This window comes from Rana temporaria, chromosome 4 (assembly GCF_905171775.1).
Source record: "Rana temporaria chromosome 4, aRanTem1.1, whole genome shotgun sequence".
Classification (NCBI taxonomy): Eukaryota; Metazoa; Chordata; class Amphibia; order Anura; family Ranidae; genus Rana; species Rana temporaria.
The window spans coordinates 160,159,561-160,231,649 of NC_053492.1; the positions used below are offsets into that span (position 1 = coordinate 160,159,561).

The window sequence follows — 72,089 nt, forward strand, 5'->3', positions numbered from 1 at the left end:
TATGCAAATGCCACAAAGTATCCCACTTAGGCCGCGTACACACGGTCGGTCCAAACCCGATGAAAACGGCCTGAAGTCCAGTTTCATCGATCCAAACCGACCGTGTGTACGGCCCATCGGTCCGTTGTCCTTCGGTCAAAAATTTTAGAACTTGCTTTAAAATTGAACCAATGGACCGCTGCCCGATAGGTCCAAACCGATGGTTAGTACACAAAAGCATTGGTTTAAAACCCGCGCATGCTCAGAATCAAGTCAACGCATGCTTGGAAGCATTGAACTTTGTTTTATTCAGCACGTTGTGTGTTTTACATCACTGCGTTCTGACCCGGTCGGTTTTTGAACTGATGGTGTGTACGCACATCAGACAATCAGGCCACTTCAGCGTGAACCGATGAAAACGGTCCGTCGGATCATTCTCACCGGTTTGGATCGACCGCGTGTACGCGGCCTTACAATACGCCAAACAGCACAGAGACAAGCCTCCATCTTTCTGGCACAAAGTCATTTGGGGTGATGAGACCAAAATTTGGCTTTTTGGCCAGAACCATAAATGCTTCATTTGGAGCGGTGTCCACAAGGCCTATGATGAAAGCTACACCATTCCTACTGTGAAACACGGAGGTGGATTGCTGATGTTTTGGGAATGTCTGAGCTACAAAGGCACAGGAAATTTGGTCAAAATCGATGGCAAGATGAATGCAGTAGGTTATCTAAAAATACTAAAGGAACATTTACATTCATCAGCCAGGAATCTGCGCATGGGACGTACTTGGACATTCCAACATGACAATGATCCAAAACACGAGGCCAAGTCAACCTGTCATTGGCTACAGTAAAATAAAGTGAAGGTTCTGGAGTGGCCATCTCAGTCTCCTGACCTCAATATTATTGAGCCACTCTGGGGAGATCTCAAATGTGCAGGTCATGCAAGACAGCCCAAGAATTTACAGGAATTGGATGCTTTTTGCCAAGAGGAATGGGCAGCTTTACCATCTGAGAAGATAAAGAGCCTCATCCACAAATACCACAAAATACTTCAAGTTGTCATTGATGTTAAAGGGGGCAATACATGGGTATTAAGAACAGGGGTATGTAAGCATCAGGTTCATTTGGGTAGTTTCCGTTGTCGTTATGATTTAAAAAGAGTAAACACAGTTGATTGATAATAAATGGCTTCAGCCAAACACTAACCATGTGTGAAAGAAAAGTTTTTCTGTTATTCATATTCTCTGAAAAATGGTCAAGAAATCATAAATTCTGCCAGGGTATGTAAACTTATGAGCAGTTCTGTGGGGCCTACAGGGACCACTCTGATATTCAGATTAGATCTTATTTTCTGTAACAGGGGCTCCAGGACCAGCGCAAATAATAGGGGTGATAGTGGACTCCCCTGTCTTGTTCCATTCCGAATAGGGAACACTGAGGATAAACCCCCATTCACCCTAACCTGGGCCGTGTGACATGTGTAAAGTGCTGAAATCAATCGCAACATATGCAAACCTAAGCCCACCCTCTCCAGCACCGCCCTAAAGAAACACCAATCCATGCGATCAAATGCCTTCTCAGCATCAGTTGAAAGAATTAAGTAGGGAGGCAGATGATCTCGTGTATGGGCTCAATGAATGAGCTGTAAGGCTCTGATGGAGTTGTCTCTGTTTTTGTCTGAAATGAAGTGATACGCTATGAAAGCGAAAACCTTTCTTAGAATTAGCCAAGTGTTCAGCAATACACACTCTTAATAATCTTTTTGTTCTTCCCACTTATAATAACCCGCAAGAACACCACATGAGATAAACAACATGGGAGGAGTTACAGGTGATAAACTCCTTGATGTCAAATGATTCACCATCCCTGTTGCAGTTTGGACATTCATCAGTTTTGACATTTATATTATGGACTTTATATCACTTATCACGTGGTGTTATTGAGTTTAAATGTCACTGTATTATTAGTTTAGTATTAAATTAATTAGCGCTGCAATTTTCTTATCTCATTTAGGTCATTTTGGGTTAACTTTGTTTCTGTTTACATATTCATTCACTAAGCAGCAGCTGTAGTTTATTTAACTTTTTGATTATTGGCGCAGTGGTGATAGAGGTTACCCAGGACGTTTGTATCATACATCAATCATATATTATACATAATATATTTGTTTGCGATTGTGGATATTGTTGAATGAATGCATTTTTTTCCACCAATTTGTTCACCAGGATATATTTATTTAGACATTTTATACTGAGTTGTGGTATTTTTGGGTTGTTAATTGCACTTTTGTTGGTTGATATATATTTAAAGTGTTACTAAACCCAGGACCCTGCATTCACTATATATGGTCTCACACAGTACACCGAACATGGAAATGCAATCATTTTAATAAATATAAACTGCTAAATATATATATTTTTTCTATAAGGAAACTGTGGACTGTGGCCCAGACTCTCAAAAGAGATACGACGGCGCATCTCCAGATACGCCGTCGTATCTCTGCCTAGCGCCGTCGTATCTATGCGACTGATTCTTAGAATCAGTTACGCATAGATATCCTTTCGATCCGACAGGTGTAAGTCTCTAACTGCAATTTTTTCCCCCCGCTAGGTGGCGCTTCCGTCGATTTCCACGTCGAGTATGCAAATTAGCTAGATACCCGAATTCCCGAACGTACGCGCAGCCAACGCAGTAAATTAACAACGTTTATGTTAGGATTTTCCCGGCGTAAAGTTTCCACTGGGTCTATGAGGCGCAGTCAATGTTAAGTATGGCCATCGTTCCCGCGTCGAAAATTTTAAAAGTTACGTCGTTTGCGTAAGTCGTCCGTGAATGGTGCTGGTAATGATTTACGTCCACGTCAAAACCAATGATGTCCTTGCGACGTCATTTAGAGCAATGCACGCCGGGAAATTTTAGGGACGGCGCATGCGCAGTTCGTTCGGCGCGGGGACGCGCTTCATTTAAATGAAACACGCCCCCTACCCGCCGAATTTGAATTCCGCCGGGTGATTTACGCTACGCCAAAGCAACTTTACAGGCAAGTGCTTTGTGAATAAAGCACTTGCCTGAAAAACTTGCGGCGGCGTAACGTAAATCAGATATGTTACGCCCGCCCATTTTTACGCCGATCTACGAGAATCTGGCCCTGTGTGTCACACTTGCAAGGCTAGTAGACACATTTAACTTGACATAGCAGATGTAATGAGCTTGTCCAGCATTCATCCTTTCTGCAGCATGCTTCTAGTCTGAATAAAATGCCTTTCTTAGTTCTATCTGGTTTGCCCAATAATACATCAATGTGGTTAAAGAAGATAAGTTGACCATAACACATATAATTCCCAGACTGCCATCTAAACTTCCTTAAGTGCATATTGTAAAAGGGACCGCTGTGCGCCAAACTAGGATACCCAGGAACAGTTCAAGCTGGATTATTCAGTATGTCATTAAATAAACACAATTTTGTGCAGGAGGGCTTTGTATACAGTAGCAACTCCATAGTAAAACCCAAAACATTTGCTTGTCCAGGCCTCTTACTAAATTGATGTCAGCCCCTGATTAAAGTGGATGAAAACCCAGTCTGTTTATTTTCACCTACAGGTAAGCCCATAATAAGGCTTACCTGTAGGTACTATGAATATCTCTTAAACTTTCATGGTTTAGGAGATATTTACACTTTATGCAACCCAGTGATGTCACTGGTGCATGCGCTCTGAAGAGACGGTATACCCATGCCGTCCCTTTCAGAGCTCCGTGCCGTGGTCCGTGACTCCCATGCGCATGCGAGGGAGTGACGTCATCACGATGTGGCCAATCAGACGGCTGGATGACGCAAACCCGGAAGGAAGACCAGGTAAAGATGGAAGTGTCTGTCAGCCTTTAGCATCAGTCGCTCACCTATAGAAAGGCCTTTGGATTGCTGAGAGTAATAATAAGGTCTGCCTACCAGAAAGTATGGGCCTAGGAATGGAGGCTTATCCCAATCCAACGATCTACAAAGCCTCCAGTCCCCAGTGCAGAATGCATTAAAGGGGTTGTAAAGGTTTTGTTTTATTTTCGAAATATTTTTTTTTAAGCTAGTGCATTGTTGGTTCATTAACCTTTTCCCTCGATTTCCCTTCTAAATGTTTTTTTCTTTGTCTGAATTTCTCACTTCCTGTTTCTCTACTGAGGAGGAACAGGAAATGAGAAATTCAGACGAAGAAAACAAAGAAATTTAGAAGGGAAATTGAAGAAAAAGGTTAGTGAACCAACATTGCACTAACTTAAAGGAACCTAATTAGAAAAGAAAAAACAAACCTTTACAACCCCTTTAACCACTTCAATACCGGCCCATTGTCATATGACGTCCACAAAGGACCATTCCGGGTGGACGTCATATGACGTCCTGGGCTTTGTGGGGGGATATCTGAATGATGCCTGCAGCTAGAGGCATCATTCAGATATCCTTCTCTTCTGCCGGCGATTCTGTGCAACATAAGAATGATCATAGCAGCGGTTCCGCCGCTTGATCGTTCTTATAGGTGGCGGGAGTGGGACATCCCCCCTCCCGCCGCCATCCGGTGCTTCTCCGGGCTCTCCCGTGCCATCGGGGGCCCGGAGAACGAATCGTCCGGCGCTGGCAGGAAGCATAGAGATGACTGGTAACCATATGGTCACCAGTCATCTCTATGACCGTCGGAAGACTCGGGTGCGATGTGATGACGTCACGCCCGGGTCCCCGTAAGTAAAGAAAGCCGCGATTGCGGCTGCTAAGCAACAGTAATCATGAGATCGGTGATTTTTTTTTCACCGATTTCATGCTTTCATGCCTGGAGGAGAGATGCGGGGTCTTATTGACCCCGCATCTCTCCATAAAGAAGACCTGTCACACACATTCCTATTACAATGGATGTTTACATTCCTTGTAATTGGAATAAAAGTGATAATAAAAAAAAAGTGTAAAAAAATGAATAAATATGTAAAAAAAATAAAAAAAATTTTAACGCCCCTGTCCCCGTAGCTCGCGCGCAGAAGCGAACGCACACGCAAGTCCCGCCGTAAATGCAGTTTAAACCACATATGTGAGGTATCGCCGCGTGCGTTAGAGTGCCAGCAACAATTATTGCACTAGATCTCCTCTGTAAATCTAAACTGGTAACCTGTAAAAAATTTCAAAGCGTTGCCTATGGAGATTTTTAAGTACCGAAGTTTGGCGCCATTCCATGAGTGTGCGCAATTTTAAAGCATGACATGTTAGGTATCTATTTACTCGGTGTAACATAGTCTTTCATATTTTACAAAAAATTGGGCTAACTTTACTGTTTTGTTATTTTTTGAATTCATGAAACAATTTTTTTCCAAAAAAAAAGGCGTTTGAAAAATTATTGCGCAAATACCTTGCAAGATAAAATGTTTCAATGACCGTTGTTTTATTCCCTACGGTGTCTGCTAAAAAAAACATATATAATGTTTGGGGGTTCTGTGTAATTTTCTAGCAAAAAAATTATGATTTGTACATGTAGGAGAGAAGTGCCAGAATAGGCCTGGTATGAATGTGTGTATAAAAGCCCTGTATGGAAGTGGTTAAGGTCTGAGAAAACAAAAAGTGAATGCAAATCCTGGAGCCTTTCACCACGTGTAAGTGAGAAACCTAGATGACATCTATACACTATCCTCAATCCTGCCAGCCAATGCCACTACACTACTTTTGTTTAAAGACTAATAGGCTTAAAGAGTCCAATAAATGTACTCAATACAATATTGGAGGACAGGCCAGAAGTGAGAGCAGAGTTAAATGAAATAGGCACACTTCTGGCCTGTCCTCCAAGCGTATAAACATATACTGTATGTATAAATAAACGTTTAAATGTCTTGAGTACATTTATTGGACTCTTTAACCACTTAAGGACCGCCGCCTGTACATATACGTCGGCAGAATGGCACGGTTGGGCAGGTGCGCGCCCACGACCCGGTCCGAAGCTCCGGGACCACGGGACCTGCAGACCCGATCGCCGCTGGGGTCCCGCGATTGGTCCCCGGGAACTGAAGAACGGGGAGAGCCACATGTAAACACGACTTCCCCGTGCTTCACTGTGGCGGCTGCATCGATCGTGTCATCCCCTTTATAGGAAGACACAATCGATGACGTCACTCCTACAGCCACACCCCCCTACAGTTGTAAACACACACTAGGTGAAACATAACCCCTTCAGCGCCCCCTGTGGTTAATTCCCAAACTGCAACTGTCATTTCCACAATAAGCAATGCATTTTAAATGCATTTTTTGCTGTAAAAAATGTCAATGGTCCCAAAAATGTGTCAAAATTGTCCGAAGTGTCTGCCAAAATGTCGCAGTCATGAAAAAAATTGCTGATCGCCGCCATTAGTAGTAAAAAATAAATAATTAATAAAAATGCAATAAAACTATCCCCTATTTTGTAAACGCTATAAATTTTGCGCAATTGTCAGTTAAAGCGTTGCAGTGCCGAAACGCAAAAAGGGGCCTGGTCCTTTACCTGCATTTTGGTCCGGGGCTTAAGTGGTTAAACCTATTAGTCTTTAAAAAAAAAGTAGTGTAGTGGCACTTGCTGGCAGGATTGAGGATAGTGTATAGATGTCACTTTATACATACAGTATATTTGTAACAGTTGAAAAGAAATCTTTCAAAATGCTTTTTATTGCTAAATAGATATTTGATATAAATGATATACGTACAATTCCATTTTCCACTGGTGAATACTCAATGCTGGCAGTATAAATATAACAAGTAAAAGTGACTTGTTTTGTGTTTCAGTCATCTTTGCAGCACTGTGATCTTGCCTTACATATGACAAATTTGCATTACAATAGTGTAATGAACAGTTATGATGTTGGCAATGATAGTATGCATATCAACTTGTACCAACTGTTTGTGTAGTAGACTCTGTATAGCAATTTGTTTTGTGCAGCAGATTGTTGCTCGCTCTAAAAGAAGACAGCATAGCGTAGAACAGAACAGGAGTCAATACATAAGAGTTTGCTCAGATTACAACTTCATGAGTATCACATTTAAATGGCTTGCTCAAACACTGCAGCATGACTGCTGCTCCCTCCCTATTCTATTGGCTGAACAAGTATGACGGAAGCAGTTAAATAGATTACTTTGTAGTAAAGTCCATGATGGATGTTCCAATGTGCCTTTCAAGAACTGTATTCATGATAAAAAGAGAAGGCATCAGGTAAGAAATAACAATGATGCTTGTTTTATATATTTGCCCTTCTTACCCAATGTGAGTTGAAAGGACTCCGAGTATATGTGGTGGACTGATTAACATTAGGGAACAGCTAAGAAATCACAATTGCAAAGTATAATTGGCAATGCGGTTCCTGCAACTGAAATATCTTTATTTCACAAAACACAATTCGTGACTGGCAAGTCTATGCACTCTGTTCAATAAGAACATTCAGACCTTGACCGCAGGACTGGGAGGATGTGAATACATCACAAGCCCTGCAAGTGCTTGGGCTGACAGTCACCCCGGTGACTTTCACATTCATTACAAAAAGTAAGACAATGAGCCATAGTGTTTGGAATATTATAGAATGCTGAAGCATATTCTGTTTGCCTTGTACTTTTGTGTTCAGTGTTATACATACTTTGCACTGCAGTTACTGGTCTCTGTTTAAATAATTTATTTTAGTATCAGAATTAATTAATATCTTGCTGTGCCTATCCTTTTATAACCTTATATGTTATCTTCTTCTTTATTTTATCTGTATTATGTCTGCAGTATGTACACAAACCTTTGCTCTTGAATTCACCATTTAAATAAATGTTAGGATTTGGAATTTGATGGCAAGTTAAAAAAAAACAGAAGTTGCATAAATTGCAAATAAATATTGCAAACACGTACTGGTTTTTATAGCGGTCTTTCTTCAAGCTATCAGAACATAGTCACTAAAGACAGATAAAAGTGATTGTATTGGTAGCAAAGATTCACAGGAGGACAACCAAACCATCCAGACAAGTAGCACTTCCCATGGGAGGCCTGAATTTTGGCAATGAAGTTGTAAACAGCTCATGCGTATCTATAAAGTACTTCCTATATTGCAGAAACACCTTAATGGCTGTAGGTGGCCTCCACAAATATTATCAGCTCTAGGTCACATGTACATAAGTCTTTGTTTGCATCAGAGCTGCTTTTTATCCACTTGGAAATCAGTGTGAACAAAAAAAGCAGCTCAATGAAGCTTGATGCAACTCTGAAGCAGCTGGATGCAACTCAATAGCAGCTTGAAGCAACTACTTGAGCAACAGAATGGCAAATCAAAGCAACAAATGCACATCAAAACATTTCAGAAGCACCATATGACTCGCCTAAGAATTTGAAACCCATCTAAACAAGTCTTAAAATAAATAAGGTCACACGTACTGTACGTATGTGATAAAGCTCAAGCTTTTTGCCGATTCTCTCTACAGTCACTAAATCTCAACTTCTATGATTCTTATCTTAATTGCAGTTTTGCTAAAGTGTTCTAACAGAGATTTGTACACATGGTTGATAATCTCTGCAAGCACCGCCAGACCATTTTATCACAAATCAGCATGAGTTATTGTCTGTTAAATATTATCACAGAGTTATTGTGTTGTTAGTAAAAAAAGAAAAAAAAAGAAGAAAAATATGCCAAGCGTACTGGTAGCCAAAATTATCACAACCATAACTGATCAGTCACTAGTTTGGAATCAGATGTTTTAACTAACAGAAATGAGTGCAAGGAGAACCCGTTTAATTACAAATATGACATATTACCAATTCCATTTTTACCTGGGAATGGATAGAATATGATTTAAACTAGTTTAGCTATGTATATAATTTTAAATCTGTGTTACTGCATACTTGAGGTGATTATTAGTACAGGGGATACACCTGGAAAGATTGTCCTGAAAATTTGGATGTTGGTGCACATAAAAAAAGTATCAAGTACTCAATTGTTTGTGTTACTCCAGCACTTGCTTATGAGTCACCAATAAGTCACCAATAAGTCACTCAACATTTATGCTTTGTGCCATATTGTTGAATGGATTATAGCAAAAAACATGCATTAACAATAGTTTATTTCTGTAAGAAACTGCATGCCCATTTCAGTTTCAACTCTGCTAATTTTTTAATACATGGTAAAAGCTATAGTCAGACTCATGGGTCTAGTCATATATATGTATAGTAAAAAGTAAAAGTAAAAAAACCCTAAGGTCAGTAAAGAACTTTACAAACAAAGCACAAAAACCTGAATTCTACCGAATTAAAACATTTTCCAGTTAGGTATAGTTATATTTGATGTCATAAATTATATTTAATACCTCTTGTTAAAACTTAACCTTTGTTCAATATTACAAAAATGTGTAAAAGGCATGTTTAGAATTTAAAATTTACTTATTTACTTTATTATATAGCCTATGGCTGGATCAGAATAGGATGATTTGAACTATGTGGATATGTAAGCATTTTGTACCATATTTTTTTTATTTCTGGTGATCCCATTCTGCCCTATATTACCTCTCTCATCATTGAATAATACTCACCAGACCAAAGTCCAGGATGCCCTATTGCTCTGGTGATGTGTTGCCACACCTCATAAGGGTATGTGAGTGTGTGGGACCAGTTGGTACCTCAAAAATCCAATTCCCTATTTTCTCAAGACTGTTGTATACCCACAGATGTGGAACCTCTAATACCATGTTACTGGCCCTACTTTGCCCATTAGGTATATACTTTGTTTTGAATATTTTATTATTTAACACTTTGTCTGGAGAAATCAAATGACTATGATGCTTTTCTCACAGGCAATTGCATTGCTGGTGGACAAAATCATTAAAGGGTTCTTGCGGGAGAATTGTTAGACCCCCATTTGGGTATAAACCAAGTACAAAGAGTTAACTGTGTATAGGTAGCTAAATCTATACATTTATGATACTTTATGATATCCTGAACTAATTTTTATAATATCCAAATGGGGTCAGACAGCAAATATCCCCGCCATGTCCAATCCAAGTCATGTAACAAGCAAATGAGAGAAACATTCTTCATGTCTCATTGCCGGTCAGACAAAAAGTGAGGGAGGCAGCTATTGCCAGACACCACTTGGATATTACAAATTAGGCACATGCTGAAGGTATAAAGAACTCCCTCTACTTTTCTATTGTCCTAAATAGTCCATGGCAATTTGCTGGAGAGCTGACATCTGGATTTTTTTTTTCCGAATGAATAAAACATTTTCAAACGTATCTGCGTACAGTATATCTAGTACCTTGTATCTAAAGTCCTGAAATGTAGCTTGAAACATCTTTTAAAATGAACAAAAACTGTTCATTTTCCCTGTTCACTCCAAGGTTGGTAGTACCCCAAGGTTGAAAACCTATGGTATTTTGCTGTCATGCTGCCACACCTGTAACACAATCTTTATCTTTATATCCTTTTCTATTTCAGTGCCTGCTTCTCTGTCTGATTCAATTATGTCAATTCTCTAGGGTTGCATGTCCATTATGTTCAATCTCTTTTTTCATTTTTGGCCTCCCTGTCCATTCAAAGTTTTACTTCCTGCTCCAGGCAGTACTTAAATATGTTTATATATATATTTTTTTATTTTTGATAAAGATGACACAAATGGAATATTTTCACCTGGACACCTTTCTAGATATGTGCCTAGATGATGTGTGTAGGAGGTCAATAGAAAGTATTTTTCCCACATTTTTCCATTAAAAAGCCTAACAAAAGGCCATACTGAGAAATCTAAAATTGTGGTAGATGTTTCTGTTCAGTAGATGACAAGGCTGAACTGATAAAATTGGTAAAGGGGCATATTTTAAGAAGTAGTGCCTAAGAAAAATATATACATTTATCTTGCTTGTATATTTTGTTTAATGTTTCCTGACGTTGCTATTTTACTGATTTATGTAATTTAAAGTGTTTTATATATATATATATATATATATATATATATGTATATATATACTTACGTGTATCTAATATACTGTGTGTGACCTAGATACTGTCACGGTACATCTTAGATTCGAATCAAGAGACTGTATTCCATTTTCTATTGGTGTATGTCTATCGTTTTGGTAAGTCTTAAGCCAGCAGTCCTGCTGTGACTAGTTTCTGTCAGCTTTTCAATTGATAGTCAGATCTGTTAAGTTGCAAACTCCATAACTCTGGTAATTGTCTGAATAGCACATCATTTGCAATGACAGGGATTGTTCACAGACATTCAGGGATTTGGAGGAAAATACAAGTCACTTCAGAAAAGAAAAGTCAATGGGACAGATTTTATTTCGTGCTCCATCTGGTTCTCTAACTCCTAGGGAATGAGACTCTCCTGAACTGTTCTCAAATACAGGCTGACTTCTGAGACTTTCTCATCTCTGGAGAAGAATATTGGCACAGGCTTATCACAGCATGTTCACCACAGTAATATTGATCGTGTACACTACCTTCATGTGTTCATGTAAATTGGGGAACATTGTGTATTTGATAGAGAACTCAAGTTCAAGACTAGCCCTACATACACAATGTCAGATAATAATTTTATAAATGTATTATTTACTACCATAGCTTTGATTTATTTCTGTAGAAAATGGGTTTTAGACTAAAACTGCTGCTTGTTGGGGTATATAGCTTTCAATGCATTATTAAGGGATGGTGCTGTAGTAGAGTACTCATTTACTCACAATGCTAAAGGTCTGCAGATGCAGATCCCTTTAACCCCATTTCCCACAACTTCATGGGTTTCTGGACATGCCCAGTGAAAACAAGTTCTTTAGCTTACCTTTTTCAGGGGCTCAGAAAGGCCAAATTGGATGTGGCAGAGGTAGTTTGGCAAATAATCTATAGCTAGGTGAGAGGCATACCACTGCCAGAACCAACTTGTGGGCAGCCAGGCAGGGGTCTTATAGCATGCAACTTCTCCAATTGAATAATTTACTGTTGGGAGCCGCTCTACAATTGCTACCAGAGTACATCAGATCCAATAGGTTGGCCATGTTTTTGGGAGCATTTAGTACCTCCAGCGGTTCACTTGTTTTACCAGAGCTACCCTGGATTTTAATGAAAGAAACACAGTTTATTTAGATTATCCCAGATAATCCCAAAAGTTCTTAACTGTTTTACTGAAGTAGTAATTCAAAGTTGGACTTCCTGTTGTTATAGAGCAGGAGTCTTCAAACTGCAGCCTTTGGCCCAAGGTGGCCCTTTTCGTGCTTTTATCTGGCCCTTGGGGCACTATTCATTCTACTGATACCAAAGACGGGGCACTATTCTTCCCACTGACACTAACAATGGAGTACTATTCCTCCCACTGACAACAGAGATGGGAAACTAATTCTCCCACTGACACCAGTTATGGGGCACTATTCCTCCCACTGACACCAATGATGCAATTAGTTTTACTCCCTCGGACCACCAAGCCTATACTGTAGCATTGTTTACCCCCACCGATGCCAGTGCATTTTGTACTCCCACTAGCCACAGTCCGGACCCACTAAAGTTTTAAGGGCAGTTAACTGGCCCTTTGTTTGAAAAGTCTAGAGACCCCTGTTATAGAGTCTTCTACAGACTATACCATGAGGCCACATGTTACCCTGATTGCCCCACATTAACCTTGCCGTGAAGAGCCCATGCAAGTAGTGCTGATTACTAAGTACTTCATGACTTCTTAGGCCCCGTACACACGGTCGGACCGAACCAATGAGAATGAACCGAAGTACAGTTTCATCGGACCAAACCGACCGTGTGTATAGGCCATCGGTCTGTTTTCCTTCGGTCCAAAATTTTAAAACATGCTTCAAAACCGAAACGATGGACCAATGCCCCATCGGACCAAACGATGGTTAGTACAGAAAAGCATCGGTTCAAAACCCGCGCATGCTCAGAATCAAGTCGAGGCATGCTTGGAAGCATTGAACTTCGTTTTATTCAGCACGTCGTGTGTTTGACGTTACCGCGTTCTGACCCGATCGTATTTTGGACTGACGGTATATACACATATCAGGCCGTACGGCCACTTCAGAGGTGAACCGATGAAAATGGTCCGACGGACCAGTCACATCGGTTTGGTCCGACCGTGTGTACAAGGCCTTAGACATGGTGTCAGTGAGACAAAAACTTTTTTTTTGCCCATACACTAAAGGGTTTTCTCTAATTAAATAAAAAATCCACTTTACAGGACATTTTGCCTTTTAAAATAACTAAAAAATGACATTTAAAATGGTGGTGATTAGGCATTAGTTTATATTTAGGTACCTAACTCAGAATTGAATTTATGAACTTATCTTCTTAGTTTTTATGTACATGTCAAAAGTGATAAGATACCCATACATGAGGCTTTTTATTCTCAATAAGTTATCAAAGTAAAAGCTGTCACTAGGGATGAGCTTCGAGTTCGAGTCGAACTCATGTTCGACTCGAACATTGCCTGTTCGCCGAACAGCGATCTATTTTGGGTGTTCGCGGCAAATTCTAAAAGCCGCAGGACACACTGTTAAAGTCTATGGGAGAAATCTAAAGTGTTAATTTTATTGGCTTTTATGCAAGTTATTCTCATAAAAAGTGTTTGGGGACCTGGGTCCTGCTCCATGGAACATGTATTAATGCAATTTTTTTTTAAACTGCGTTTTTTTTCGGGAGCAGTGATTTTAGTAATGCTTAAAGTGAAACAATAAAAGTGAAATATTCCTTAAAATTTCGAACCTAGGGGGTGTATAGTATGCATTTAAAGCAGTGCTTGTTTCCCATGCTTAGAACTGTCTCTGCACTAAGTGTCATTTCGGTAGGGAAAAAAGTCATTTAATAACTCGGCTATAATGAATTGTCGGCTCCTGGCAATACAGAGAAAAGTAATTGATAAAAAAAAAAAAAAATGCGTGGGGGTCCCCCCAAATTCAATTACCAGGCCCTTCAGGTCTGGTATGGATTTTAAGGGGAACTCCACCCCAAATGTTAAAAAGATGGCGTGGAGTACCCCCCAAAAATCCATACCAGATCCTTTATCCGAGCACGCAACCTGGCAGGCAGCAGGAAAAGAGGGGGGGACGAGAGAGCGCCCCCCCTGAACCGTACCAGGCCACATGCCCTCAACATGGAGAGGATTTTTTGGGGGTCTGTGACCCCTCAAAGCACCATGTCCCCATGTTGATGGGGACAAGGGCCTCATCCCCACAACCCTTGCCCGGTGGTTGTGGGGGTCTGCAGGTGGAGGGCTTATTGAAATCTGGAAGACCCCTTTAACAAAGGGGACCCCCAGATCCAAGCCCCCCTATGTGAATTGGTAATGGGGTACATTGTCCCCCTACCATTTCACAAAGAAAGTGTAACAATTTGTAAAAAAAAAAACACAGACACTGTTGGGAAAGTCCTTTATTAAAAATAAAAAAATAACAATAAAAAAAGATTCCAGCGGTGGTAAGCCACTCTCTGTCTCTGCTCCAATGCTGTCGGTATCCTGCGATGGGTGATCTCCTCTCCAGGGTCCAACCATGAGAAGATCTCCTCTTCATCCAGGTCCAGGATCCAGCGATGAGATGTCCGCAGCGCATCACCTGTCAGCCAGTTACAGCCCTTATGTAAATGAGGGCGGGGCCACACGTCACGTAACCCCATCCCCCTCTGACGCAAGGGAAAACCCAGGCTTTCCCAGTGACTTGCAGGTGACACTTTGTGCAGGGACAGTTTTAAGCACGGTAAAACAAGCGCTACTTCACAGGCATACTATACACCCCCCCAGGTACGAAATATTTCACTTTTATTGTTTCACTTTAAGCATTATTAAAATCACTGTTCCCGAAAAAACGTCCGTTTAAAAAATAAATAAATTGCATTGATACATGTCCCCTGGGGCAGGACCCGGGTCCCCAAACACTGTTTAGGACAATATTTTGCATATTAGCCTTTACAATTAGCACTTTAGATTTCAAACGTTCGAGTCCCATAGACTTCTAAAGTTCACACAAACTTCTGGTCTGTTCGCAGGTTCTGGTGCGAACCGAACGGGGGGGGGGGGGGGGGGGGTGTTCGGCTCATCCCTAGCTGTCACCACTTTGCCCCAAAACAGCTTCTTGGTGCTCAGATAAAAGATTCAGCACTGTAGACCTTCTCAGAGCCAAAATTGGTCAGTAAATGTCACTTGGGACTGCCCCAGCTTCCTATGTTGTGTACAGGAACAGATACAAATGGGACCACTTTTCAGGATGTCATACATATCAGTTTAATTTGTTCAGCAGAGACAAAGCCACCCAAAGCCACATTTCTGCACTTTTGCTTAATAAACCTAAGCCAGAACATTCTTTATTGATCTTCTCTGAGAAAATGTTATCAGTAGGTGGCACTGGGTGGAGATGTTCCTAAGGTGCTCATTAAACGGAAGCTCACAGAACACCCTTGTGTGAGGTGCCCTTTAATTTCTAGCTGCATAGTAATGTTCCGGTTGAATAAAATCACTTGGCTTATGTCCATGCTGTGAAGCATTCTCTTTTTACTGAAATTAAAAACTCCTTTATGCGGATGAGTGATCACGTTTGTTTCTATTTTCCACACCCTTGTATTATTCTGTTCCAGAGTGACAATTTTGATTCCTTCTGGTTGCTTGTTTTGTGCTTATCCGAACTGAAGCAGAACTCCAGAAAATTGTTTTGGTTTGGAAGAGGATAGACAAGTTAGACAGTTTGTTATGTTTATATTGATGTCTCTGTCCAATTAGGGATACAGTATCCTTCCATACTCTCTGTGATGTAACCTGGACAGAAAGTAAAGGGAAATTGAAAGGTTTAGGTTATCACTGGAAGAAAAGTAAATGTCAAAGCTGGAGATTTCCTATGATCATCAAATAAGACTTAGCAGTCCAAAGTCCAGGATGCAATATTGTTGCGCTGCCATACCTAATAAGGATATATGAGTGCCTGGGACCACTTAGGTCATCTTTGGATGGATATTCTGGATTATTCCAACTCTTGTTTTGCTGTATGGTGGCAATCGCCAATTGGACAGCTCTGTGCAGTGAGAGAAAGAAGGAGGGAGGCCTGCTGACACCACCAGGATACCTTGGCTGTCAACTCCCAGGAAATGGCACACACAGACTGTTATGAAAAAAGCAGATTGTATTAGCAGATCAAAGTATAAATGTAACACAGTAGATCAGTAGTTCAGTGTCGATGTACAAGAAAAAGTGCAATACAAATACAATGCAAATAACCCAGGTACCTTTAAGGATAGATTCAGCATGTAATGCAGTACCAAGAGCATAAATAGTAGCTCTCTGACTGAGAAATGTTGCCCCAAGTGACGGTGGAGTAACAATAGGCATGATAGGCTAGTTCATCTATGGGCTTTCAGACAAGGGGGGCCAGCAACCCAGTTCTGTCCCCAGGTATGCAACAGGATTTGAACAATTCTTTGACATTTGCCTTTGCCGGCACAGTTGGGGCCCTTTACCGTGTTTGCGCAAAAGTAGTGCAATGTGTCTAGGGTTGAAGTTCGGGAACAGTTAAGTGAGGAATTAAACTTAGTATGTGGATATGCACCTTTAAGGCAGCTAAGTGACAGTAAGCCTGTTCAAAGGAAAGTGGACAGTAAAAACCACCTTGATGGCTACCTCTGATGTTATTAGCTGCTGCTCTCAGTTTTAAATAAAAGCAAGTGGATTAAACTTCTAATGGGGAAAAATATCAATGAAGGATAATGGCATACAACAATTAACTGTTGGTTATGGATGTTGTGCAAATATCTCACCAGATCCCTCTGAGGCAGTACACAAGTGATAGCGAGTTGTCCATTAGGTGGGGGGCCTCCTTAAAGCAGTGGAGTGCAGTGACGGCAATCTGGATAAATTTGGCTTGAACAGAAGTTCTGGGTGATGGTTTCTCTACTATGGAATACCTCCATGGCTCAGTGATCAGTAGGGATGAGCTTTATGTTTGAGTCGAACATGAGTTCAACTCGAACATCGCATGTTCGCCCGTTTGCCGAATAGCGAACATTATGGGGCGTTCGTTCCAAATTTGAGCAGTGCGGAATGCCCCATAATGCACTGCGACATCGCAAAGCATTTCTGTCTGATGATTGGCCAAGCATGCACTATGACCCAAATGCTTTGGCCAATCACAGCGCCGTCAGCAAAGAGAGCCATAATTTGACCAAATATGGCTCAGGGGGTTAAGTCCACGCCCCACACTATATAAGGCCGCCTGCATATCGGCCCTGTGTAGTGTGTCGCTGGCGTCGAGAGAGAGAGAGTGTAATTTCATTTAGTTTAAGCAGGCAGGCGATTCAGTTAGCTGCGGTGTATTAAGTATATATATATCCAGGCTTTGTGTAATATATATATATATATATATATATATATATATATATATATATATATATATATATATACACACTGTATCCAGTTTAGCTAGATCTCACTGCAGGCCGTTCCTGGTGTACTGTTTCTAGTATACTTCAGGCAGGCAGGTGACTCAGTGAGCTGCAGTGCATTTAATATATATATATATATATATATATATATATATATATATATATATATATATATATATATATATCCACTGCATTCTAGTCTAGCCAAGCCTATACCTGACTGCAGTAGTGTATTTAGGTTTTGTGCTGCCCTAGGCCTGACTAAACTTCTGCACCTCCTAATTTAAATATGACCCACCCCTTCCTGTCAAGGCCACACCCCGTTTAGTTCACTAGTTCTGAGGGCCCTGGGGGTGGGCAATGGATTCCCTTAATTTGCATAGTTTTTCTCTCACTTCCTGTTTGGCTATGGGGCAGGAAGTGAAGGGAAATTTCCGCAATTGGACAGGGATGGTAAAAAATAAATTGACAGGGGCTATAACCCTCCCTTACTCTATCCAAAATGAAAAAAAAAGTTTTGATTATAGTTCTACTAGCACAAATTTCGGATAATTTTATTGAGAGGACTAAAAATATATAACCATGCCAATGGTGCACCAGAAACATAGCACAGTGAGGAAGGTTTGTGGTCCAGGATGATAGGACAGTCAAAATTAGAAACGCCCAACCCCCCCACACACAGTTGCGGAATGCTGGGCGGAAGCAGAGCAGATGCTTTATGGGGGCGCTAGAATAATTTGCAGTGTAGTGCAAGCTGGCGGGGACTCTTTCTGTGCTGCCCTAGGCCTGGGCCTTGTTGGCCTATGCCAGGATACAGCGTTGCCTGACTGTAGGCCATTCCTGGTGTACATGTTCAAAGACACTTTCAGACAGGCAGGCAGGTGACTCAGTGAGCTGCAAGGATGAAGGAAAAGGTGCAGTATTTTTCCGCCACCACACTTCCAAAGTGTTGGTAGTGGTGATTCTGTCACACCTGTCTCCTCCACCCTCTCCTCTTCTTCTTCCTCTATGGCCTCTTCCTGTGCAGATTTGTCCTCAGGAACCAGCGGTGCTCCGTAGACATTCTAAGGGCTACGCAAGCACTCGGAGAGGAGATGCCCCAGTAGAAGTCCTAGTAGGACGAAAAGTGTCGGGCCAGGTAAACCGTTCCCCATATTGCTTTTATTCTACAGTGATCACTTTTATTTGTATGTTGGTTTTTATCAAAAAAAAAACCCTATATTTTTTGACCTGCACCATTGGAAGCCCCCCTTTTTTCTTTCTTTCTTTCTCTCTAAACTGAAGGTTTTGCCATGGCCTTCACAATCTCCTGACCTCAACATAATTGAAAATCTATGGATTGGCCTTAAAAAAGCAGTGCGCGACAGACAGCCCAGATATCTCAAAGAACTGGAAGACTTTTGTAAGGAAGAATGGGCAAATATACCTCAAACAAGAATTGAAAGACTCTTGGCTGGCTACAAAAAGCGTTTACAAGCTGTGATACATTAACTCTGCAGGGTGCCCAAACTTTTGCAGACGCCATTTTTTTGTTTTCTGTAATTTTGAAAGTGTAAATGATGGAAATAAAATCTAACTGTTTTTGACATATTATAAGAATGTCAAATTTGTAATTTGAGGCCTTTTGGAGATTTTTCCATCTTTCCTTGGCTTCGTTATGCACATTAATACAAATTTTTACCTGGGGTGCCCAAACTTTCGATCCCCACTGTACAATGACTTCTCCATTATAGTTTTAGGCTTAATCACCTCTAAAAGCTATTAATTGTTCATTACTTTTTTAATAAAGAGAGGAATAAAACTGTACATCAGTGTATTCTGATGACTTTCTCAATACCAGCCACTCCAAAAAAATCAAAGTGAAAGCAATCTATTAAAGAAAGAAAATGATTGACACTGCTCCATAAAATGAGAAGAGGCATTTGCTGAAGGCAGGAATTACTGGAACATAATGCACTGATACTGAAACATGTGGCGTCTCAGCCATGCTTCTGATATGAAACTAATGTATTTCAATTTTGATATGAGAAATAGAATGATTATTTCTTCTCCCTTTGGAATGAATACTGCTTCTCAAAACTGCTCTCGGAAGGGTCATCGCATTCGCCTCTGCATATCCACACACTGAGCATCTTTCCATCTGTTTCCTATTTGCCATATTTGCGTTATGCATCTTATGTTATTTGCTATATATTAAACATTCTAAATAAAACAAAATGAATCATGTATGATGCATGACCCAAGCACACCAAATACAAATTCCATTGCGTTAGACATTTTGCATAAAAACCTGTGAGTAAGGCAGATGATACAAGTACTAATTTCACATGAGCACAGAGGAATAGTTGGAGATTGAATTATTATGAAAATAAAAAGAGAAGCGGTGGATGGACGGTGAAAACTATAAATACATGGCACATGATCCTCGGGAATGCTCAGTGTGCATATTACAAAAACTGATCATTTGTCTCACGTCTTGCAGAATAATTTCATTGGGTGGATTTTAATATATTATAGATCAAGCTCAAATAATGGCATAACATGATTACAAAGAATTCTAGCTTCAAACGCAATAAAAAAAGGGCCAAGCAAAGCACTTGGTAATGTAAATGCTAAGAACATTAAACTAAAAGGGGTCTTAACACAGATTACATATCATGGAACTGCTTGTTATTGTAATTGTTATTGTTATCATTGAGACTGTCTACTGTTGTCCATTTGATTGGGATTTCTTGATTGGTTTTCTACGATTAGTCAAATTAAAGCAGGGAGAGTCCTCAGCCCTGTGTTAGCTCCCCCCAACTGCCATAACATTTAACTCATAAACAATTTTACAAATTTTATTTGTTTATTGAAATTCTTCCTTTTAAAATGTTACAGCTGTCATTGGATCAAGTACACCCCAACTGGCACCATTTTCTCCACCTGTTATTCCAGTGACAACTATCAGTGGGGTACAGCCAAACAACTGAAACTTCTAATCCTTTCCCACTCTGTACACATAGCTGTAACTTAGCGGGAAGTGGGGGTGCCCAGAGAACAGCAGTCAACTTTTACAGCATACTGGCAGAGGACAGGCTTATTTAAAGTCCAACTCAAGGAAACTTGAAATTATCCGTAGTGGTTGGGGCTGCACCCACACTGAATGGGTTCATTGTTTGTTTAGGTTCTTCGCTTCTCTATGCTGCTAGACTGGTCCCTGCAGTGTATTTTTTTTTACAAATAAATATGTGAAAAGTCTGCCGTGCATTTTTATTCAGCCCCCATGAGTCAATACTTTGTAGAACCACCTTTGACTGCAATTACAGCTGCAAGTCTTTTTGCGGATGTCTCTACACAGCTTTGCACATCTAGAGAGTGAAATATTTGCCCTTTCTTCTTTGCAAAATAGCTCAAGCTCTGTCAGATTGGATGGAGAGCATCTGTGAAAAGCCATGTTCAAGTCTTGCAACAGACTCTCAATTGGATTTAGTTCTGAACTTTGACTGGGCCATTCTAACACATGAATATGCTTTGATCTAAACCATTACATTGTAGCTCTGGCTGTATGTTTAGGGTTGTTGTCTTGCTGGAAGGTAAAACCTCCACCCCAGTCTCAAGTCTTTTGCAGACTATAACATGTTTTCTTCTAAGATTGCCTTGTATTTGATTCTATCCATCTTCCCATCAACTCTGACCAACATCCCTGTCCCTGCTGAAGAAAAGCATCCCCACAACATGATGCTGCCACCACCATGTTTCATGGTGGGGATGGTGTGTTCAGGATTATCTGCAGTGTTACTTTTCCGCCACACATAGCGCTTTGCTTTTAGGCCAAAAACTAAAATTTTGGACTCATCTGACCAAAGCACTTCTTCCACATGTTTGCTGTGTCCCCCACATGGCTTCTTGCAAAATGAAAACGGGACCTCTTATGGCTTTCTTTCAACAATGGCTTTCTTCTTGCCACTCTTCCGTAAAGGCCAGATTTGTGGAGTGCACGACTAATAGTTGTCCTGTGGACATATTCTCCCACCTGAGCTCTGGTTCTCTGCATCTCCTCCAGACTTACCATGGGCCTCTTGGTTGCTTTTCTGATTAATGCTCTCCTTGCCCGGCCTGTCAGTTTAGATGGACGGCCATGTCTTGGCAGGTTTGCAGTTGTGCCATAATCTTTCCATTTTCGGATGATGGATTGACCAGTGCTCTATGAGATGTTCAAAGCTTGGGATATTTTTTTTATAACCTGACCCTGCTTTAAACTTCTCAACAACTTTATTCCTGACCTGTCTGGATTGTTCCTTGTCCTTCATGATGCTGTTTGTTCACTAAGGTTCTCTAACACACCTCTGAGGGCTTCACATAACATCTGTATTTATACTGAGTTTAAATTACACACAGGTGGAATCTATTTACTAATTAGGTTTCTTGGTTAGGCAATTCGTTTCACTAGATTTTAGTTAGGGATATCAGAGTAAAGGGGGCTGAATACTAATGCATGCCACACTTCTCACATATTTATTTGTAAAAAAAATGAAAACCATTTATCATTTTCCTTCCACTTCACAATTATGTGCCACTTTGTGTTGATCTATCACAAAAAAAATAAAAATAAAATACATTTACGTTTTTGGTTGTAACATGACAAAATGTGGAATGTCTGAATATGTATGAATATTTTTTCAAGGCACTGTATATAATGGATTTATTTTTATTTTTTATACTAGTAATGAAAGTGATCAGCGACTTATTATGGGACTGTAATAAAGCAATCTAACACTAACTGACGCTGGGTGGGAACTGACTAACTGATATTGACATCACCAGTGACACTAATACAGTGATCAGTTCTAATAATATACACTGTCACTGTACCAATTACACTGGCTGGAAAGGGGTTAACATTTAGGGGCAATCAAAAGGTTAACTGTGTGCCTAACATGGTTTACTGAGTGTAGTATGTTCTGCTTTTACTGGGGGATGTGCCTGTCTGTAGAGAGCCCTGTGTTGTTTACCAACACAGGGCTCTTCTGTCATTTGCTCAGCCTGCTGATCAGCTTGTGTTGTAGCGTATATGACAGCACAGCTGGGGCATATTTTTGGGCACAGCTTCCAGAGTTCAGTTCTTCATTAAAGTGTTACTGAACTCACAACAGTAAAATCAGTGTGTATATGCAGTAAAGCATGTTTGTTATACTCACTGTGGAACCTAAAGGGTTAATCCTCTGCATTGTATAAAAAGGCTGTTTTATCCCGTCTTCTCTGATCCTCCCCCTCGTTCACAGTCCCAATCCATCTCATGATAAGACAGAGCCTTTGGAGTCACTCTGCATATGCTCAGTTTGGTGTGTGTTGCTAGAGAGTTTTTTTTTCTTTTTCTTGGGAGGGTGAATGCAATCAGCACAGGGCCAATCAGCACTGTCCAGACAGAAGGTAAGGAGTCTTTCAGTCTCGGAGGACAGTCAGAGGAGAATGAAACTCCTCCTACAAGCTTTAACCAGTGCTTTGCCGTACACTGCTAGAAGTCACAAGACTGCTATATACTACTGAAGAGAAAGGGTATTTAGCAGTTTATACAGTATTTACAAAAATAATTGCATTTCCATGTTATATGTACTGTGGGAGACCAGATATAGTAAGTGCAGGGTCATGGGTTTAGTAACACTGCAATGTTCTGAAAACACTGGCAGTCAGGAAGTCCACTTAGTTACTTTCAGGAGGTATGTCACATCCATGTGCCTAGCCCCTAATCGACATGCAGGGTGTTGGATGCATGGATCTCAATGGGGTATTTTCTTTTTTGAAGCACATGATCAGAGCCTGTGGCTCTAATTGGCTTAAAAAGGGGTGGGCTCGGGGAGCAGAGCACTGCGCCCTGAGCCCACCCAGTTTTGTCACAATAGCGAATTAATATTCACTATTGTCTTCCTGCTTCTCCTCCGGGCCAATTAGGAAGCGGTTTTAGGACCAGATTGGCCTAGAGGAGAAGCGATGGTATTGGCCCGCCGGGAACAGAAGCAGGATACCGCCCAGGAGAAGACGCAGGGGGAAGCCGCCAAAGCTGCCTGCAACCTGGATGGGGTAAGTGCAATGCTGGTGGCGGACAGGCAAGCGATGGGGGGGTTTGCCGAGCTGGGGGATTTGATCGATAGACCGACTGAATAGGGGGGTAGTCAGGTGGCTTGTTTGCTGCCCTCCAAAAAATAGAGCACAAGCCGCCACTGGTCACACTGCTTCTCTGTGAGATTACAGCCCCCTGATATGTGGTTCTTTCTTGTCTAATTTTCCTCTAAAGCCTCTTAATGTTTAGACAAGTTGGCAGTGGGCAAACAGAGGAGTTAGCACCATAAGCGTGAAACACATTAGCCCATATCTTTGTATACTGTGATTCAGAGCTATTTAGATGCCAGCCACTAAACATATATAGTTATCTGCACATTATATATGGAAGCCTAAAATGAAGCACATAGAATGGGAAGAGGTCAGGACTTTGTGTGAAGCCTAGGACAGCTACGTCAAATTGCCTCTATCCCTGTTGGCGCAAAAGAAAAGAGGTTGGGACTTTAGATGAAGCATGCAAAGTGGGAAGCAGAAATGAGCTGTGTGGGTTTGATAATGTTGTATTTAATGAATATTGCACAATTAATACATAAAAGGCACAGTATTTCATAGTTCATAATCCATCACGATTACATAATTCATATTGACATATTGCACATTGGAATAGTATTCAAATATAGTGTATATATATATATATATATATATATATATATATATATATATATATATATATATATATATATATATATATATATATATATATATATATATAGCACATTGAACAGGTAAGCTTTGTTTCTGAATCAATTTGAATGCAAAATGATCCTTTTCAACAGGATTGTAAATGTTGCCTCTTCTGGACTGGATTATTTATTATTTTATTCATTTTATTACTTATTGTACTATCCTGCTTACGATCTCAAATGTTTAAAAAAGGGGATAAATGTTGTGGAACAACACAAACAAAACCACGGTTTAAAGTCGTGATGATAGCAATACGTTGCAGTACAACACTGTATCTGTAGTGGATGGAATATAAATACATATATACACAATTTTTCGTTATTCATCTGTGGTGTAATTCAATTCAAAGCAATATCCCAGTATTATGGTATGTAAACAGTATACTAACTCAGCACAAACTTTTAAAATATTATTGCTTTGTGAATGTGTTCATAAACTATGGAGCTCTTTCTTTCCTGCTATGCAGTTTTATTTCTTGAGCGTAGATTTAGAAGCAGTCCTTCAGTCAGCGGTTTAATGGCAGGATTGGGTACATTTTCAGCATTACTGTAATTCTAAATGGGCACATTTGTCTACATCGGCATAGCTTCTCAACACCATAAATCCAAAAGTACAATAAGCAGCCTAGCTGGAAGTGTCAGGCAGGAGATCACAGATGGGATTGGCACAAAGACCTTGCATAGTGTATGCACGTTTTAAATCTAGTTTCCATAATACCAGATTGTTGAAAACGAAGCTGACTGAAATATAGAAGCTTGACATGAATAATGCATCCTTTTCTCTTTTTGACAGATAAAAAATGGGAACTTTATCTTGGCCTACAGCGACTTTTATAACTATGGTTGCTACAGTTTACTTGGAAGCGAAGACGACACCACCAACAAAGTCCCCTAAAAAAGTGTATAACATGGAGATCGTAAATGTTTTCGAGACGTCGATTGCACCACCAACAGAGGAGACTTTTTTCACCGACATGCTTGAAACTAGTGACACCACCACTGAACTGGCCACTTTAAACCCTGATTTCAGGACTGCCACCACTCTTTACCCTTTTGATAATTTTACTCTTGAAACAGCTGATTTTTTCTTTAACTGTTGTGATTGCTGTTCAACTCTCGCTGGACCAAAGGGGGATTCTGGACCAATGGGACTTCCAGGTAACCTCACCTTAAAAATTGTTTTTCATTATAGTGTTTCTGGCATATAAGCTGTTTACTTTGTAAAGAAAGTTGCACTTTGCAAGGGAATTCATCCATTAGCTTAGTAAATGTTGTGATTTGTAAAGAATAGCCAATGGTGTGCAAGCAAGATAAAAAAAAATGCAATTTTGCTTGCAGATGGTTGAATGATCTAAATCAGCAGAGCTTCAAATCATTCACTAAGCTCCGGGCATGTTCCTTTGCAAAGTGTAACTTCCCTAACATAACAGTCTTATTGCCTTTAGTAAATCAATCCCAGGGAAAAGTAAGCAAATTTGTAAGATGTCATGTCTTTAAAGTTATTTTTTTCTTGTGTAAATTGTTTCTAAGATAACATCAATGCTATAATCAACCTCTCTCTCTATATATGCAGTATATCTGTCTCTCTCTCTCTTTCTCCCTATCCCTATCCCTCTCTCTCTCTCTCTCTATATCTCTCTATATCTCTCTATATATATATGTCTCTCCATATCCTTCTCTTTATATCTCTCTATATTCCTATCTCTCTCTAAATTAAAGAGGTTATAAACCCTCACATATACCCAGTGAAGTGGCTCGCCTCAGGCGATACACAGAGATTAAACAAATCCTCCTGCATAAGTTTTACCTCTATATCTACAGCCCTGTCTTCTCTACAGCCTATCAAAGTGCAGAATGTGTACAGCTTGTCAGAGCTTTCAGAAAGCAGGGGACAGAGAGCTCAGTGAGAGCTGATTTAAGGAAAGGGACACAACAGAGCTCTTCACACAGCACACAGTAACAAAGCTAGGGCTGTTAATCACAGGCTGTGTGCTGGGGCTCACATCTTTGTACCTCTTGATGTCAAGAAAACTTGTCAAAAGTGACTCATACAGGTAGAAGAGGAATGAGTTAGCTGTGAAAAATTATACTTAGTGCAAATAGAACCTTCAGGGTCCTTGTGCAAGAAACCATGAAGGCCCCCCTGACCCCAGCCTGGGGCCCTTTCTATCAGTCCCAGAGCCCTTAAACTGGTCCTGGGTCATTTCCCACTGGTCCCAGGGCCCTTCCCACGCATCCCAGGGGCCTTTACTATCAGGGCTGTCTTAATAAGAGGGCACACCTGGGCACCCGAGCACTTTCCCCAATGCAGCTGGTCCTTGAGCCCACACTGCCCTGAAATTGGGGGGCCTCATGATGGCATTGAGAGTGATAGATGCAAAGGGGGGGGGGGCAGTCTGCCTCCTACCTACTTAATGTCTGTTTACCTTCACTGTCATCATTGTAGGGGCCCCAGAGCATTACTTTGCCCAGGGGTCCATGATGCTATTAAGATGGCCCTGTTTACTATGGTCCTGCATCAGGACTCTTTCACGTGGTCTGCACCAGGCCCCTTTCCTTTTTTCTGCTATGTGTTTAGCCAGCTACTGTAGGCAGAGAAGTATCTTAATTAGGGGTGGAGCATTTAAAATGGGCATGGCTCTACAAGAGGCACCTAATTCCATACACTTTTGTATATCTCTACACCCCTGGAATGCCTCAATGCCCCTCAAAACCCCTTGATACCCCCCACCACATCTCTATACTGCACAGCTAGCCCATGGCACACCTCCGTACCCCCCACCACATTTCCATACCCCCAGCACACCTCTGCAACCCTCACACATCTCTGTACCTCCTAAAATCCTGTGTATCCCCCAGTATGCCTCCATACACCCAGCAAGCCTTTGTACTCACTGGTACACCTCTGCATCCCCCAGCATACCTCTGCACCTCCCAGCATCATCTGTATTCCCTAGCACATCTCTGTATCCCTTCACATGTTTTTGTAACCCACAGCATAAAAATTCATGTGCTTGTCTAGAACATGTACTAGAATCTGGTGCAGGCTGCACCAATTTTAGAATGCGAGTGAGACACTTTTTCAAAAACTGTTTGCACCAGAGAGTAGGTCTTAGGTAGCTCCATTTACATAAGATACAAGCTGTCTGTATTAGAATTTGGAGCAGGCATTGCACCACACGTTAAAAGCGGGCACTATCTGAATTTGGAACATGTGTTCCTGTCAGAGGCAAAGGTGTTGCAGATGGTTTGAGGAAACTGAAACTTACTTTGATATGCTGAAGTAACTAAAAAAATAAATCAGGAAAATGTCAGATAACATTGGACAGATGAAAAAAAGTTACCCGTATTTTAGATTTTAGCATTAAAGTAAAGTCAAGTTTTTCTAACTCAATGGCAAAGTAACCTTCAAATGAAGGTGTTCTATAATGGACAAAAAAAGCTTTTGTTACAGCCCAATAAGTTATTGCAATTCTAATGCTTTTACCATAAAATTATTTCTTTAATCCAAAGTGATCTATGATGATTTATTGTATTGCTCATTGACCGATGCTTCAGCTTGTACTTTGTTCTTTGTTATTGCAGCCGTATTGAAACTTGTGTGTGGGGGGGGTGAAAGGACTTATTGGCACTACAAATCACTTACAGAGAACAAGCTTTTGAAACACACTGTTCTCAGGGCTCGCAAGATTTGAAATCTTGTACACAGTAAACCATATGATGGTCTAATAAAAGAAATTAGTCTTTTCTTTTAGTTCATAGAAAATTACCAGCCACTAATTTGTTTTGTCAACAGTTTTATAGCTCATTACATCTTTGGCTGCAAAGTTTTATTTGTGATATAATATACCAGGTTTAAAAGGTCTTCTTACATTATATACAAGGTTATTGGTTCAGCTTACATCTTTTGACCAGCGAACAACTGCTGATGCTCTTTTTTTATACTTTTATTGGTCTGCTAACAGCAGCTGTATGGCGTTGGAGAAAATACTGGTAATTAGAGTTTAGAAAATCAGCAAGAACTTGTTAGTCTGATATGAAGTAATCTATTATATGTGTAGCACTACCCCCGAAGGAGCTGCTGGTTTGTTTTGGGTGGCATGTTACCTCATGGCTCCTCCGCTGTCTAAGGCCCCTTTCACACTGGGGCGGGAGGCGCGGTGGCGGTATAGCGCCGCTAAAAATAGCGGCGCTATACCGTCGGATTTGCTGCGGGATTCGGCCGCTAGCAGTGCGGTATTAACCCCCGCTAGTGGCCGATAAAGGGTTAATACCGCCCGCAATGCGCCTCTGCAGAGGCGCATTGCGGGCGGTATTGCCTCGGTTTCCCATTGCTTTAAATGGGAAGGAGTGGTGAAGGAGCGGTATACATGCCGCTCCTCTCACCGCTCCAAAGATGCTGCTGGCAGGAGATTTTTTCTCTCCCGCCAGCGCATCGCCTCAGTGTGTTTTTCAGTCGGTATAGCAGCGCTATTTTTAGCGCTGTACCGCCTAAAAAACTCCTCAATGTGAAAGGGGTCTAAGGGTGTATGGTGAATGTAGCATTAACAGAATGTCCACGACAGGTGTCTTTTTCTGTGCTCTTTTTTACCCAGCCGGGTAAAAACAATAAAACTTTGTGGTGATAGAAGAGTTTAAGTAGAAGGAGAAAAAACAGTCCTGCTTCCAACAACACTTATGCCGCGTACACACGATCGGTTTGTCTGATGAAAACGGTCTGATGGACCGTTTTCATCAGACTAAACCGATCGTGTGTGGGCCCCATCGGTTATTTATCCATCGGTTAAAAAAATTGGAACTTTTTTAAAAATTATCTGATGGATAAAAAACCTATAGAAAAAAACGATTGTCTGTGGGCACGTCCATTGGTTAAAAATCCACGCATGCTCAGAATCAAGTCGACGCATGCTTGGAAGCATTGAACTTCATTTTTTTCAGCACGTCGTTGTGTTTTACGTCACCGCGTTCTGACACGGTCGGTTTTTTAACTGATGGTGTGTAGGCACGACTGATCATCAGTCAGCTTCATCAGATAACTGATGAAAAAATCCATCAGACCGTTTTCATCGGATGGACCGATCGTGTGTACAGGGCATAAGTCTTCTTCACCACTTCAGCCAGAGTGGGTATAGCATACCTGGACAGGCATCTCTCACTGACCTGGCAGCCAGAGTATCACTCGGAACTTAGAGGAAAAGGTCTCTGCCACAGGCCCTCCTTAGGATTGAGGTAGCGGAGGTAATCCTCCTTGGTAGACTTTGGCCTGGATCTCCTTCAGATAGTTTGCAGGTTACCAATTGACAGGTGACCTTTGTCCAACCTTTCAGTAATCGGTTCCCTTGATCCCCGGTGGATTGTCGAGACCCTATTGGATTGCCAGCCTCTCTTGGCTCTCCTCAGATGGACTCCCCACGAACAGCTTCCTCTCACTGGGAACTCGATTGGGATCTTCTCAGGATTTGGGACCCAGTCGATTACTGGGGCCCCGCCACAGCTTTAAATGTTCCGGACCAACATGGTCCCGGAACCAGGAACACCACGTTGCACGCATCACCCCGGCCTGGAAGGCCATCTCGCCGGGGCGCCGTGTTGCAGTCACCCCAAAAGTGGGTGCCACACTCAAAGAAGACGACCCCAGACCAATGGCGACTGTCCCATAAGGACCCTCCTCCAGCATGCACAGCGAGGAGAAACCCTCCTGATAAGCTGCTGGGGAAAAGCACCAAAACCTCGACTCCACTGCTGCCACCTATCGTCCTGGGGTGGGAACAGCACCAGAGGAACAACAGAATAAGCCCACAGCACAGCCAAGCTGAGACAGAGACCCAATTTGAACAGATTAACTGGATCAGAGCTAACTCTCTGATCCCCCTCTAAATTTAACAAAGCACCGGAAGTAACCAGGCGCTAGCTACACATACATAAATTAAACTTTCAATGGTTTACAATTTGAATTATTTTAAAATCAACTTTTTAACATTTAGAACTGTTTGAACTGTTGTTATATAGGTGCATTTTTTTTTATTTGATATGTTTACAAAAATAGTTTAGAGCCGTATTAAAGTGTTTCTAAACCCAACAGTCCAATCAGTCTATATATGCAGTAAAGCATGCTTGTTATACTCACAGTGGAACTTAAGGGGTTAATCATCTGCATTGTGTAAAAACGCTGTGTGATCCTGTATGCATAGATTTTCCTCTTCTTCCACTGACTCCAGAACAGGTCCGGATACGAGCCTTTGGAGTCAGGCTGCACATGCTCAGTTTGGTGTGTGTTACCAGAGGTTTTTTTTCTTGAGAGAGTGCATGCGATCAGCATGGGGCCAATCAGCGCTGTCCAGACAGAGGGTCAAGGGTCCTGGATCCTGATAGGTCAGCTCAGTGCAGTATGAAAACTCCTCCTACAAACTTTACCAGGAACTGATAGAAGTCACACGCTTGCTATATACTGCTCATGAGAAAAGGTATTTAGCAGTTTATATTTACTAAAATAATTGCATTTCCATGTTTTTTTTAGTAACACCTTAAACCCAAACCCAATAATATGTAGCTTCTCCAATCATTAGATATGGTGGCTGCATCAGTTTTTTTTCTTTGGCTTTTTCCCTTCCGTTTTCACCAGGTGATCTAGCCAGAACCACACCTCTTGTATAAGGGAGATGCAACTCTGAAGGAATGAGTACAGGAGGCACAGCAGACAGCAGCATTGCCAGTCTGGGGGGGGGGGGGGGTAGTGTTAAATATAGTAGCAGATTTAGAACCACTAAAACATTGAAGCCAGCTCACATTGAAGCCGGCAGCATCAGATGTTTTTTCACCTTAATGCATAGATTGCATTAGGGTGAATTTTTTTTTTACTTTACAACTCCTTTAAAAAAGAAAAAAAAGAAAACTAATACAGCCATCACATCTAAGAATTGGTATGCTGCAATATAATAAATGTTTTCCTTTGGGTTTAATAATGTTTTAATACATACAGTATATAAAAGAATCATCAATCACTATAGGCCAACTAACAATATAGCACAGTAGATGACCTTTACTTTGAAACTGTAGTTTTTCTGATTAAAGGTTTTATTGACTTCTACATGTTAAATTCAACTGAAACACCAGTCTTTACGGCATAGTGAGAGTCAGAAAAAATGAGAACAAGGAATCTAACAGTGGTGGCCTGTGCATTAGTATTGCACGGGCGTCACCACCCCTATCCAAGCATCTGGCCTCCTAATCTACATGCAGGGCACAGGGTGGATGGTATCCAATAGAGGGAAGGTGTTTTTTTTAAAGCACGTGATTAGAGCCAGAGGCTTCAAAAAAGGGTGGTATTGGGGCACAGAGCACTGCGCTCTGAGCCCACCCAGTTGTGGGACCATTAAGAATAAAAATTTGCTATTATCACAATGATTCTCTTCCCGGCTAATCAGAAAGTGGGTAGTGAGACCCATTTCCTGATTGGCCAAAAGAAGAAGCCATCCTATTGGTCTATGAGGAGGAAGGAGGAGACGTATGGCCAAGGAGATGCATGGGAAGCCCAAATGATGGAGCTGGGACACGGAGATGACAGAGGGGGGAAGCCTCCATCTCCACCTGTCAACACAGGGTGAGCGAGCTGGAGCAACGGGGGGTGGTGGGTATGGTGCGGTGCGGGCTGGAGCCCCCCGACCGATGATGGAGCACCAGCCACCACTGGAACCAAAGGGAACTTCCTAACAACCACAAATGATATAAACCCACATTGGATGCACCAAATGTCCTTGCAAACCCTTGTATTATCTTGTTTATTTAGAAGTGAAATTATCATTGTGCTGTACATAGCTCTTGAAAAGAGCAGAGTTATGGGGGGGGGGGGGGACCCAGCAGAGTTTCCAACTAAAGTTTGCCTGCAGAAATTATTTGGGGCACATACAAGACCAGTCGTTGGCAGTAATTGGTCTTTATTAAAGGTAGCTCCTGCACAGAGACATTTGGTAAAATTCATAAAGGGTGTGTAGTGGATGGTTGCTACTAGTTACTAACATCCACCATATCACCCTGCTGCCAGACCTCCATATATCACTCTCAGAGACAATGAACTGTCATTTTGCTTTGTTTTTGTTTATTTGGGGGATATAACTTGGTTTGGGAAAGGAGTTATGGCATACCCATAGGACAGATCACTTTGCCATCATAGATTAAAGAATTACTGGATGAACTAAGCCTTGAAGAACTGAAGGACTCTAGCATTCACAGTCTCCTCCCCTGCATCAACTCCTGCAGGCTATCACTCCTCCTCTGCACTGATTCCTGCAGACTATTAATCCCAGGACTCTTCTCCTCCTGCACAAAACTTCAGTGTGCAATACTATTTTCTCCGCCCAATCATCTTCACATTACACCAGGTAAAAAATGGAATGGGGAACATGCTGGCTTGTTAATAGGCCAGGGGCCTGCAGTACCCCTTCTTACGGCCTAGTTGATTAGCAGCTTGAGTTAGTTGGTGGACTACTGATCCCAGTTAGCCCGACTTGCAAATCCTGCGCCCGCAGGCCACATTAATTTGACACAAAACCCCAGTCTCCCCTCTGGCCTCCCACCCAGCTCCCCTGGCATGCCTCTTCCAGATATGCACTGTGACTCACTCATGACCTTCTCCTGCCCTGAGTCCATGGTGAAGAACTTAACCGGACAAGCATACCGACTGCTTTTCTGGCTCCTCTGTTCCAGGACACCGCCTCCAAGGATGAGGCTCCCTCCCAGCTCCTGAGCTCCTCCGCCAAGGCGTGCACCCCCCAGATGGGGGTGGGCCTACTGCTTGCAGGATAACACTCTTCATGTCTCCCAGCAAACAACTCCCCTCCAGTGGGCTGGACCTGAGCTTATAAAGGGGGCCGGCCCCTGCCAATTCCAATTGGGGATTGGTCAGGGCTCCTCAAATGAGCTCCCTGTCACTACACTTCCCATTCCTGCCCCTCTTCCAGAACACTCTCCCTGGAAGCAGGGGAGGCGCCTAAGAAACAAAGCACAGGTGTTCACACCAACTGCTACACTAACCACTCCCTGCCCCCCAGATCAAAACAACCTAAATTTACCTGCCTGGGAGCTACCATAACACAAATCCTCACTTTTAGCACCTGCCTATGGAAGAGGGTACTACAGGTGTTTTATATACCCTTTAGAATTTCTTCAGGGTGCAGCATCAAAATTGCCAATGCTTGAACTCAGTTCATGTACCTGTCACATGATTAGATGATGGCAGTCAGTTGAAGCTTCACCTCATCTGCAATGTCTTGGGGTAAATTCACTTGCTCTATTTGCCTTTAGTAAATCGAACCCATAGTGCTAGTTAGCCCAAAAACATATGCAGACAGTGAAAACGCCTTGGTAAATGACTAAGGCCTCGTACACACGACCGTTATCCTCGACAAAATCCATCAAGAAAAATGCTGGCAGAGCTTTTTTGCAGAGGAAAACGGTCGTGTGTATGTTTTTCGTCAAGAAAACTGTTGTGGATCTCGACGAGAAAAAAAGAGAACATGTTCTCTTTTTTCTCGTCAGGAGTCTCATTTTCCTCGTCGTGTTTCTCGTCGGGCTGGTTTACGATGAGAAACACGTTTGTGTGTATGCTTAGAAACGTGCGCATGCTCAGAATAAAGTATGAGTGAGTGAGTGAAAAATGTATATAGCGCAACACATGCGAACTGAATCGCCTCTGGGCACTGTATGAGACGGGAGTGCACCTTCGGTAAAAGTAGCGTTCGTAATGGCGATAGCACATTCGTCACGCTGTAACAGACTGAAAAGCGCGAATCGTCTCTCACCAAACTTTTACTTAACACGCAGTAACATGAGATTAGTAAAAGCAGCCCCAAGGGTGGTGCCAGTGGAATCAAACTTCCCCTTTATAGTGCCGTCGTACGTGTTGTACGTCACCGCGTTTGAGAACGACGAGATTTTGTCTTGACAGTGTGTATGCAAAGAAAGCTTGACAAGATTCTAGACAAGCCTCACAAGAAACTCGTCGAGGAAAACAACGTCATGTGTACGAGGCCTCAGAAAGCATAAAAGTCATTAGATCAACAAGACATTCAGACAATTTGTGGGCCAGATTCACAGAAAAAGTACGCCAGAGTATCTGCTGATACTCCGGCGTACTTTCAAATTTGCTGCGTCATATGTTTATTTGTAATTCACAAAAAAGATACGACGGCTTTTGGCTAAGATCCGACAGGCGTACGGCTTCGTACGCCTTCGGATCATAGGTGTAATTTTCCGGCGGCCACTGGGTGGAGTTTGCGTCGTTTTCCAGCGTCGGGTATGCAAATTAGCTGTGGCGATCCACGAAGATACGCGCGTTCGTCGCAATCTCTTACGTCGTCGCTAGTCGGTTTTTCCCGTCGCAAACTTAGGCCTGCTTTTTCATGGCTTAGATTTAGAACAGCCATGTTAAAGTATGGCCGTCGTTCCCGCGTCGAATTTCAAATTTAATTTTTTTCGTGTAAGACGTCCGGGAATACGAAATTACGTTACGCACGTCGCCGTTCAAAAAACACATCGGGGCGCCGTAATTTCACGCAAAGCACGTCAGGAAATTTTCACACAGAGCATGCGCAGAACGTTCGGTGCGGGAACGCGCCTAATTTAAATGGTACACGCCCCATTTGAATTAGGCGGGCTTGCGCCGGACGGCTTTACGTTACACCGCAGTAAGTTTACAAGCAAGTGCTTGGTGGATCAGGCACTTGCGCTGAAAACTTGCGGCGGTGTAACGTAAAGACGATACGTTACGCCGCCGCAGATATCTGTGAACCTGGCCCTGTATGTTCAAATTTTAGCAATGCCAGTCTATATGCTTCTCTCAGCAAGTTTTCTTTAATGGTCAACACTTTTCCACTATAGTTTAGCAACTTGCCTAAACATGCCTTATCCCTGTTTATAATGAGTATGTGAACATGAATACCCATCTAAGCTTGCTATTCACAGGGGATATGGGATGTCATTTTGGTCTAGAATTGATGGGATCTCATTTACTATATCTATATCTTTTCTCTTTATCCCTGTTACTTTCTCAAAGAAAAAGTCACATTACAGTGAGGCTAAAGTATTCTGAAAGCTATGTTCTTCAAGGTGACTACCATTTATTTCATGAAAGGTGATTTTGACTATGTATTGATTTCAGTCCTCTGGATCAAATAACATTAACGATTCTTGCAAGCTGCCTGAACATTTTCTATCAGTGTAAAGCGCTATGTTAATTTTGATCCAGGATGGTACTTCATTGAATTGATGGTGTCAAGAAAATAAATTACACTTTCTTTGATGAAAAAAGCCTATCAGATATAGTTAACATACTTCATTTTGCAGGTCCTAAAGGAGAAACGGGAGACATAGGACTACCAGGGCCACATGGAGCTATAGGTCCCCTTGGTCCAAAAGGCTATAAAGGAGATAAGGGTCTGTATAAATGATTGAATATTGATTTTATATGTGAGGCTTGAGGGAAACAAAACATAAAACATAACTAACAAAAGCGTCTTACAACATAATGCAATGCCACCATGTGCAGATATGTTTCTGTGACATTCATTTGAGGGACATAAACTTACAGTACAGCAGCTTCAATTGCACTACTGTGCTTGTTACAATTTTAAGATCAGGGAATATGGTGCAATAGCTAAGGCTCCATTCACATTGTAACGCCGCATAACGCCGGGACTTGTTTTCAGGCGGCAGGCGTACGGCGTCTATGAGATGTGAACCATCTCATAGACATCAATGGAAATTCTCCCCTCCAGCGGCACGGGAGTCACGCTTCAGGCGTTTTGTTGCCTAGGTGTGAATGAGGGCTAAAGGCTCAGTTGAAGTGAAGCAGACTAGGAACAAAATTGTGGGGTCAACAGCAATAAAGGACTGCAGGCACCTTTGTTAGTTACCAAATATACTCCTGTGTCCCTGTGGAGCCCCAAGGATCCTGAACCTTAATCATACAGAGGAACATTTTTATTCATTAAAATAAGTCAGGGGTGCTCAACCTTTCGAAGAGTGAGGGTCACTTACGTAATTTTGTAACCAGTCATGGGCCACAATGAACAATAGGTTTTAGCGCAAAATTGTGGGGTCAACAGCAATAAAGGACTGCAGGCACCTTTGTTAGTTACCAAATATACTCCTGTGTCCCTGTGGAGCCCCAAGGATCCTGAACCTCAATCATACAGAGGAACATTTTTATTCATTAATATAAGTCAGGGGTGCTCAACCTTTCGAAGAGTGAGGGTCACTTACGTAATTTTGTAACCAGTCATGGGCCACAATGAACAATAGGTTTTAGCGCCCATAAACCACAAATGTAAATGAGCCCTTACTGTCCTGAGCCCCCTATAAGGCTGCTTTTACACTGATAAGCTGCGGTCTAACTGCACCGTGGCTGCATAGACTTCTATTGCATCTGCATTCAGGAGTTTTTGGTGTGCTTTCAGATTCAGTTCACCAATCCCATAGGATATAGTAGAATTATATGGCTCAGTGCAGCCAACCCCCAGGAAAGCTGCAGGTGCAGCTGCAGTGTGAAAGCAGCCTAATTGTTGTTAACCCTTTTATAGGTGCTGAGAAGCCCATTACAAAGGCTATTATGCCTAGTGTATGTGTCCTCTTGTAGCTGCTTCTGGCATCACTCTCCGGGTTGCTAGAAAGGATTAGAGGCAGAGTGCACTTGTTATCACTTCACCTGGAACAGTGCTACAGAGGAAGCATCAGCTTATGCGGCTCCTGCTCCCTCCTCGGCCACCTGCTCCCTCCGCTTCCGGTTCACTGCACTGATGCTCTGGGATGGTGCCCAGATTGCGATCAATGGGTTGCTAACCCAGGGCATGAGCTTCCCTGGTTTGAGGTCCTGGGCCACACTAGAAGACTCCACAGGCCAAGCACCCCTGATGTAAGTCCTATCCTTTCATGTCACTACTTTTTGCCTCAAATGTAAATGTTAGTCTCATTGGACAATAGAAAGTGTTTCATTTGGCCATTGAATGGCAGCAAGTGGGGGCCAAAATTTAGGAGGTGGGACTTAAGTTTAACGTGGGAGAAATTAAGGGGTATTGCAAAAGTACAGGGATTGATGTAAATACTCTCTTGGGCACAAGTCTCTTCATATAAATTATATGTAGTAATGATCACCTAATACAAAATTGATAATTAAAAGACCTTAGCAGTGTATACAGTATTAAAAGAAAAAAAATGTGATGGATACACTATAGGGGGTGTGTGATTGAATTACATGACTGGCTGTACAGAATTACAAATCCTTTTGTCAAGTAAGGCAGTTTACATATGTGGTTCAATTGTGTATTTTGCTGCTTGCCCAGAGATAAGTTTTAATTTATAGTCAATGTACTTTTTTCAAAGCAAATATTTCTACAATGGCAATATCCTCGCACAAGCTGCTATTTTCCAGTGAAAGCAGCTAGAAATGTTTCATACAGACGGAGTCTGAAGAATTGCTTGTAATATTCAGTCTCCTACCTCTTACTCCCTGTTCAAATATCTCAGAAACCTTTGCCAAATTCAGAAACAACAAAAAAGAACGCAATAAAATATAGCCAGTGACTAAGTAAACTGACTCTAGTTCATTAACTGACATTTTTCAACTTCACATCTGCACAGCCAGCAGGAATGCAGAAAACCAATGAAGATTTGTAATATACTAGTATATGCTTTGAAGTAGCATTGAATTTTAAAATATTAATACATAAATAGTAAAACTCCAAAAAACAAAAAGTAATAACACTAAATCAGTAAAGTGTCTGTCCATCCCCATAATGACAGAAGCACTCGGATAACTAATGCAATTAAGGAAAACCTTGTTTCTATGTATCATTTATTATTATTATATATGTACATTGTTGCAGCCATATGCACTTATTATGTACCCATTCTCTGCTTCCTGCTTTCCAATGTTGCACAGTGCTTTTACATTACAGCCCCTTCTCACAATGCAGACTCATTTTTCTGCTGATTGCTCTTTCTATGTGGCTTATAGCTCAGCAGTTGTTAACCTCTTGACCACCGCCCCATGTCAAAAAGACGTCCTCCTTTTTAAAGTTGAATATCTCGATAACGGCAGCAGCTGCTGCCACAACCGAGATATTCATCTTTTCAGGGGGCGGTGGTGTACACGATAACGGCGGTCTCCGCGGCGGATTCGCCGCGAGATCGCCGTTATCGGTGGCGGGAGAGGGGCCCCCCCCCCCTCCCGCCGCTCTCCCGCGCCCTCCGCCGCTTACCGGAGCCGTCGGTAGCGGCGGAGGGGATCCGATGTGTCCGGCAGCTGAGCGGGGACGGGACTGAAGGAGAAATCTCCTTCACCCGTCCTCCTAGCTCTGCTGGGCGGAAGTGACGTCAAAACGTCAGTCCCGCCCAGCCTCTTAAAGAAACATTTTTTTTTTTTGTCATTTGAAAAAATGACATTTTTTTTTTTTAATTTTTTTTTTTTCATTTAAGTCTAATTATGAGATCTGAGGTCTTTTTGACCCCAGATCTCATATTTAAGAGGACCTGTCATGCTTTTTTCTATTACAAGGGATGTTTACATTCCTTGTAATAGGAATAAAAGTGATCAATTTTTTTTTTTTTTTTTTTTTCAGTGTAAAAAATTATAAAACTAAATAAAAATAAATAAGAAAACCAAAAAAAATTTTTTTAAAGCGCCCCGTCCCGACGAGCTCGCGCGCAGAAGCAAACGCATACGCGAGTAGCGCCCGCATATGAAAACGGTATTCAAACCACACAAGTGAGGTATCGCCGCGATCGTTAGAGTGAGAGCAATAATTCTAGCCCTAGACCTACTCTGCAACTCAAAAAATGCAACCTGTAGAATTTTTTAAACGTCGCCTATCGAGATTTTTAAGGGTAAAAGTTTGACGCCATGCCACGAGCGGGCGCAATTTTTAAGCGTGACATGTTGGGTATCATTTTACTCGGCGTAACATTATCTTTCACAATATATAAAAAATTGGGCAAAATATATTGTTGTCTTATTTTTTAATTCAAAAAAGTGATTTTTATCCAAAAAAAGTGCGCTTGTAAGACCGCTGCGCAAATACGGTGTGACAAAAAGTATTGTAATGACTGCCATTTTATTCCCTAGGATGTCTGCTAAAAAAAATATATAATGTTTGGGGGTTCTGATTAATTTTCTAGCAAAAAAATTGTGATTTTCACATGAAGGAGAGAAGTGCCAGAATTTACCTGGTGGGCAAGTGGTTAAAGAGGGAGGATGAATTATTACATTCAAATACAGAGCTTCCTCTAGAGGCTTATCTAGCAATCTCTCTAATTACTGTATTACAATAACACAAAGAGGAAGAGCAAGAATGTAAATATGTAAAAGAACTATCTTTAAAAGTGGAAGCTCCCCTTGTTCGTGCCCTCCCCTGCCACATTTAGCACCTTTTGGGGGGAAGGGGGAGCGGATATCTGTCAAAACGAGGTATCTGCTCCCACTTCCGTGTAAGATTGTTGTGCAGCGATCTACAAAACATCCGGCCCCCCCCCCCTGCCTTCTGGGAGACACAGAAGTCCCAGAAAACAGTGGGACCATTCAAAAAGTGCAGCGCGACTTGTGCATGCGCAGTACGAAAAAGGCTAAGTTTAAGGAGCTGGAGCCAAGGGACGGATCAGCTTCGGGTGCCGACATTGCAGGCACCTGGACAGGTAAGTGTCCTTTTATTAACAGTCAGCAGTTACAGTATTTAAGTAGTTAGTGCTAATTTCAGTGTTGTTGTCAGCATTAATGTCAGTGCCAGTGTCAGTGTGTTTAACGTAGGAGAAAAAAAGTTTTAGATTTAATGTCGGTGTCTGTGTGTTTTAGGTAGTACAACAAAAAGCAAAATGTTCACTATAGTTTATGTTACCTAAAAATACAAAACTACGTTACTACAGGTACAAAAAAACAAATAATACACACATATGTGGTTTGTAAGTCTTGGTTGTTTTGTAGGTAGCTGGTCATGGTAATGGCAATAAATTTACAGCTAAAGTTTGAAAATTATGTGTTTTTTTCTGTAGGGCCAGCGGAAATTGGCATATTTATTCCCCTTAAAGTAAGTGTAAACCCACTTAAAAAAAATTAACACCTGCAAGACAAAGGTATAATGAGCTAGTATGCATAGCATAGCTGCAATAACGTCACTCCCACGCATGCGTGTGTGAGCTGCCAATTACAGCATTAAATCCTTTAGAAACGGCCTGATCGCTGCGTCGTTGTCTACGTGTAGGTTTAGGAGATATTTCTAGTACCTACAGGTAGGCCTTAATCTAGGCTTACCTGTAGGTAAAAGTGGTTGTACACCCACTTTAAGGCTGGGTTCACACTGTCGCCGCATGCGACGCATAGCAGGGGTCCAGTGCGTGCTGGTTCACCGGTTCAGGTTCGATTTCAGCCCGAATTTTGGGCTGAGATCAAACCTGAAACACACCAAAAAAGGCACGCGTTTTTCAGGCACACCGCAATCTGACCCGTCGCGGAGATATGTGAACCGGTTCCATAGAGAGCCAGTCACATTCTCCTGCTATGTGAATTGAATGTGGGGAAACAGTGTGAACCCGGCCTAAAGGGTAATCTGCTTGAAAAAAAAAAAAAAACTCTGAGAACCTTAATGCCATTGGAATAAGCAATGCCAGGGGAAATATTTATAAAATAGGCTGGTGCTCCGCTTTAAGGATTCTATAAATGTGTTTTCCCTATCTTGAACTAATTCTAAAAAACATATAAAAGCCAATGAAAAGAAGGAAGCTGCTCTACAAAATGTTTATCACTTACCTATTCAGCTTTCTTGATTGTAAGTATTTTGTTGATGGCAATATGTCTGAGACAGTTGTTCATTCCTTTGCTAATCTGTTTAATAAAAAAGTAAAAAATAAATAAAAAGGATTCTTTATGTAAAAATAATACATTCATACAGATAATTATTGATGCATGCTTGATAGAGAGTAGAACTTAGAAAGGAAGGTCATCAAAAGTAAAAAGTAAAGTAATGGACAACATACAGTAACAGGATATTTGCAATACTTTAGTCTCTATGGAAAAAAAACTTTTTTAATAAATCCAAAAGCAACTGCAATACAGTGCGCTGAATGTGTGCTCTGTGCACCACCATTTCCCATAAGACATATGTTACCATATACTGTATATCTCCAATATTATTCTATAGGGATCAGTGAGACTTATGAACCTTTCCTTTCGCTATGGGATCAGGGGGCAACCCTGAAGAAGATTTACATTCTGCTAATGTCACCTTGATCTTTTCTTGTTTTCTTACTTTGGTAATGATTTCTTTTAATGTAACTAGATATTTTAAAGGTGCTATAATTACATTTTCACCAGCCTGCAGTCCTTCAGGGACTTGAGGTCTTTACTGTGGATAATGTTAATGCAGATGTTTATATGTAGGTGAGAAAGGTGAGCACGGTGACCAAGGAGCAAATGGGATTGCGGGATTCCCAGGAAAGCCAGGAGAAGCCGGTAATGATAATGAACGATGTACAATTATGTTTGTCTGTTTCTCATTCTGCCTCTTTTGTAATGAAACCCTGCTCCGGTGACTTGTGTTCAAATTGATTCTGCTGAAGGAGAAGCAATCCCCCCAGAGATAAGTTGGGTTCATACATACTGCAGGTAGCAGACAGGCATACATTGGAAGTCCTCGGTGTGACTGGAGAGCAAACATGTGCTTCTGATTAGGAAACTCTGTTTAAATAATTGATTTAACCCGTCTGATGCCAGGGGAAGGCCTTTAACAGATTGTTACACTTGTTCCCTCTGGCAAAGAATGCAGTATGTGTTCTCGATAATAACTGTATAGCAATTATAGAAACACAGATGCTGCTAGAGTCTGCTGCTAAATTTTGTGCCGTTTAAATACATTTTAATTATTGTAGCCTTACAAAATATGTCCACTCATCACTGGAGGAACTTAATAATGTGCACGCTTCGCTAGTATGCATAACATGCTCATTTGGGAAAGTTATAGAGAATTAATGATATCATTTGCCAAATAATGCCGTTGGAAAGAATAACTCTCACAACTTATATAAAACATTACGTCTTACTCTTATACGTTTTTGGATAGCAACAAATAAAGTGATGTTGTGTGAAGTAGTAAGTTACCCATAACGACCAATCGATGATCCTTCTGGATTTAAGCTGGCGTACATCTGGGTTTAGTAGATTATACTGGAGATCAATTTTTAATTGATTGAGCCAAGAATTTAAATTGAAGGGAAATAGAACTACTACACTCCTTCACTATGTTTAGCTATAATTGTATTATCCTAATCGACATTGGATGAAAAATCAATCAAGATTTTTCGTATTTTCCGTTTTTGCTCGATCACATTTTTTGTGATCAACTAGAATCTGGTCAAATGACAACATTTTCAGTTATGCCTGATCAATAGGGCTAGCTCAAGGTTCCATTTTAGGCTTTTAAAGACAAATCGGGTGTTTAAATTTCCCTAGATGTGACTGCAATACCTAAAACGAATAAAAGTCAAATGCGGGGGGGTGTGGCCAGCTTTATGGATGCATACTGATGATAGATAACTTCTGACTGGCTAGTACAAGTTACTGGGACACCGCTGAATAATTGAAAAAGCACAAGCATGTTTCTAATGAATCATTTATTTACAACATTACTATTCATCATTGTTAGAGATTACATTGTTCTGTGTCACCTGGCATAACTTTTTTTCTACCCATAACCCCATGGTCTGATGCTAACCAAGGCCATTTTTCCTATGGTCTGAGCTTGTTTTAAGATTTTTTTTTTTAATACATACATCTAGAATAGTACTAAATCTTTAATGTGAAATGTATTTTGTATTAGCGTGAATAATTTATGAATGCATATAAACTTTTAAAATTTGCTAGATTGGAAAAAGTGTTTATGAGCTGGACTACACATATTTTAAAGAGGGTCTTTATACATGGGTGCATTTGCATTGAATCAAAAGGCAAGTGCAGCTTAAATGTATCTAAGATTAGATAATTGAATGCACATGCAATATTAGGGAAGCATATTTAAAAAGGCTGTACACAGAGTTCCATAGCAACCAGTTCTGGTTATCTGGGCTAATATTTTTTTCACGTGTTATAATACTAATACTAACACATTTACAAAAAGAGTGGTAATTAATATAATGTATGGTTATACCAAATTGCAGGACTAGTATATATTTGTCCATTTGATAGTTTAATAAAACCCATTATGTGCAAAATGAAGGCTGCCATTGCTAATTTGCCTTTTGAAATGCTATTTTCTATGGTATCATTTTGATCCTCTTGCTTCAATACATGGGGGTTGAATTACTGAGGCTGGAAAACCTGATGGGGCCACCTAGTGGCAGTGCCCAAGTGCCCGAATGGTCAGTCCGCCCCTGTATATATATATATATACGTGGTACGGCTTTTCCCGGCAGGAGCCGTGCATGTTCGCTTCTACTGTGATCACGCACGACGGGAGCTCAGCGGCTGGTTACTTAGGACTCAGTGTCCGCCGGCAACCGCCAATCATCCAGCAGAGAGGCAGAACAGTGGTCTGCCTATGTAAACAAGGCAGATTGCCATTTTGACAGGAGGAAGGGAAGGCATTGTTTCTTTGTTCCTGCAAAGCAGGGGCTAGGTTCCATCTCTTTCTCTCATAAAAGCACCTCCCACACTGTAGTAAAACACATGTTAGGCACACAGTTAACCCTTTGATTGCCACTGATGTTAACCCCTTTCCAGCCAGTGTCATTAGTACAGTGACAGTGCATTTTAGTGTCACTGGTTCCCCAAAAGTATCAGTTAGTCTCAGAATGTCTGCTGCAATATCGCAGTCCCACTATAAGTGACTGATCACCGCCATTGCTAGAAAAAAAATTGATACAAGTTTGTAGAACCTTTAATGTTTGTGTTAACCAATCAATATATGCTTATTTAAAAGCCTAATTGAACAAGCTGAGGTTAGAAGCTGATTGGACTCTATGCAGAAATGTGACTAATTTTGCACTCTCTAGCTCTAGTAAATAAACCCCAATATTACAAAAAGTATGTTACAGGCCAGATCTCCAGGTAAAATTAAAGGAAAAAAGCTTAAAAAATGTAACAAATGCAGTCACCATACTTAACGATTTGAAAGGTACATTTTTATGTTTGGGTTTGATACCACTTTAAAAAAAAGTTTACTGCCTGCTACTAGCAAGGAGTGTGCTATTGCACACTGCACTTTTAAAGCGGAACTCCACCCAAAAGGGGAAGTTTGGCTTTAAGCACCCCCCCTTCCTTGCCACATTTGGCATGTAATTTGTGTGGGGGCAGAGCAGGTACCTAGTTTTAACAGCCTAGGTGATCTGAGCTGAAATTCTCATGTCCCCCTCCCTCCCTGCAGCCTTCTGGGACACGTCACAGGTCTCAGAAGACTGCCAGACCATTCAGAAGGTGCAGCGCTACTCGCACATGCACAGTGCGCATCCGGCCATGAAGCCCCGAGTTGTTATAGCTGGGTGCCCATAGTTGAAATGAAAGGGAGAGGAGAGGGAGTGAAGCGACGATTTGGATGACCACATCACTGGATCCTGAGACAGGTGAGTGTGTGTTTATTAAAACTCGGCAGCTATACTTTTTGTAGCTGCTGATTTTTAATAAACACATAAACAACTAGAGTTCCTCCTTAAGCAATGTGCTTTTAGATGTCTATAATACATATAATGTATGTATTGTCTATAATGACAAAATAATCTTGAACTGAATAAAAGACACATTTTGACTATACTAAATAAAATGTAACACGTTATTACATAACATCTGATGCTCAGTATGTGTATTTGTTCTTTCAGGTGAACTGGGGTCAAAAGGAGAAAAAGGAAATGTTGGACTTGCTGGCATGAAAGGACAAAAAGGAAATAAAGGAGATATATGTGAAAATGGCACAAAGGGGGACAGGGGGGAAAAAGGGGAGCAAGGTCTAATAGGTATGGATGGAGAGACAGGGGACAAGGGTGAGAAAGGAGATTTAGGAGAGAAAGGAAATATTGGAGACATGGGAGAAAAGGGTGAAATAGGAGGAATCGGGGAGAGAGGAGTAAAAGGGGATAAGGGTATTAAAGGAGATGCTGGATTGAATGGAATGTCAGGTTTAGAAGGAGAGCGAGGAGAGAAAGGAGAACCTGGACCAAAAGGGGACAAAGGTGAGATGGGGGCTCCAGGCTTAATAGGTCCTCTGGGTCTAAAAGGCAATTTTGGCATGAAAGGAGTTCGTGGAGCTCCTGGAAAAAAAGGTTCTAGAGGATTAAAAGGCTCCAAAGGTGATAATCCCAAACCCATAAGATCTGCCTTTACTGTGGGCCTATCAAAGCCTTTTCCTGCTCCCAATGCACCTGTCAAATTTGACAGAATAATGTACAATGAGCAAGACGAATATAACCCTACAACAGGAAAGTTTAACTGCACTATTTCAGGAACTTATGTGTTTGCATTTCATGTGACAGTCAGAGGCCGTCCGGCGCGGATTAGTATTGTTGCCCAAAATAAAAAGGTATTCAAAAGTCGTGAAACACTTTATGGACAAGAGATTGACCAGGCCTCAGCCATGTTAGTTTTGAGACTGAATGTTGGGGATCAGGTGTGGTTAGAGGTTTCTAGGGACTGGAATGGCCTTTATGTTAGCAATGATGATGACAGCATATTTACAGGTTTCCTTTTATATCCAGATGACAATGTAGAGAATCAGCTTATTCAAGCTTAAAAAGTATTACAATTATTTGGTACTCACATTTTAGTAACATTGTATCAGAATATGATACATATTTTTAATAACTGAATCTTAAACTTGTCTACATATGCTGAAAAGATCATTGTGAACATCCAAATTTATAATATATAATTGTATGTGCTATGTTTTTTTTCCAATCAACTATGTCAACAGTTGATAGAACAAATTTATGGATGTGGATACAGTTTCAGTCATTTTTCAATCCCGTAAGAAAAAAAAAGGAAGATTTAACTATATTATATATTATTATTTTTTGAGAATCTTATAGTTAGGGGATTCTATGATTGCATTATAATAATGAATGAAGCATGCATGTTATTTGTGAATATAGAAAAATACACATCTGTTTAATAAATCCTATATTTAATACATGCGTATTTCGCGCTTTAGGTGGAAGAGGAATACTAAAATCTCTGCCTAAACACCTAAAAAGGATGACGGTGGAATACATAGTGGCATCGAACTGTATTATTACTAAGTAAGGATATGTTGATGTCAGCCAAAACTGAGAAACCTCCAATAAAATTATTTAATCATTCTTCCTTAAAACAGAATCCATATGTGTGTCATTACTTAAAAGAAGGCAAGAAATGTAATTTTTAATAATGAATAGTAGACAAATTATACAAAGTAACCATTTTATGACTTAGTAGTCAATTTCAAATTGAACGCTTCCGAACTGAAGCAACAGTACAACCCAAAACCTGGACCTTTTTCTTCAGCTTGTTTGCAGCTGTTCTTCTTCATCTCACCCCTCATCTGAGCAAGACATGAACACCATGGTTTATACTGAGTAAGGCTTGGGGAGAATCAAGGCATTAGAATTAGTCAGGTTATGGTAATGTAGACCAACGAAAACAAACAGCTCTTTACCAAAGTAATGTAAAGTACAGAATACCACTTTAATTGGGGGAGGGGGGGGCAAGGAGTTTGTTCCTCATTAAAGTAGGCCTGTCATTATGAAGACTACCAGTATTGAGCTTTCCTTCTAAAGCCCCGTACACAGGATCGGAATTTCCAATGGAAAAAGTCAGACAGACTTTTTCCATCGGAAATTCCAACCGTGTGTATGCCCCATCCGAAATTCCGATGAATTCCATCGGAGTTTACATAGAGAACATGTTCTCTTTTCCTCCGATGGAATTCAGACGGAATTATGATGTGAATTTGGTCGGACAAAGGTCCGATCGTGTGTACAGGGCATAATAATGCATGTTCCCTGGTACACGCTGATGATAACGATTCAATACTGTTGAAACAAATGACCTGGAACTGGTACATGGATAAGGAAGTGAAGTTTTGAAGACAGGTAAAGTTAGGCCATTATCATTTTTAGAAGGAGGCAAGAAATGCCTCCTTTCATGAAAGGTGCATACTTCTATGCGTGAATTATTTCATTATGCTCAAGTGAGCAGTTCTTTATCCGCGCACAATGGGTGAATAGTATAGATAAAGACTAAAATATGAAGCCATTTAACACCAGTGCAATGTAACTATCACTGCCACGCAGCGCACTGAAGGGTTTAGGGTTTATCAGAAAGGTTTGGGTTGTTCATTTTGCAAGGGAAGTTGCAGAACGCAAGATACATTTCCCTAGAGCTTAGATGAAGTTAAGGTCTGCTGATGTCCATCATCCAATCATGTGCAAGCAAAAACACGTTGAAAAAAAAATCCTTGTATGTAATTGATTTTTCTTTGCCCAAAGAAAATTTTCCACATTCGCTAAGCTCTGGAGAAAGTTCCCTTGCAAAGTAATAGCATATTTGCCTTTAGTAAATCAATACTACCGAGTCTTACACAGAAGTATAATCCTCCTATATGTGTTACACTATAGTACATAATTAAAACATTTGAGTAGTATAAGGCCCTAAGCATATAGCACTTTTTTTTTCTCCCCTTGATCGTCTATGTTCCAGGGGAGAAAAAGCAGCATTATAAATGTGCTTAAAGCTGCATTTAGGCATGTTTAGTCAAGCGCTTGGGCATTCATTCATTTCATTGGCCAGAATATTAATTTATTCTAGTTATTGGAATGAATGATTGCCCAAGCGAATGACACACGTAGCATTAAAGCAAGTTTAGCAGCGTTGACATGCGTTAAGGCAGGTCAAGTGTTTTTTGATACTGGAATTCTCCTCTCTGGAATGCGGTTGTTTTTTTTTCTGCCTTTAAATACCTGTAAACACCTATGTGTGCATGGACACATTAGCTGACATTAAGCCCTCGTGATGATTTGACATGCGACTTGACAAGTCAGAGCCTATTACCGTCACTGTCCGACGCCGACTTTGAGGCGCCACAACGATTCCCAAAAGTAGTTCCTGCAATACTTTTGGTGACTTTGGGGGCAATTTCAATAGACATCTGTGCATGAACCCGCACAGATGTCTGTCAAATCGCCCCCGAAGTTGGACTGAAATGCCAGTTTGAAATTGTGCGAGTTCAGCTGAACACGATTACAAAACCTGCATTCAGTGTGAACCTAGGTTGATTGGCATTTAAAGGGAGAACAAAATTGAAAATGCCTATAAAAGCAGCATTTAAAACACCCTGTGTGCACAAAGCCCAAAAATGTAAGTAGTTGGTCTTTATAGATCTTCTTGGTCATCTTTCTAGCTTAAAATGTTTAACTCCAGCACATTATTAACATTGCTTTCAATGTAAATTCGCTACAGTTGTCAACTCTCTGATGAATGGAACCTGTTTTGAGCACATTAATCCAACTGGTAGGCTTAAAGTGGAATTTAAGTCAGAAAATTCTTGCTCGATCACTTCAGGCTGGCACTTTAGAAGGTATAACTATGTAAAACGTTAAAATAAGTGACTATTTTTAAATTATAATATAATAAATAATTATAAATAATTATAGCAAGTAATAATATAATTAAAATAAAAATTATTCAATAATGTAATCAACTCAAAATCACTGAAATTTGCTCAGTTGCAGAATTGTTGCTGTCATTATTATTATTTTTTTATGACGAATTTCTCCGCAAATCGCTATGGCACAATTCTGCAAGTGATTATAGTTTATTATCGCTGTTTTCTAGCGGATCTAAAACCTAAAAAGCGTGACTCGGGGTTACCGATTTTGGTAGAAAAAATCAACCCCGAGTCACGCTCTGGGATACCGCCAGGGGGGTTAAAGCAAAATTAGGCCTCCTTTCCTTTACAGTCAAGGAAGCTGCTTCTGTTTGAACTGTAACTGCCATGGTGCTGCACATGTGATCAGTTAGGACACCGGCCATTTGATGGTTTGACAGTTTGGTTGAGGACACAATCAAATAAACAGTTTTTTGAAACTGGTAACTCAATTGGTTTAGCTCTGCTTTATGATTTACTGCTGTTCAGGGTATTTGGGCTTCAGCAAAATTGAAGCCTTCAGCAAGAAGAAACAGGAGTAATGCTGGAGGCAATTTTCAGTATACACAAATTTTGGTAGCATAATTATTAATGTGTATTCCTTGCTAAAGAAAATTATTTTTTATCACATTGTTATGGGTAAAGTTCTGCTTTAATTCCAATCTGCAACAGCTTTTAAGAACAGTATTTATCCAAATGATTTCCAAGTACAGCACCATATCAGCTTTTTTTCAGTTAACAAGGAGGCACATTTGTTAAATAATGTAAACATTCTAAAGATATCCTGTAGCGAATGGTCGCTACTAGTTACTAACATCCACCATATCACCCTGCTGCCAGACCTCCAAATATCACTTTTAAAGACAATGAACAGTCATTTACGTTGTTTTGTTTGTTTGTTGGGAGGATATAAATACAAAAAAGTGCAGCGCTAAAAAACATTAATGTGAAAAAAATGTTATATAAACATAAACAATTGAAGAAACACTTGTGTAGTGAATGGTAAATGGGAAGTTAGCTCATGAGAGCCAAAGTATAAGTGTCTAGCGATCAAGCTAGTGGAAAACACTGGATAAATGCAAAAAAGCAATCAAAGTTCAATGATCTGTGGGGAGAGTTCATGAAACTGCTTCCAGCTGGAAAGGTGAATGCACTTCACAGATGATGTAAATTCAAACAAACAGTGGTAATGGCTTGTCTGTAGCAATCTCCACGTTGGTATAGGAAATAAAAAGGGTACTCTTACCAGCTGTGGTGGACTTGCGTGCTAATACTAGCGCCAAGTCAGGTAAAGCGTGGTGGTCACAGCGGACCCTGGGTTTTGTGCAGATGGATGGCTCTGTTGGATGGTTCAAATGGTCGCTCCACTCAGGATATTGGAACCAATCTGGTCAGACGCTCTCTCCAAGGCAGAAACCCCAATGGGTGAGGCCAAATGATGGAAAAGGCCACACTCGTGGAACACAGCATATGTGAGGAATAAATGAAAAAATGCTCCAATGGTGCAGGTCAAACAAGTAAAAACCGTGAAGGCTTTATTTTGTTAAAAAATGTAGCAGTAAAATCACGTGAAATTAGGATCATAAAAAGCAGTATGGGGTACTCAGCATGTTACCCGACGCGTTTCGGCTCAAAGCCATCAACAGGGGCATGTGTCTGTACCCCCACATGGCTAAACTTATATAAGAAATGCTCTGTAACTCCTCCCCAGGAAGGGGCGGGGACAGGAAATGGAAAACAATGACAGAAAACAAATGCATTTTAAAACATGATGTATCATATCAACATTCCCCATGGCTTTAAAATACTGTTTAACGTAGAAGTATAAACACAACTTTAAAAACCAATGACATATAAAAGGTAATCATAAACCTATAATGAATGCATGTATGTATACATGCGCCCATATAGGCAACCATTGACCTTAACATGCTGTGGAGCATATCCGTGCAGATAAGAAATCAAAAAAGGAAGAAATGAAGAGGGGGGGGGGTCTTGGGAGGGGGCAGGCTGCCAGCCATAGCGCAATACCACCTACTCCAAGACCTGCCATGCCTGTCACATTGTCACCACCAAAAAGATTGCACTAATAGGCTGTAAAAGATGTACCACTTAATAAGCGTCACCCTGGGCTAAGATCTATATAAGATCTATATATTAAGTGGTACATCTTTTACAGCCTATTAGTGCAATCTTTTTGGTGGTGACAATGTGACAGGCATGGCAGGTCTTGGAGTAGGTGGTATTGCGCTACGGCTGGCGGCCTGCCCCCTCTCAAGACCCCCCCCTCTTCATTTCTTCCTTTTTTGATTTCTTATCTGCACGGATATGCTCCACAGCATGTTAAGGTCAATGGTTGCCTATATGGGCGCATGTATACATACATGCATTCATTATAGGTTTATGATTACCTTTTATATGTCATTGGTTTTTAAAGTTGTGTTTATACTTCTACGTTAAACAGTATTTTGAAGCCATCATGGGGAATGTTGATATGATACATCATGTTTTAAAATGCATTTGTTTTCTGTCATTGTTTTCCATTTCCTGTCCCCGCCCCTTCCTGGGGAGGAGTTACAGAGCATTTGTTATATAAGTTTAGCCATGTGGGGGTACAGACACATGCCCCTGTTGATGGCTTTGAGCCGAAACGCGTCGGGTAACATGCTGAGTACCCCATACTGCTTTTTATGATCCTAATTTCACGTGATTTTACTGCTACATTTTTTAACAAAATAAAGCCTTCACGGTTTTTACTTGTTTGACCTGCACCATTGGAGCATTTTTTCATTTATTCCTCACATATGCTGTGTTCCACGAGTGTGGCCTTTTCCATCATTTGGCCTCACCCATTGGGGTTTCTGCCTTGGAGAGAGCGTCTGACCAGATTGGTTCCAATATCCTGAGTGGAGCGACCATTTGAACCATCCAACAGAGCCATCCATCTGCACAAAACCCAGGGTCCGCTGTGACCACCACGCTTTACCTGACTTGGCGCTAGTATTAGCACGCAAGTCCACCACAGCTGGTAAGAGTACCCTTTTTATTTCCTATACCAACGTGGAGATTGCTACAGACAAGCCATTACCACTGTTTGTTTGAATTTACATCATCTGTGAAGTGCATTCACCTTTCCAGCTGGAAGCAGTTTCATGAACTCTCCCCACAGATCATTGAACTTTGATTGCTTTTTTGCATTTATCCAGTGTTTTCCACTAGCTTGATCGCTAGACACTTATACTTTGGCTCTCATGAGCTAACTTCCCATTTACCATTCACTACACAAGTGTTTCTTCCATTGTTTATGTTTATATAACATTTTTTTCACATTAATGTTTTTTAGCGCTGCACTTTTTTGTATTTATTTGCCTGGACTTTGTTTGTGTGCTGGCTGCTTTTTGGGTCATACCTCTTATCACTAATTTTTCTAGTTAGCGCAATTTTCCCCCCACATATCTGTTGGGAGGATATAACTTGGATGGGGAAAGGGGATATGGGATGCCCATAGGACAGACCATTTTGCCATCATATTTAAGAATAGATTAAATGGATTGAGCATGTTGCTCCTCCTCTGCATCAACTCCTACAGACTGTTACTCCCAGGACTCCTGTCCTCCTGCACAAAGTTCACTGTGCACTATTAGTCTTTCCGCCTCATCATCTTCACTTAACATAAAGGATTACTCTGAATAGTACTATATGCTTGCTGATTGCACATATGGAATCAGACATTGGTTTTGCCAGCATTCAGAGTATAGTGTAATTTCTGCTGATAATCAAAATTAGACTGATACTCCTTATTACTAGGGATCAGCTGAACAGTGTTCATTTTAAAGGCTTATATGCAAATTATTGCTTTAGAAAGTATATGGCGACCCGGGTCTTGCCCCAGGGGACATGTATCAATGCAAAAAAAAAGTTTTAAAAACTGACGTTTTTTTGGGAGCTTTTAATAATGCTTAAAATAAAACAATAAAAATTAACCATTGCTTTAAGTATTGTGCCTGGGGTCCCCTTATACTGCGTACACACGATAGGTTAGTCTGATAAAAACGGTCTGATGGACCGTTTTCATCAGACCAAACCGATCATGTGTGGGCCCCATCGGTTATTTATCCATAGGTTAAAAAAATAGAAACTTGTTTTAAAATTATCTGATGGATAAAAAACCTATAGAAAAAAACGATCGTCTGTGGGTATGTCCATCGGTTAAAAATCCACGCATGCTCAGAATCAAGTCGACGCATGCTTGGAAGCATTGAACTTCATTTTTTTCTGCACGTCGTTGTGTTTTACGTCACTACGATCGTTTTTTTAACTGATGGTGTGTAGGCACGACTGATCATGATCATCAGTCAGCTTCATCGGATAACTGATGGAAAAAAACATCAGACTGTTTTCATCAGACTAACCTATTGTGTGTACAGGGCATAAGTCTGCATGTAAAGTAGCGCATCTTTCCCATGTTTATAACAGTACCCCTACGTGAATGGGTGTCGGGTACATTGTACCCCTACCCATTCACAAAAAAAAGTGCCAACAAAGTAAAAATGACAAGAGACAGTTTTTGACAATTCCTTTTATTAAAAAAAATGTAAAAAAAAAGTCTCCCGCGCTGTCCATCCATCTTCAACCACAGCACAGATGGACTAAAAAATAATAATGGAAAAGTCCCCCCGACTGCTGTCTTTTCACGCTGACAGCTCTTATATAGCTAAGGGCAGGGCTGCGTGATGTAATCCGGTGACATCATTCAGGTTTGATTGTCACAAATGGAACCAGGAGAGAGCAACACTGGGGGCCATGAATTAAGATATGTATTACTCAGTGTTTGATCATCCCCTTGACAAAATAAGAATTTAATTCTTGATCGTCTGCCAGGGAGGGGACAATTTTTATTATTTCATTTTTAACGATATAGAGTTAAGCTTTAAATACCTATCATATAGCTCAATTATTAAAGTATAGCAGTTCAAGTCTGACTTAGGCAGTTTTTTAGCCTCATACACATGATCGGATTTTCTGTAGGACTTTGGGCCGAAGGGCGTTGGCCGCGAACTTGTCTTGCATACAAACGGCAAAGAATTGTCGGCCACCAAACACAAAACTATGTGTTTTTTCAGCTCTTTAGCGCCACCCTTTGGGCAACATCTGCTATTGTTGTGTTATGGTGAGCATTGCTTCCGAGCATGCGTGTTTTTACTTTGGAGTTTTGTCAGACGGACTTGTGTACACACAATAGGAAAATCCGACAACACACAATTATTGGCGGACAATTTTAAAGCATGCTATCCCACATTTGTTCGCAGAAAATCCAACAAAAATTGTCCGATGGAGCATACAAATGGTCAGATTTTCCATCAACAGCCTGTCATCACACAATTCCCGTCGGATAATCCAATCGTGTGTATGAGGCTTTTGTTTAAAAATTCTTTGCTGTTTGTATGCAAGACAAGTTCATGGCCAATGTCCTTCGGACTTTGTCCGCAGAAAATCCGGTCGTGTGTATGAGGCTTAAGCTATACAAATGTGCAGGTAATAACTGGGCATTTTCTGAGTTTTAGTAAAAAGATGCAGTTTACCTACTGTAGTTGTTCACCTTCCAAAATAATAAATGATAAAAAAAAAATTACTTCATAGATTTAAGTGTACAACATCTACATAATGGCCTGAAGGATGTCAAACTTTGGAAGCTACACAATATTTAATTTAGTAGTTGTGCTACACATTGGGTATATGGATGTTGTAATGTTGGCTATAGTAATATTTAGCTCCCTAAAGTGTTAGCCAGTTAGTATTTTCTCATTCGTAGGCGTTACAGTGTCAGGGAAGAAGGTTACAGTTGCTTTGCTAATATACAAAAGACACAATAACCGGTGAGGAATGGATATGACAATTTTTCAAGTACACCTGATAAAAGATGCTGTGTTGAAATCTCATGGGGAAGAACTAAAATGTGATGCTGGAGGATACACCTGAAATGATTCATTGTCTAATCTAAGAACGTTGTTTATATGGCAATGATTCATTGCTACAATATTCCTCATTGACAAGGGTCAGTTCTGAGGCTACATCCAAGGAATGACCTCTGTAGAACCAAAGATAATGTAATACAACAATCATTAATAATTATTTGGTTGCAATGCTGAGATTTGGCAATCTACAGAGAACACATGTCCAATGGTGTTAGCAGGTATTATATATGTTCATTGCTGAATTATGAAGAAAACAGTTCATTAACATATAAGAAACATTTTTAAAAGATGAATACAAAAAAGAATGGATCTTTATAGGAATCAGTTATATATTAGTTATAATTTCAATGCAAAAAATACGTGTTACAAAGGTAGGTATTGCAGGAGGACTACTAGCTCCATTGCAGGAAATGTTGATTAGGACATAGCAAATATAATATAGCTCAGAAAATGCTAATACATTATTTTAATATCAACTTTGAGATTCACCATATACATACATATTTTTGCCATGCTGAGGTAATGTGCAGAAGCCTAGTAGATGTGTGCAGAGGCTCCTAATTTGTTTATTTTTAATTAAGTTGGGTTAGGAGTTGCATAATTCTCGGTTAGAAGGACTGTGTCGTAATAATTAGATTACATTTACTTGTAAATGTTTAGTTTTGCCGAATAAATTGAAATGTGTTTTGGTCACCCATGTGATGAAATATGCATGTGTTGGGTGTGCTGCAGGTGTAATATGTCATTGGATATCAACTGTCTGAGAAACAGTGGAACGAGGGAGTAGTTCTGGCGCAAACTGTGATCAATGACGCCAGAAACCTAGCGACTGTAAGAGCGTTTTTCAGGCGCTTTTGGGCTAAAAATAGCGCCTGTAAAGCACCTGAAAAACAGCTCCCCTGCAGTCTCTGTGTGAAAGCCCAAGAGCTTTCACACTGAGGCGATGCATTGGCAGGATGTTAAAAAAAAACCTGCAAACAGCATCTTTGGCGCAGTGAAGGAGTGATGTGTACACTGCTCCTCCACCACTCCTCCACTGCTCCTGAAATGAATGGGCAGCACAGCCGAACTGCCGGCAAAGCGCCGCTGCAGTGGCACTTTGCGGTTGGTTTTTAACCCTTTTTCGACTGCTAGTGGGGGTTAAAAGCACCCTGCTAGCGGCCGAATACCTCTGCAAAAATGACTGTAAAGCACGTTTAAAAATACGTATGGTGGTAGATGCAGGGAGGAGGGCTGGGGCGCTTATGGAATGCAGCGGCATGTGACGTCACCAAAAGTGATGCAACACTTTTTCAAGTGTGCACACTATCGATGGGAAGGACAGGCGCGCTCTTTTCTCAAGCTGCCCCAACCCTCCTCCCTGCATCTACCACCATACACTTAGCTGGTGGATGGCTCTCACAGGGTTTATGAGTGGCACAGTCTGTTGGACCAGCATGACAGGAGCTGCAGGACTTTACTTCCTATGCCGACCATCACTTACCTCTGTGTAAGTGTTTTAATTCATTTTTGTATTACATCTACACTGTTCATACGTAAAAGGTGCCTCTCTCTTTTTGCTTTGTCTACATGAGAAACAGTGGACCCACTGGATAGGAAGGGCAATCCTTTACTACATGAGGGTGTTCTTAATAGACAGTTTACTTTTAGTTTTTCTGAAAAACCTCTTAAAGTTTTCAGTAGCATTTAATCAGATACCAACCTCAGTCTATGTAACAGTATGACTACTTAGGAAATGAAAGTCAGTTAGTTTTGAAGGTTCGCTTTCTTTCTTTCTTTTTTTTTCTTTATTCAGTCCAGTTATAATTTATAAGTATACTGTAATTTGGGAAATACTTTATATGGGCTTAAATGGATTTTACTGGCTGATAGCTATCAGGTTCTACCAAGAAAAGCTGTAACCTACAGAAAGTGTTGGGACAAGGTCAGCTAGAGCCCAGGCCAAACATGCCCCAGATTGCGTCCCCCTAAGGTGTATGATTATGTGTCCACAATAACCCTGCCCCCACTCCTAGTGCAAATACACCCCCTGCTGATATCCCCTCTCCTGGCACAAATCTTTGTCCCCCCCTACCCCCCCAGCTCAAATTCTCTTTCCCCATGTGCCCCCAGTTCAGCACAAATACCCCACAAAAGAAAACTTCCTCCTTCTAGCACAAATCCTCTCCCTCAACTCCAAATCCCTCTCCTAGCACATTCCCCCCACAAATGTTCCCTTCTAGCACAAATAACCCCAAATCTTCGCTACTAGCACAAATCCAAACACAAAAAACAAATCCGATCTTAGCACAAATCCCCCCTCTACCATATTATTTTTTTTCTAGCTCAACCCCCTCAAATCCCCCTTCCTAGCACAAATTCAACTATGTCCCCTGCCAACACAAATCCCCCCCATATCATCATTTCTAGCACACATCATCAAATCCCCCCTCCCAATTCCCTCCCCCCAATCTCCTCATGGTGCCCTCCCACCTCACATGATACCACAGTGTCCATGGCAGCCTCACCACCTACCCACCCCTTGTCCTGGCCTGACTGTAATGACTGGATACTTAATTGCACATCCAAGTCAACAGGCCCCTTTGAACTCAATAATATCATTGGTTGAACATAAAGGTTGGCATTACGACCGTTTGAACAACATATGAACATTTAGAAACAACACAAACATAGGTATTACCCAGCCCTGTGCTGTTCCTTTATGGATGATAGTACCACAAGACAGCTGAGGAGCATTAAATATTATCAGAATAAAATACATGGACTAAAACTGATGACTTGTTGCCAGGGCTTTTTTTCAGCAGGAACGCGGGGGAACCCAGTTCCGCACCTCCAGCTCTGAATGTATGTAATGGTGCTCGGAGGTGGGGTAGGGGGTGGAACCAAGAAACAGTGCTTGGAGGTGGGTAAGGAGTGGAACCAAGGAATGGTGCTCAGAGGTGGGTAGGGGTTGAAACCAATGAATGGTGCTTGGAGGTGGAACCAAGAGATAGTGCTCGGAGGTGGGTAGGGGGTGGAGAAAAGGAATGGTGCTCGGAGGTGGGTAGGGGTGGAGAAAAGGAATGGTGCTTGAAAGTGGGGAGCAGGTGGAACCAAAAAATGGTGCCTCGGAGGTGGAACCAAAGAATGGTGCCTCGGAGGTGGAACCAAAGAATGGTGCCTCGGAGGTGGAACCAAGAAATGGTGCTCAGAGGTGGGTAGGGGGTGAAACTAATGAATGGTGCTTAGAGGTGGGTAGGGGGTGGACACAAGAGGTGACTCAAAAGGAGGGAGTTCCTGCACCTATTCTCTGAGAAAAAAAACCCTGCTTGTTGCTAAGGTGCTAGGTGCTAAGGTGCTAGGCTGTTATATTATCCTTCCTTTAAAGCGGATGTGCCATGGGAAAAACATATTAAAAGCCAGCAGCTACAAATACTGCAGCTGCTGACTTTTAATATTAGGACACTTACCTGTCCTGGAGTCCAGCGCCGATCGCAGCAGAGCACGAGTGATCGCTCGTCTCTCTGCTGCTCCCCCCGCCATCCACGCTGAGGGAACCAGGAAGTGAAGCGCTGCGGCTTCACTGCCCGGTTCCCTACGGCGCATGCGCGAGTCGCGCCGCGCCCGCCGATTGGCTCCCGCTGTGTGCTGGGAGCTGAGTGTTCCCAGCACACAACGGGGGGGGGGTGACGGGAAGTGACGGAATGCCCGTCTTTTGCCCGTGAATGCCGGGCCGGAAGTGGGTGCAAATACCTGTCTTTAGACAGGTATCTGCACCCCCCTCCCCCCTGAAAGGTGTCAAATGTGACACCGGAGGGGGGGAGGGTTCCGATCAGCGGGACTCCACTTTAGGGTGGAGAACCGCCTTAATAAACAGTGAGTGACTGATTTCATACAAGCATGTTCTGACCGGGTGTTAAAAACTCATAGGATGCATATGCCCATTGAAGGTTAGCTGTAGAGCACAAATCACCAAAAACAGGACGGCAATGGCAACTTCAATATTCCAGCCATGACAGATTCTCTTTAAGGGAAGATGAGAGTTGTGTCTCATTGAACCTTTCTCTCACAATAACGGTATTTCTTTTAGGGTCCCTGGTATCCTAATCAACGCAGTGCAGCTAGCATATTCTGCAACAATTTAGAAATAGTAATATTTTGTTTTCATTCCACTTCACGAAATGGAACATATCATTCAGTACAAATTGTAAGTCACTTTTATTTCTTCCTTCAGACTACAGATTGAATGTGTCATTGTTGTTTCCGGATGTCTTATCTATGAAATGCTTCAGCTAGATAGCCAGACTCATCATGGGCATTTATTTCAGTGACTTTTATTTCTGAGCTAAACTCCATTATACACATTCTTATCTGACAGCCAGTGGAGTGTAAAAAGAAAGTCACTGCTATAGTAGCAAACACCCACTAAAGACTTTTCTTTGCAGTACTCATGTCTCTTGGTAAGCTGACCCAAAAGTCATCATCCCACTGATTTATGGAGGAGCATGTGGCAATTTTTTCCTAGACCCGACAAAACAAACACTATTAATTTTTGTTTCAATCAAATCCTTTTTATACATTTTTAATGATACTGCAACAATTCTAAAACACACAAAACATTTCCCATAAATAACCCCACCCAAATACACCTCCAATAAAAACACAATTTTTGTTTCCATATTTATGCTTACCAGTCTATGCTTCAATCTTTACTCAAGATCCTTCATCTCATGATTACTCCTTAAGACCCCTTTCACACTGGGGTGTTTTTCAGGCACATTGGGCCAGATTCACAAAGGAGATACGACGGAGTATCTCAGATACTCCGTCGTATCTCTCAGAGTATCTATCCGACTGATTCATAGAATCAGTTACGCATAGATAGCCCTAAGATCCGACAGGTGTAATTGTTTTACACTGTCGGATCTTAGGATGCAGTACCGCGGCCGCCGCTGGGAGGAGTTTGCGTCGTAAACCAGCGTCGGGTATGCAAATTAGGAGTTACGGCGATCCACAACGTTTTTTCGCGTTCACTACGTCGCTGCTAGTCTAGTTTCCCGTCGCAAAGTTAGTCGTCGTTTTGGGTGCCCTAACTTTACTCAGCACACGTATGTGCTGTTTAAAGTATGGCCGTCGTTCCCGAGTCTGCGTAAGACGTTTGCGTAAGACGTCCGGGAATACGGAAGTACGCCACGCACGTCGCCGTTCCAAAAAATGACGTCAGTTCGCGCAAAGCACGGCGGGAATTTTCGAAACGGAGCATGCGCAGTAGGTCCAGCGCGGGAGCGCGCCTAATTTAAATGGCACATGCCCCTTTAAATTACGCGGGCTTACGCCGGAGGCCGTCAGCGTAGGTTTTCATTGCAAGTGCTTTGTGAATCAGGCACTTGCGATGAAAACTTGCGGCGGTGTAACGTATCTACGATACGTTACGCCGCAGCTAGTCTACGTGAATCTGGCCCTTTATTGCTAAAAATAGTGCCTGTAAATCGCCTGGAAGAAGCCACATCTGCAATCCCAATGTGAAAGCCTGAGTGCTTTCACACTAAGGAGCTGCGATGCCGGGGCGTCAAAAAAAGTCCTGCAAACAGCTTCTTTGAAGCACTTTAGGAGCGGTGAATACACCACTCCTAAAGTGTCCCTTCCCATTGAAATCAAATCAAAGTGCCTACAAAATGCGTGCAAAGCACCTTGGCAGGGGCGCTTTGTGGGCACCTTTAACCCTTTATTCGGCCACTAGTGGGGGATAAAAGCGCCCTGCTAACGCTTGAAAAACACAGGTAAAGCGCTGCTAGTTTTAGCTTTCACATTGGGATTGCAGATGGGGCTTCAAAAGCCTAAAAAATGCCCCAGTGTGAAAGGGGTCTAATGTAGTATATATACTTATCCCCATCTTATGTCATTGTTGATTTTCCTTAGTATCATTAGTTTACTGATTGTTCAAACAGGTTGGAGACTAGCCACCATTGCCAAATTTTAAAATATTTTTTTAGGGCTTCTTCTATGTTTATATTTCAATTCCTCTCGTCTTAGATTAAGGTTAACCGACTTTATCCATTGATCTATTGTTAGTGGGTATTTTGATCTGGTAAGATCGCGACAATGGAGTCATGATCCACCCACATGCCTGGACCGTCACCCAGCTCAGCCTCTTGGCAAATTGCTTAGAGCCTGAGCCGGCCGCTCCTGACCCTCCACAGTCAAGCGCTTCAGTGAGCGCAGAAGGGGGGGACAGAGCAGCGGGCTGCTGACTGACAGTTACCAGCTTTGTGCTCGGGGAGCTATGAGAACAAAGTGATCGGCGGGCTTTTATCGCTCGGTTCTGAGTGTTGGGGCGCCGGGGGCAGATTAGGTAAGTATGAATCTTAAAAGAAAAAAAAATCCAAACATCTCTTTTAATGCAGTCACTGCAAAAATAGTCACTATATATAGATTTATATTGTGTATATACACTATGGCCGGGATTCAGATACATTGGCGTATCTTTGAACGGGCGTAGCGCATCTCATATGCATATAACATAGAGAGGCAAGTACTGTATTCACAAAGCACTTACTCCCTTATGTACACCGGCGTAACGTAAATGGGCCGGCGTAAGCCCGCGTAATTCAAAGTAGCAAGTGAGCGTGTTGTATTATAATGAAGCGTGACCCCATGTAAATGCATGGCCAATCGAACGGCGCATGCGCGCGCATGCGCGCGCATGCTCAGAATCACGTCGCAAATACTCCCTAAGATACGTCGGCTCGATGCTTTCGACGTGAACGTAACCTACGCCCAGCCCCATTCACGTACAACTTACGCAAACGACGGAAAATACGACGCCGTTCCGACGTTTCCGACGTCCATACCTTAACATGACTTACCCCTGCTTTATGAGGGGTAAACTTACGCCGGACATACGCCTTACGTAAACGGCGTAGCTTAATGCGACCGGCGCAAGTGCGTTCATGAATCGGCGTATCTAGGTTATTTGCATATTCAACACGTAAATCTACGGAAGCGCCCCTTGCGGCCAGCGTAAATATGCACCCAAGATACAATGGCGTAGGAGACTTACGTCGGTCGTATCTTGGCAAATTTCAGGCGTATCTAGTTTCAAGAATACGCGTATAGATACGACGGCGCACATTTGGACTTACGACAGCGTATCTGGAGATACGTCGTTGTAAGTCCTTTCTGAATCCCGGCCTATATATATATCTATATATCTACAGTATATTTATATTCATGCATTTACAACAAGATCTTAAAGACTAAGGACCAGATTCACAGCTGAAATACGCCAGAGTATCTACTGATACGCCAGCGTATTTTCAAATTTGCCGCGTCGTATCTTTAGTTTGAATCCTCAAACCAAGATACGACGGCGTCTGGCTTCGATCAGACAGGCGTACAGATTCGTATGCCTTCGGATCGTAGGTGTAATACTTTGGCGCCCGCTGGGTGGAGTTTGCGTCATTTTCTGCATCGGGTATGCTAATTAGCTGTTTACGGCGATCCACGAAGGTACGCGCGTTCGTCGCATTCTCTTACGTCGTCGCTAGTCGGCTTTTCCCGGCGTATAGTTACGGCTGCTAATTCTTGGCTTATATTTAGACTTGCCATGTTGGGCGTCGTTCCCACGTCGAATTTAAAAAAAAAATTTGCGTAAGTCGTCCGTGAACAGGAAAGGATGTAACGCACGTCGCCGTTCAAAAAATTACGTCGGTGCGACGTCATTTCGCGCAAAGCACGGCGGGAAATTTCAAAACGGAGCATGCGCAGTACGTTCGGCGCGGGAACGCGCCTAATTTAAATTATACACTCCCCATTTGAATTAGGCGGGCTTGCGCCGGACGGATTTACAGGCAAGTGCTTTACAGGCAAGTGCTTTGTGAATCAAGCACTTGCCCGTAAAACTTGCGGCAGTGTAACGTAAATGTGATACGTTACGCCGCCGCGGATTTTCACAATTCTACCTGAATCTGGCCCTAAGTTCACTTTTTTTTCTAAATTTCAGCTCCCCTATGTACCAATATACCATTAATGTACTTATTTTTCAAAAATAATAAAGCTTACCATTTGTTCTGCACACACTTACTTGACTGTCCTCATGGCTGCTCAAAAAAACACTTCTCCATTACTTCTGCCTTACTTCCTGGACAGACTATATGTCATGTCACAGGAAGGAATTGACCAGCTGACCTTATTAGCACACACCCTGCATCATCTACCATGCTACCTACCACCCACTTTCAGGTGCATGTTTGTTAAATGAAATGCAATCAATCTGTGATCACTGTTCTCACTGCATACACAGGCATATTTTTCTACCTTAACTTTCATCTTGCATAGATCATTTATTTGGCATAGTGTGCTGAGCAATCAGATGCCAGCCTATGTGGGTAGCTGTAGTACTGAAAACAGGAGACGTGTGTCTTGAGTTCTGTAAAGCTCACCATATACTATACAATCTGATTGTACAGTATAGTAGGAGTGTATGTACTGTTTATTATAGGATTTTTCATATATAGCAAGCAGATGTGTTTCAAACCCTGAGATTTAAAGGTTCAGAACACATGAACAGAGAATTATGGAATTTCAATCATGTTGTCATGTACATTTATGAACTTTTGGGCACTATATTGTATCCTTAAAATTAGGATCATCAATTATTGTTTGATTGAATAAGAATGTGATCAGTTTTGCATGTTTAGGACAGGATACATTCATACCTGTGAATGCACCCACATTCCGATTAGATTCAAAAAAGCCAGTAGGGGTTCATGCGATTGGAGGCAGCCTCATTGAAAGCAATGGGAGACTCCGTCTAGGGCTGATCACTCGCCAGTGGTGTATTTAGGTTTTGTGTTGCCATAGGCCTTGCTAAACCCCTGCACCCCTAATTGTAATATTTTCTATTAGGGGTGCCAGTGCCACACCCCTTCCTGTAGCCGCTTGCAGTAATCTCTGCGTCCCCCCCCCCCCTCAGGGATGTCTGGTGAACATGACAGCTCCACAGTCAGTTTTGATCTGGAAAACAAGCAATTTTCTTTTTTGCAACCTTGTTTTCAGGAAAGAAAACTGCATAATCTACGACCTGCTTAAAATGTCCTTTCACACCAGGTGCAGTGGGACTGTGTTTTGTGGCTATTCCAACGCAGCCCCACGGCACCCTCAACACAAGACAAGGAAAAATGATGACCTGTGCTACGGTGGTGTGCACTAAAAAATAATGCATGCAATACTTTTTTCCAGCATAGCATGGGTCACCACACGGCAGCCAACAGAACTCTATACATGTGACAATTTTAATAAAGTTTGTTAGCAAATGAAAAAAAAAGAACAGTGCACTGCGCTGGTATCAGTGCATTTACACTGCGCTGGTCCTGCTGGACCTCACCACACCACACACGTTGCAACGCATTGGCTGGTGTGAATGGACCTTAAATTCCATCAGAAGGAAGTCAAGTGCACCTAACAATGAATTATGAATGATCACTGAAACATCTCAAACTGATGTCAGAACAAATGCCAATGCTAAGTGATAACAAAGGCACTTTGTTATCTAAAATACCCCTATATTACATCACATTGGGCCAGCAGATAGGGTTGGGCTAAATCCATATTTGCAGATTATTGGACATACATTGCTGATCTTACCACACAGGTAATGCTCTTGGCCTTTGGTGCCACTTATCCAAGAAGGACGCTGGGAGTGGGGACCTGCCCAACTAATGTTCCATTTGATGGTGGTCATGGTCATAGTCAAATAATTGGGACTCAATCAGGCCAAAAATGACCCCAAAATATGTCAACACACGGACTGAAAGATCTTTAACCTGTGTATATTTAATTACAATACATTTTGCTAAATAAAACAGGATTAACTGGCATAAAGTTGTTCCTATAGAGAAAAACCTAAGACAAATCAGTAGGTTGCAAAAACCATGAGCAACTACAAAAGCCTGGTATTTTCATTACACCAACACCGGAGAGCTCAAGATTCAACCCTATCAATTCCAGGACAGCAAGTAAGATTAATTAGCGCCTAAAGTATGACTCACAAGCAGTGGTGGCCCGTAATGCAGGGCACAGGAGCGCCAACCCCCTAATCCATGCGTCCGGCCCCCTAATCTACATGCGATTCCCATTGTGAAACATGGTGGTGGCAGCATCGTGTTATGGAGATGCTTTTCTTCAGCAGGGACTGGGAAGCTGGTTAAAGTTGATGGGAAGATGGATGGAGCAAAATACAAGCAATATTAAAAGAAAACATGTAAGAATCTGCAAAGCCTTGGGCCTAAGTTTACCTTTCAGCAGGACATTGACCCTAGACATACAGCCAAAGCTACAATAGAAAGGTTTAGATCAAAGCGGGCGGAGCGAGCGACACGCTGGTGTCATCCCCTCTCACCGTACCTCTCCACGAGCGGTCCTGTTGCCTGCAAGCGTCCGGCCGGAGCTGCATGGCTGAATGCTTTTATGATTCTTCTGAAATGTGAGTGCTATACCTGTGCAATTTTGTTTGAATAAAGTTACCCCTGGTTTTATGCTATGGAAGCATTTCTTTTTCTTTTTTTCGTTTGGTCTATTGAACACTAATTTGGAGTTTGCTGTACCCGGATACTAATAGCAATTGATTTTGGAGTTACATGCTGGGCTTGGTCCGTTGGGACCTCCAAATCTGGTAAGCAGATTGCGAATGCTGGTGGTAGACTCACATAAAGCTCATATAGACCACGAATAGCTGCATGACTGGAATGTGCACGGGGTGTTACCAACTGACACAAATACGGACTTTCTTTCCTCCCTTTGTTATTGGGAATATGAACTTTTTTATGTTTTTTTCTTTTTGTGTATTTCAACACCGATACAACATTTATTGCAACTTCTGATGAAGGTCAGAGGTGTTTTATGTATCACTACTTTTTTTGGGCATCCAGGTCCTGGAGCTCAAACACTATGTAAATGATCACTCACTCATTGTTGTACCTTTATATCACTGTTAAATTGATATCTAGATATCCAACACACACCTGGGCTTAAGCCCAGCGTAGCTTTTTAGTTTTCTTTGTTAAGATCACTAATGTTTGGTTTAGCGCAGTTATATTTTTTTAGCATGTGTTAGAATGGCCCAGTCAAAGTCCAGACCTAAATTCAATTGAGAATCTGTGGCAAGATTTGAAAATTGCTGTTCACAGACGCTCTCCATCGACGCTCTCCATCCAATCTGACACAGCTTGAGCTATTTTGCAAAGAATGGACAAAAATGTAATTCTCTAGATGTGCAAAGCTGGCACTGGCAGAGACATACCCAAAAAGACTTGCAGCTGTAATTGGGCACTGTAACCCAGTGTAGATTCTGACATGCTTCCTGTGCCCAGCTGCAGTGCCCCCCTTTCACCTGCTCCTGCAGTATAAGAATTACTGTTTTGTCATCATGATCAAAGAGTTGCCGACCCGGTCTAAGTCTACCACATCCATGCAAGCCTGGATGATTTCCTGTGCTAAATATTACTCTCTATAGTTATCCTTTACACTATTTAACATTGATTGAGTAAAGGCGTTCCTCAATGACAAACATAGACATTCAGAAAATTATTAGTCACATTCATGCATACATTACCACATCTAAGGCCTCGTACACATGAGGGGACATGTCCGATGAAAACGGTCCGCGGACCGTTTTCATCGAACATGTCCGCTCTGAGATTTCGGTCTGATGGTTGTACACACCATCAAACCGAAATCCGCGCGGACAGGATACGCGGTGACGTGGCTGCGCCATCGCTGCGATGATGACGCGGCGACGTGCGCGACCCTGGAAGGTCAATGCTTCCACGCATGCGTCAAATCACTTTGACGCATGCGAGGGCTTTCGGCCGAGCGGACATGTCCGGTAAGTCGTACAGACGACCGAACATGTCCGACGGACAGGCTTCCAGCGGACATGTTTCTTAGCATGCTAAGAAACATTTGTCTGCTGGAAACCTGTCCGATCCGCCGGAAAATTGTCCGGTCGGCCGTACACACGACCAAACATGTCCACGGAAACTGGTCCGCAGACCAGTTTCAGCAGACATGTTCGGTCGTGTGTACAAGGCCTAAGAGTTTTCAATATGTCAATCCTGGTTGTTATTTTTTGTTAAAGAAAATCAAGTAGAGACCTACTGCCCCATGCAGCATTGTGTTTAGATTAACACTTGGAGCTCAACCACCCCAAATTCCTCCTATAATTGGACCTTGAATCTTGTTAAGGAGGTTCTAGCAGGGAACACAGTTACTACTATACCCTTGACTGAACATCATTGCTTCTCTAGTGGGGATGACCATCCTTTTCAACTAAGAGTACATTTTTGTGAGGGATGCACATAGAGCTTTCAGGCAAGAAGGGGAAACCTGTCTTGCCAGTCAGATCAGCCTAATCAACCCTAGCAATTAACAGGGTGACATATTTTGCAACCAGATAGCCCTCACATTCCACTGTTAAACATTTAATCTGCTTCCCACTGCATCAGCATCTTCTGAGTGAGACACATACACAGCCTTTGTTTTTTTGTATGAAGAACCGCCATCAATGTTGAAAGTATGTAATGAAAAAAATTGAAGGCAAGACAGACTTTCATGATAATAACATAAACAATACAACAATTAAAAAATAATGTTTTTATTACCTCTATGATCCCCTGTGAGTTTGTTAATAACTGGGAAATGTATTGATTTATGTGATACATCCCTTTGTGTTTTCATCCTTGTAGACCCACACATCATGGTGGTTATATACTTTTGAAGAGGTTGAACATACTTTGCTTCTCCAAATAATCATGCCCACTAGCCATTTTGATATACCGTATTTGCAACCATTTTGACATGGTGGTATGAATCATGGGCTTGTCGCCCATGTTTTGATGTGTCCTCCTTTTAGTATTTGATAACTATATGAATCTATTTTACTATGCAGGCAGGCATCTATTATTCCATTGTATGCTGTTCCCACACCTAATGGGGGGGATCTAACCTTTAGTGTCCTTTTGTGTGCCGGCGAGATAGACTCATTAGGCAGGACAATTTGCTCTATTGACTATAAGATTTTTTTGAATGTTATGTTTTTTGTTTTGCATTATATCATGTTTACTATTCTTGCAGGTAAGCTGTTCTCCAAAATACTCCTGAAGAAGTGGTTGATCCACAAAACCTGTTAATAAGAACTGGATGTATATGCTCAAGATTGCACCATGTGCATGGTGATGTCCGATAACATTGTTATACTGATAACATTAGTGCAGTTTTTTTTAGATAGCTAGCAGTGTGTCCCTTTTTTGTGACAAAAATATTGTATATATTTTTATATATTTTGTAATAAAACATAATTTTTAAATTGTTGTAATGACTATGGTGGTACCATGAAAGTCCGTATTGCCTCAAATGTTTTCCATTACATAGTAACTTGAAGGATTTGGTACCGTTTATCAGTACACAATTTTTACCATAATTTTCTCATATCCATGTTGAAAGGATTCATGGCACCCAATACAGAAAATAATTGCATGCTCTGCTTTCTCACTGCCACTCCCCACTCACTCCTAGCTCTCCTTGGTATCTTTATTATTGTATTAAAGCCTCAGTCTATGCTATTCGTCTCTAGTAAATACTATCTAACCTTGCCATTTACACAATTTTACACAGTTTTTTACTTTGGCATGAAGCATTTTGGATTTTTAAAGCAGTATTAAACCCATATACAAAAATGTATTAAATTACAGCATATCAGTTCTTATATATGGTGGATGCATTAGTTTACTTTTTGCAGCTTTTTTACTTTATTTTCACCTGGTGATCTTGAATGAATGAATGAATGAATGAAAAACTTATAAAGCGCGGCGCATGCGAACTGAATCGCTTCTGGGCGCTAGTTGTTCGTGGCTCATGACATCAGAAGAGCAGAGTTTTGATCCGTCTTCTGAAAGTCAGGTGGTTTTCCTCCAACCGATTGCTGGTTGGTAAAGCGTTCCATAGTCTAGGACCCTGAAAAGCAAACCTTCTTTCTCCTTTGGACTTGTATTTGGTTTTTGGTACCCTGACCAGATTTTGGTCGGTGGATCGCAGAACGCGATTCGAATTGTGCGGTTCTATCTTGTCGCAAAGATATTGCGGAGCCTTCCCATGGATGCACTTATGTGTCAGGCAGAGTGCTTTAAATGCAATTCTGTCTTTTACCGGCAGCCAGTGAAGGGTTCTCAACGAAGGTGAGATTGATTCCCATTTTTTTTTCCCAGTCACCAGTCTGGCGGCCGTATTCTGAACGACTTGCAGACGGGAGATTTGGTACTTTGGGAGTCCGAGGTAAAGGGCGTTAGCATAGTCCAGTCTGGAATTCACGATTGTTCCCACCACGACTGCTACGTCTTCTTTGGGGATAAATGGAATAAGTCTGCGTAGTAGGCGCAACAGATGGTGCGCTCCGCTGACTACTGACCCTATTTGTGCGTCCATTGTCATGAAGGTGTCGAAGATGACCCCGAGACTTTTGACTTTGGAGCTAGGGGTGATGATTTGGCCCAGAATGGGCGGGGGTGTCCAGGTTGTTGCCAGTTGACTCTTTCGGCTGGCGTGAAACATAAGGAGTTCTGTTTTTGAACTGTTGAGTTTAAGATAACTCTTTGTCATCCAGTTTTCTATCAAAGAGAGACATTTGTCTAAACTGGGATGATGATCCTTTTTGTTGCAGATGCGAAAATACAGTTGCGTATCGTCTGCATAAGAGTGATAGAGTAGTTCTTGGCTACTGATAATATCAAAGAGAGGGCGAAGATAGATGTTGAAAAGCACCAGTGACAGGGGGGATCCTTGGGGGACTCCACATGACACTGTGCGCTTTTCCGACGTGAAAGAACCCAATTTAACTGTTTGTGATCGGTTTTCAAGAAAGGAAGAAAACCATGGTAAATCACCTTCTGCGACTTCTGCTACCTTGGCTAGTCGCATCAGTAACAGTTTGTGGTCTACCGTGTCAAAGGCTGCGCTTAGGTCCAGCAGAACCAGGAGACAAGATTCTCCTTCATCTGCGGCCTCGAGGGCATCGTCCAATATTTTGAGTAAGGCCGTTTCTGTCCTGTGTCCGGGACGGAAGCCTGATTGTAATGGATCCAGTAGATTGTGGGTATCTAGATGCTGTTGCAGCTGTTGTACCACTACTTTCTCCATTATCTTGGAGAGAACATTTAGGCCTGTTATGGGACGGCGGTGAGTTGGGTCCTTGGGATCCAGGTTAGGTTTTTTCAAGATGGGCTGGATTGTGCCCTCTTTCAACAGGGATGGCACTGTGCCTTCCTTAAATGACTGGTTTATAAGCTGTGTGATGGGTGGTGCCAGGATGTCGGCACATTCCTTCAGCAGTTTGGTGGGGATGATATCATTGGGCGATGTGCTGTTCCGCAAAGCACCAATGATATTTTTTGTGGTATCGATGGAGATCGGTTCCAGAGTGAACTTTGTTGATTGTAGAGCGTTTCTGTGGGTGTTTTGTGGTTGATTGACGGTGGGGTTGAGGGGGGTATTGTTTTGCAAGATGCTTTCCCGGATTCTTTCAATTTTGTTGATGAAGAAATCCGATAGTTCATTACAGAACTCTTGGGAGTCTGAGTTGGGGACTTCAAGACATCCTGGATTCATGGTCTGGGTGACCATCTTGAAGAGTTCGCGGGGGCGGTTTAGGGCGCTGTTAATCGCCATAGAAAAATGATGTTTCTTGGCTTTGAAGATTTCTTTATGATATCGTGTTGTTATTGCCTTGTAGATGATGAGGTTATCCTCTGAAGGGCACAGCTGGTTGTTGAACCAGCCGGACTTTCTTTTTCGGATGCAGGCTTTGCGTTTCGGTGCTACTAAATCGGCTGACTGTAGCAGGGCTGCGTTTATGGCATCCAGTGTATCTGCGGCTGTTTGATGTGGATGGATTGTTTTGATTATGTTTCCCAAGGTAGATTTAAAGAGTTCCGAATGGAGCTTCTTCTGAGATCTAGCCCAGTGTATTGTCACCGGCTTGGGTGCTTTTATCACTGGGGGAATTTTGGAGATTATGAATTTAATTGCATGGTGGTCTGTCCATGGCAATGGTTCATTTTCTAAAATGCTTATTTTCAGATTTTGTCTGAAAATTAGGTCGAGTGTGTGACCTGAAGTATGTGTTGGCCCGCATATAAGTTGCTGTAGCCCTAATCCCTCCAGGTGATCGATGCAGGCGTCCGCAATGGGATCCTGTGCGGAGTTGGCCCACAGATTAAAGTCCCCGAGCAGCAAAAGGTGCCAGTAAGGCCCGATTCACATTGTTGCGACATATGCTCTGACTCTGGGAGCACATATGGCATGAGGTCTATAAATCAATGATTCTCTATGAGAGCCATCTTAACTGGTCTGACAGAAGTTGGTCCGACTTTGAAAAAGGTTCCTGCATGACTTTGGTCCATTTTCAGCCCATTCAATGTCATTGAAGTCGGATCAAAGTTGGAACCTGATCATAACCATCTAATGCGTCACCCCTCCCCCCAAAATGTATAAGCAATATGTGTCAATAAAAATCTCCCCACAAAAACACTGAGCACTAATTGCATGCTTACCCCTAAGAATAACCCCCCCTCCCAGTACAAATACACCACCGCGCTGAAATCTCCCATCTCAGCACAAATCTTTGCCCCATCCCCCAAATCCCCCCCAGGTCAAATGCCCCACCCCGCCCCCCGGAAAAAAATCACCCCTCCTAACACACATCTTCTCCCCCTCACTCCCCCCTCCCAGCACAAATTCCCACCAAATCCCCCCACCTAGCACAAATCTTCGTCTCCCAATCCCCCTCCCAACACAAATCCCCCCTTAGGCACTTCCCCTCTTAGAACAATATTTATTCCCTGCAGCCCCCCAAATTCTCCCTTTTTTAACACAAATCCCCCCTCCCCAGTCTCCTTGTGGCATCACCCTACCTCACATGATACCATAGTGCCCAGGGCAGCTGTCCCACCTGCCCACCCCTTGTCCCAGCCCTGCAAATCTAGCAATATTTACATCGTACCGTGTTTTTTTTAAGTTACTTTGCTGTGCTTAGCCAAGTTTTTTTCTCCCCAACCTTATCTTGCATTCATGTTGTTTGTTTTCTTATGAGAATGATGTATGATACAAATAGTGCACCATCTGCTACAAGTGTCAGCATAATTGTTACTTCAGAATGATTGTTTCTGGGAGATATGTATCATGATTGATTTTGCTTTAATGCTGACATGTTGAGTAGTAATACTTACATGGGCAGCGTGTCTGAATTACTAGAAATAGTTTCCAATTCCATGTGGAATTATTATCAATATGCTTGTCCTAATTCATCATTCCTGTCAT

The 72,089-nt window shown here is 41.7% G+C and overlaps 1 protein-coding gene across 1 annotated transcript; it reads left to right on the forward strand.

The window, feature by feature from the left end:
* Positions 1 to 7,047: 7,047 nt before the first annotated feature.
* Positions 7,048 to 46,460, forward strand: LOC120936720 (otolin-1-like). Its single transcript, XM_040349293.1, has 5 exons — positions 7,048 to 7,184; positions 24,921 to 25,285; positions 35,468 to 35,557; positions 41,547 to 41,618; positions 44,972 to 46,460. Exons 2-5 carry the CDS (start codon positions 24,928 to 24,930, stop codon positions 45,877 to 45,879), a joined length of 1,428 nt encoding a protein of 475 aa, XP_040205227.1. The 5' UTR covers positions 7,048 to 7,184; positions 24,921 to 24,927; the 3' UTR covers positions 45,880 to 46,460.
* The last annotated feature ends 25,629 nt before the right edge of the window (positions 46,461 to 72,089 follow it).

Coding starts and splice junctions, on each gene's coding strand:
- LOC120936720 (XM_040349293.1), top strand. CDS start 24,928: ATGGGAACTTTATCTTGGCCTACAGCGACTTTTATAACTATGGTTGCT. Junction 25,286..35,467: donor TGGACCAATGGGACTTCCAG/GTAACCTCACCT, acceptor TTCATTTTGCAG/GTCCTAAAGGAGAAACGGGA. Junction 41,619..44,971: donor AGGAAAGCCAGGAGAAGCCG/GTAATGATAATG, acceptor TTGTTCTTTCAG/GTGAACTGGGGTCAAAAGGA.